This window comes from Arachis ipaensis, chromosome B8 (genome assembly GCF_059453495.1).
Source record: "Arachis ipaensis isolate K30076 ecotype BB chromosome B8, ASM5945349v1, whole genome shotgun sequence".
NCBI lineage: Eukaryota > Viridiplantae > Streptophyta > Magnoliopsida > Fabales > Fabaceae > Arachis > Arachis ipaensis.
Window position 1 is genome coordinate 47473655 of NC_142443.1, and position 72089 is coordinate 47545743.

General features: G+C 38.5%; 4 non-coding genes across 4 annotated transcripts; 3 read left to right on the top strand and 1 right to left on the bottom strand.

Annotated features, from left to right (window-relative positions):
- The first annotated feature begins 25885 nt into the window (after positions 1–25885).
- LOC148547962 (small nucleolar RNA R71) lies at positions 25886–25992 on the top strand. Its single transcript, XR_015897188.1, has one exon. It is a non-coding gene; the product is annotated as a small nucleolar RNA R71 (small nucleolar RNA).
- A 7007-nt stretch (positions 25993–32999) lies between these two features.
- Positions 33000–33107, bottom strand: LOC148547963 (small nucleolar RNA R71). Its single transcript, XR_015897791.1, has one exon. It is a non-coding gene; the product is annotated as a small nucleolar RNA R71 (small nucleolar RNA).
- Positions 33108–52332: 19225 nt separating this feature from the next.
- On the top strand, positions 52333–52440 carry LOC148547964 (small nucleolar RNA R71). Its single transcript, XR_015897960.1, has one exon. It is a non-coding gene; the product is annotated as a small nucleolar RNA R71 (small nucleolar RNA).
- Positions 52441–66664: 14224 nt separating this feature from the next.
- On the top strand, positions 66665–66772 carry LOC148547965 (small nucleolar RNA R71). Its single transcript, XR_015898879.1, has one exon. It is a non-coding gene; the product is annotated as a small nucleolar RNA R71 (small nucleolar RNA).
- Positions 66773–72089: the final 5317 nt, after the last annotated feature.

Genomic DNA, 72089 nt, shown 5'->3' on the forward strand with positions numbered 1-72089 from the left:
ATGCAATGAATCATGATGGCTCTGTCAATGGTCACTTCTGATCGATTGCTAGTAGGGATGATGGAGCGTTGGATGAATTCCAACCATCCTCTAGCTATGGGCATGAGGCCAAGCCATCTTAGTTGGATAGGCTTACCTTGAGTATCCCTCTTCCACTGAGCTCCTTCCACACAAATGTCTGAAAGGACTTGGTCCAGCCTCTGATCAAAATTGACTCTCCTAGTGTAAAGATGTGGGTCTCCTTGCATTACTGGCAAATGGAGAGCTAACCTTACACTTTCCGGCTGAAATCCAAAGGTCGCCTTCGGACCATGGTGCTCCAATTTTTGGGGCTTGGATTCATGGTGCACGAATTGTGAATCACACTTTTCACAACTCGAACCACTAACCAGCAAGTGCACTGGGTCATCCAAGTAATACCTTACGTGAGTAAGGGTCGATCCCACGGAGATTGTTGGTTTGAAGCACTCTATGGTTATCTTGTAAATCTTGGTCAGGATATCAATTATAGTTATCAGTTTGAGTTGCGAAGAATAAAAGAGTAGGAAATAAATACTTGTTATGCAGTAATGGAGAATATGTTGGAGTTTTGGAGATGCTTTGTCTTCTGAACCTATGCTTTCCCCCTGCCTTCTTCTTCACGCACGCAAGGTTACTCCTATGGCAAGCTGTGTGTTGGTGGATCACCGTTGTCAATGGCTACCATCCGTCCTCTCAGTGAAAATGGTCCAGGTGCGCTGTCACCGCACGGCTAATCATCTGTTGATTCTCACTCATGCTAGAATAGGATCCATTGATCTTTTTGCGTCTGTCACTACGCCCAACCCTTGTGAGTTTGAAGCTGGTCATAGTCGTTCAATCCCTGAATCCTACTCGGAATACCACAGACAAGGTTTAGACTTTCCGGATTCTCAAGAATGCTGCCAATGGATTCTAGCTTATACCACGAATATTCTGATTAAGGAATCCAAGAGATACTCATTCAATCGAAGGTAGAACGGGAGTGGTTGTCAAGCACACGTTCATAGATTGAGAATGATGATGAGTGTCACGGATCATCACATTCATCATATTGAAGTGCGAATGAACATCTTAGATAGAAACAAACGTGTTTAAATAGAAAAACAGAAATAATTGCATTAATTCATCGAGACACAGCAGAGTTCCTCACCCCCAACAATGGAGTTTAGAGACTCATGCCGTCAAAGAGTACAAAGTTTAGATCTAAAATGTCATGAGGTACAAAATAAATCTCTAAAAGTTGTTTAAATACTAAACTAGTAACCTAGGTTTACAGAAAATGAGTAAACTAAGATAGATAGTGCAGAAATCCACTTCTGGGGCCCACATGGTGTGTGATGGGCTGAGACTTGAGCTTTACACGTGCCTAGGCTGTTTCCAGAGTTAAACGCCAGGTTGTAACCTGTTTCTGGCGTTTAACTCTAACTTGTAACCTGTTTCTGGCGTTTAACGCCAGAATGTAACATGAAACTGGCGTTGAACGCCAGTTTACGTCGTTTATCTTTGAGCAAAGTATGGACTATTATATATTGCTGGAAAGCCCTGGATGTCTACTTTTCAACGCAATTGAGAGCGCGCCATTTGGACTCCTGTAGCTCCAGAAAATCCATTTCGAGTGCAGGAAGGTCAGAATCCAACAACATCTGCAGTCCTTTTTCAGCCTGAATCAGATTTTTGCTCAGCTCCCTCAATTTCAGCCAGAAAATACCTAAAATCACAGAAAAGTACACAAACTCATAGTAAAGTCCAGAAATGTGATTTTTATTTAAAAACTAATAAAAATATAATAAAAAGTGACTAAAATATATTAAAAACTACCTAAAAACAATGCCAAAAAGCGTATAAATTATCTGCTCATCACAACACCAAACTTAAATTGTTGCTTATCTCCAAGCAACTAAAAACAAAGTAGGATAAAAAGAAGAGAATGTACAATGAATTCCAAAAACATCTATGAAGATCAGTCTTAGTTAGATGAGCGGGGCTATTAGCTTTTTGCTTCTGAACAGTTTTGGCATCTCACTTTATCCTTTGAAGTTCAGAATGATTGGTATCTATAGGAACTCAGAATTCAGATAGTGTTATTGATTCTCCTAGTTCAGTATGTTGATTCTTGAACACAGTTACTTTATGAGTTTTGGCTGTGGCCCTAAGCACTATGTTTTCCAGTATTACCACCGGATACATACATGCCACAGACACATAACTGGGTGAACCTTTTCAGATTGTGACTCAGCTTTGCTAAAGTCCCCAATTAGAGGTGTCCAAGGTTCTTAAGCACACTCTGTTTTTGCTTTGGACTTCAACTTTAACCGCTCAGTCTCAAGTTTTCACTTGACACCTTCACGCCACAAGCACATGGTTAGGGACAACTTGGTTTAGCCGCTTAGGCCAGGATTTTATTCCTTTAGGCCCTCCTATCCACTGATGCTCAAAGCCTTGGATCCTTTTTATTACCCTTGTCTTTTGGTTTTAAGGGCTATTGGTTTTTTTCTCTTGCCTTTTGGTTTAAAGAGCTTTTGGCTCTTTGTGCTTGCTTTTTCTTTTTCTTGCTCTCTTTTTTTTTCACATTTTTTTTCTGCAAGCTTTATTCTTCACCGCTTTTTCTTGCTTCAAGAATCATTTTTATGATTTTTTTAGATTATCAAATAACATTTCTCCTTTTTCATCATTCTTTCAAGAGCCAACAATTTTAACATTCATAAACAACAAATTCAAAAGACATATGCACTGTTCAAGCATTTATTCAGAAAACAAAAAGTATTGCCACCACATCAAAATAATTAAACTATTTTAAAATTCGAAATTCATGTACTTCTTTTTCTTTTTCAGAAAACAATTTTCATTTAAGAAAGGTGATGGATTCATAGGACATTCATATCTTTAAGACATAGACACTTAAATACTAGTGATCTTATAGTAAAGACACAAACATAATTAAACATTAAGCATAGTAAACGAAAAAATAGAGAAATAAGAACAAGGAGATTAAGGAACGGGTCCACCTTAGCGAGGGTGGCGTCTTCCTCTTCTTGAAGAACCAATGGTGCTCTTGAGCTCCTCTATGTCTCTTCCTTGCGTTTGTTGCTCCTCCCTCATAGCTCTTTGATCTGCAGTCAATTGCTCTACCACTGAATTATGGAAAAACAAAAAAGCAATGCTTGTACCACACCAAACTTAAAAGGTTTGTTCGTCCTCGAGCAAAAGAAGAAAGAAGTGGAGAAGATGGAGGAGATGGAGGTGTGTGAATGGGTGGGTTTGGAAGGGGAATTGTTTGAATTTGAATGGTGAGCTAGGTGGGGATCCTGTGGGGTCCACAGATCCTGAGGGGATCCTGTGGGGTCCACAGATCCTGTAGAGGATCCTGTGGGGTCCCCAGATCAAGTGGGGTCAAGGACTTAACATCCTTCCTCCAATTAGGCGTGTAAAACGCCCTTGCTGTGCAATCCTGGCGTTTAACGCTAGACTGCTGCTTGTTTCTGGCGTTAAACGCCCAAATGTAGCCTGTTTCTGGCGTTTAACACCAGGCAGATGCTTGTTTCTGGCGTTAAACGCCAGACAGATGCTTGTTTCTGGCGTTTAAATGCCAGGCTACTCTCCTCCAGGGTGTGCTATTTTCAATGCTATTTTTCATTCTATTTTTGATTTTTCAGTAGTTTTGTGTGACTTCACATGATCATCAACCTAATAAATCACGAAATAACAAAAAGAAAATAAAATAGATATGATTAAATAACATTGGGTTGCCTCCTAACAAGCGCTTCTTTAATGTCAATAACTTGACAGTGGGCTCTCATGGAGCCTCACAGATAATCAGAGCAAGGTTGGAACCTCCCAACACCAAACTTAGAGTTTGGCTATGGCCTCCCAACACCAAACTTAGAGTTTGAATGTGGGGGTTTTGTTTGACTCTGTATTGAGAGAAGCTTTTCATGCTTCCTCTCCATGGTTACAGAAGGAGAACCTTGTATCTTATATTTGCAATATCTGCAAACCACAAAGCTTCCTGAATAGCAAACAATTGCTCATCCGGAAAGGTTTCAGAGATCTTAGTAGGAGGGAGGGATGCTCCTGCTACTGGTTCTATCCGGGACAGGTGATCAGCTACTTGATTCTCTATCCCTTTTCTGTCTCTTATTTCTATATCAAACTCTTGCAGAAGCAACACCAATCTTATGAGCCTGGGTTTTGAATCCTGCTTTGTGAGTAGATATTTAAGAGCAGCATGGTCAGTATACACAATTACTTTTGATCCTACCAAGTATGATCTAAACTTGTCAATGGCATAAACCACTGCAAGCAATTCTTTTTCTGTGGTTGTGTAATTTTTCTGGGCATCATTTAAAATGCGGCTAGCATAATAAATGACATGCAGAAGCTTGTTATGCCTCTGTCCCAGTACTGCACCAATGGCATGGTCACTGGCATCACACATTAGTTCAAATGGTAATATCCAGTCTGGTGCAGAAATAACTGGTGCTGTGACTAGCTTAGCTTTCAGAGTTTCAAACGCCTGCAGACACTCTGTGTCAAACATAAACGGCGTGTCAGTAGCTAGCAGATTGCTCAGAGGTTTTGCAATTTTTGAAAAATCCTTTATAAACCTCATATAGAATCCTTTATGCCCCAAAAAGCTTCTGATTGCCTTAACATTGACAGGTGGTGGTAATTTTTCAATTACCTCTACCTTAGCTTGATCCACCTCTATTCCCTTGTTTGAAATCTTGTGCCCAAGGACAATCCCTTCAGTCACCATAAAGTGACATTTTTCCCAGTTTAAAACCAGGTTAGTCTCTTGGCATCTTTTCAGAACCAGTGTCAGGTGATCAAGACAGGAACTGAATGAGTCTCCATATACTGAGAAGTCATCCATGAAAACTTCCAAAAATTTTTCCACCATATCAGAGAAAATAGAGAGCATGCATCTCTGAAAGGTTGCAGGTGCATTACACAGCCCAAATGGCATCCTTCTGTAGGCAAATACTCCGGATAGACATGTGAATGCTGTTTTCTCTTGATCCTGGGGATCTACTGCAATTTGGTTGTAGCCTGAATAGCCATCCAAAAAGCAGTAATAATCATGACCTGCTAGTCTTTCTAGCATCTGGTCTATGAATGGTAAAGGAAAATGATCCTTTCTGGTGGCTGTATTGAAACTTCTATAGTCAATACACATGCGCCACCCTGTAACTGTTCTTGTAGGAACCAGTTCATTTTTTTCATTATGAATCACTGTCATGCCTCCCTTTTTGGGGACAACTTGGACAGGGCTCACCTAGGGGCTATCAGAAATAGGATAAATAATCCCAGCCTCCAGTAACTTGGTGACCTCTTTCTGCACTACTTCCTTCATGGCTGGATTTAGTCGCCTCTGTGGTTGAACCACTGGCTTAGCATCATCCTCCAATAGGATCTTGTGCATGCATCTTGCTGGGCTGATGCCCTTAAGGTCACTTATGGACCACCCAAGAGCTGTCTTGTGTGTCCTTAGCACTTGAAGTAGCGCTTCCTCTTCCAGGGGATTTAAAGCAAAGCTTATGATCACCGGAAAAGTGTCACTTTCTCCCAGAAATGCATATTTCAGGGATGGTGGTAATGGTTTGAGCTCGGGTTTAGGAGGTTTTTCCTCTTTCTGAGGAAGTTTCAGAGGCTCTTTCAATTCCTCTAAATCCTCCAGATCAGGCTGAACATCTTTAAAAATGTCCTCTAGCTCTTATTCGAGACTCTCAGTCATATTGGCCTCTTCCACTAGGGAGTCAATAATATCAACGCTCAGGCAGTCGTCTAATGTGTCTGGATGTTGCATAGCTTTGACAACATTCAACTTAAACTCATCCTCATTGACTCTCAGGGTTATCTCCCCTTTTTGGACGTCAATGTGGGTTCGTCTAGTTGCTAGGAATGGTCTTCCTATAATGAGAGTTGCACTCTTGTACTCCTCTATTTCCAGCACTACAAAGTCAGTAAGGAAGGCAAATGGCCCAACCTTGACAATCATGTCCTTAATTATGCCTGATGGGTATTTAATGGAGCCATCAGCAAGTTGAAGACAGATCCGGGTTGGTTTGACCTCTTCAGTCAAGCCAAGCTTTCTGATAGTGGATGCAGGGATTAGGTTGATGCATGCCCCAAGATCACATAAAGCTGTCTTGGTGCAATTACCCTCTAATATGCATGGTATCATAAAGCTCCCGGGATCTTTAAGCTTTTTTGGGAAGCTTTTCAGAATGACTGCACTGCATTCTTCAGTGAGGAGAACTCTTTCAGTTTCTCTCCAATCCTTCTTATGACTTAAGATATCTTTCATGAACATGGCATAAGAGGGTATTTGCTCAAGTGTCTCTGCAAACGGAATCTTTATTTCAAGAGTCCTGAGATAGTTTGCAAAGCGAGCAAATTGCTTATCCTGCTCCTCTTGGCGGAGTTTTTGAGGATAAGGTATCTTGGCTTTGTACTCCTCAACCTTGGCTGCTGCAGGTTTATTTCCTACAGAAGTGGTTGGGAAAGCCTTTTTAGAGGGATTGTTATCAACACTTGTGTGTGTCTGATCCCTCACTGGCATTTGAATGCCAGGGTTGGAAGCTTGATTGGTGTTGGACGCCAACTTCCTACCTGTTTCTGGCATTTGAATGCCAGAACTAAGCTTCCATTGGGCATTTGACGCCAGCTCCTTGCCTGTTCCTGGCGTTTGAACGCCAAAACTATGCGTGGGTTGGGCGTTTAACGCCAGCTTTGCACCCTTTTCTGGCGTTTGAACGCCAGAGTTATTCCTCTCTGGGCTCTTACTGTCCTCAGAGGGATTTTAGATAGTATTTTGCTCATCCTCTGTCAGTTGTTCTTTTCTTGGCTTTCTGCTGCTCTGAAGTGAGGTATTTAATGTTTTCCCACTTCTTAATTGAACTGCTTGGCACTCTTCTGTTATTTGTTTTGATAACTGCTATTTTATTTGCTTCAACTGTACTTACATATTCATATTAGCCATTCTTGTGTCTTGTAGTATCTCCATGAATTCGGCTAGCTGTTTTGTTAGAAAATCTAATTGCTGATTAAATTCAGTAACTTGTTCTGCAGGACTGAGTTTAGCAGTTACTGTTTTAGCTTCTTCTTTCATGGAAGACTCACTACTTAGGTACAGATGCTGATTTCTGGCAACGGTATCAATGAGCTCTTGAGCTTTTTCAATTGTCTTTCTCATGTGTATAGATCCACCAGCTGAGTGGTCCAAAGACATCTGAGCTTTCTCTGTAAGCCCATAATAGAAGATGTCTAACTGCACCCACTCTGAAAATATTTTAGAGGGGCATTTTCTTAGCATCTCTCTGTATCTCTCCCAAGCATCATAAAGAGATTCATTATCTCCTTGTTTAAAGCCTTGGATGTTCAGCCTTAGCTGTGTCATCCGTTTTGGAGGGAAATATTGATTCAGGAATTTTTCTGACAGCTGTTTCCATGTCCTTATGCTAGCCTTAGGTTGGTTATTTAACCACCTCTAAGCTTGGTCTTTTACAGCAAATGGAAATAGTAATAATCTATAGACATCCTGATCTACTTTCTTATCATGTACTGTGTCAGCAATTTGTAAAAACTGTGCCAGAAACTCTGTAGGTTCTTCCTGTGGAAGACCGAAATACTGGCAACTTTGCTGCACCATGATAATGAGCTGAGGATTTAACTCAAAACTACTGACTCCGATGGAGGGTATACAGATACTACTCCCATATGAAGTAGTAGTGGGGTTAGCATATGACCCCAGAGTCCTTCTGGACTGTTCATTTCCACTTAGGTCCATGATGGAGAAAGGGAGATGATGCGGATTGCAAATAAAATATATATATATATATATATATATATATATATATATATATATATATATTTGAAAACTGAAATTAAAATAAAATAAAATAAAATAAATGAAAAATTGACTATAATTTCAAAAATTTGAAGAAAAATAAATAAAAGAAAATTGAAAACTAAATTAATTAATTAAAAAGATTTGAAAAAAAATATGGGTGAGGATTTTCAAAAAAATGAAGAGAGAGAAATTGGTTAGGAAGTTTTAAAAAAGATATGTCTTAAAATTAAAGATACTTGTAAGAAAATAAAACAAAATAAATAAAAAAAGAAAAGATATGAAAAAGATTTGATTTTAAGATTTGAGATTAGAAAAGATAAGATAAGCTAGGTAAGAGAAGATAAGGAATTTAAATTAAAAAGTTTTGAAATTTAAATTTTGAATTTTAAAATTTGAAATTTAAATTTTGAAATTTGAACTTTGAAATTTGAATTTTAAAGTTGAAATTTGAAATTTGAAATAAGATAAGATAAGATTTTGAAAAAGATATGATTTTTTTTAAAAAGATTTGAATTTTGAAATTTTAAAACTAAGATAAGATAAAATAAAAAATTTTAAAATAAAATCTGAATTTTTAAAAGGAAAATTCGAAAAATCAATTAAAATAAAGGAAAAAGATATTTTTGAATTCAATGAGGAAAGGGAAAAATAATAAAAAGACACAAAACTTAAAATTTTTAGATCTAATACTCCTTATTTTCGAAAATTTGGAGAAAAAACACCAAGGAACACTAAACATAAAAATTTTAAGATCAAAACACAAGCAAGACTCAAGAACACCTTGAAGATTCACAAGAACACGAAGAACAAAAATTCAAAGACTCAAAGGACTCAAGAACATAAAAAAAGAACACCAAACTTAAAATTTTTAGAAAACCAAAAACAAATTTTCGAAAATTAAATAAAAACTAACAGGGAAACACCAAACTTAAAACTTGACACAAGATTTAATCAAAGAAAAATTATTTTTGAAAATATTTTAGAATGAAAGACTCAAAGGAGCAACTACTCACAAGAACATAGACACATTCAACAAATGCAAGGATTAAACGGAGAAAAACTATTTTTTTTTATTTTGGATACTAATAATTTGAAAATGCACAAGAAAAACAAGAAAAATCACAAAACAGGAAAAACTAAAGATCAAATAAGAAAAATAGCAAGAACAACTTGAAGATCAAGAAAGAACAATGAACACAAATTCGAAAATTTAAAGGAAAATAAAAACATGCAATTGACACCAAACTTAAAATATAAAACTAAACTCAAACAAAAAAACTCAATTATTAGTTTATAAAATTTTCGAAAAATTTAAAAAGAGAAAATAAGGATTAAAAAGAAAATTTCAACCAAAAACAATAATATAAGACTCTAAACCAAAAAGAAAAATTTTTCCTAATCTAAGCAACAAAATAAACCGCTAGTTGTCCAAACTCAAACAATCCCTGGCAACGGCGCCAAAAACTTGGTGCACGAATTGTGAATCACACTTTTCACAACTCGTACCACTAACCAGCAAGTGCACTGGGTCGTCCAAGTAATACCTTACGTGAGTAAGGGTCGATCCCATGGAGATTGTTGGTTTGAAGCAATATATGATTATCTTGTAAATCTTAGTCAGGATATCAATTATAATTATCAGTTTGAGTTGCGAAGAATAAAAGAGTAGGAAATAAATACTTGTTATGCAGTAATGGAGAATATGTTGGAGTTTTGGAGATGCTTTGTCTTCTGAACCTCTGCTTTCCCCCTGTCTTCTTCTTCACACACGCAAGGTTACTCCTATGGCAAGCTGTGTGTTGGTGGATCACCGTTGTTAATGGCTACCATTCGTCCTCTCAATGAAAATGGTCCAGGTGCGCTGTCACCGCACGGCTAATCATCTGTCGGTTCTCACTCATGCTGGAATAGGATCCATTCATCCTTTTGTGTCTGTCACTACGCCCAACCCTTGTGAGTTTGAAGCTCATCACAGTCATTCAATCCCTGAATCCTACTCGGAATACCACAGATAAGGTTTAGACTTTCCGGATTCTCAAGAATGCTGCCAATGGATTCTAGCTTATACCACGAAGATTCTGATTAAGGAATCCAAGAGATACTCATTCAATCGAAGGTAGAACGGGAGTGGTTGTCAGGTATGCGTTCATAGATTGAGAATGGTGATGAGTGTCATGGATCATCACATTCATCATATTGAAGTGCGAATGAACATCTTAGATAGAAACAAGCGTGTTTGAATAGAAAACAGAAATAATTGCATTAATTCATCGAGACACAGCAGAGCTCCTCACCCCCAACAATGGAGCTTAGAGACTCATGCCGTCAAAGAGTACAAAGTTCAGATCTAAAATGTCATGAGGTACAAAATAAATCTCTAAAAGTTGTTTAAATACTAAACTAGTAACCTAGGTTTACAGAAAATGAGTAAACTAAGATAGATAGTGCAGAAATCCACTTTTGGGGCCCACTTGGTGTGTGATGGGGCTGAGACTTGAGCTTTACACGTGCCTAGGCTGTTTCCAGAGTTAAACGCCAGGTTGTAACCTGTTTCTGGCGTTTAACTCCAACTTGTAACCTGTTTCTGGCGTTTAACGCCAGAATGTAACATGAAACTGGCGTTGAACGCCAGTTTACGTCGTTTATCCTTGAGAAAAGTATAGACTATTATATATTTCTGGAAAGCCCTGGATGTCTACTTTCCAACGCAATTGAGAGCGTGCCATTTGGACTCCTGTAGCTCCAGAAAATGCATTTCGAGTGCAGGGAGGTCAGAATCCAACAGCACCTGCAGTCCTTTTTCAGCCTGAATCAGATTTTTGCTCAGCTCCCTCAATTTCAGCCAGAAAATACCTAAAATCATAGAAAAGTACACAAACTCATAGTAAAGTCCAGAAATGTGATTTTTATTTAAAAACTAATAAAAATATAATAAAAAGTGACTAAAATATATTAAAAACTACCTAAAAACAATGCCAAAAAGCGTATAAATTATCCGCTCATCACAACACCAAACTTAAATTGTTGCTTGTCCCCAAGCAACTAAAAACAAAGTAGGATAAAAAGAAGAGAATGTACAATGAATTCCAAAAACATCTATGAAGATCAGTCTTAGTTAGATGAGCGGGGCTATTAGCTTTTTTCTTCTGAACAGTTTTGGCATCTCACTTTATCCTTTGAAGTTCAGAATGATTGGTATCTACAGGAACTCAGAATTCAGATAGTGTTATTGATTCTCCTAGTTCAATATGTTGATTCTTGAACACAGTTACTTTACGAGTCTTGGCCGTGGCCCTAAGCACTATGTTTTCCAGTATTACCACCGGATACATACATGCCACAGACACATAACTGGGTGAACCTTTTTTTGATTGTGACTCAGCTTTGCTAAAGTCCCCAATTAGAGGTGTCCAGGGTTCTTAAGCACACTCTGTTTTGCTTTGGACTTCATCTTTAACCGCTCAGTCTCAAGTTTTCACTTGACACCTTCACGCCACAAGCACATGGTTAGGGACAACTTGGTTTAGCCGCTTAGGCCAGGATTTTATTCCTTTAGGCCCTCCTATCCACTGATGCTCAAAGCCTTGGATCCTTTTTATTACCCTTGTCTTTTGGTTTTAAGAGCTATTGGCTTTTTTCTCTTGCCTTTTGGTTTAAAGAGCTTTTGGCTTTTTCTGCTTGCTTTTTCTTTTTCTTGCTCTCTTTTTTTTTTTCACATTTTTTTCTGCAAGCTTTATTCTTCACCGCTTTTTCTTGCTTCAAGAATCATTTTTATGATTTTTTTAGATTATCAAATAACATTTCTCCTTTTTCATCATTCTTTCAAGAGCCAACAATTTTAACATTCATAAACAACAAATTCAAAAGACATATGCACTGTTCAAGCATTCATTCAGAAAACAAAAAGTATTGCCACCACATCAAAATAATTTAACTATTTTAAAATTCGAAATTCATGTACTTCTTTTTCTTTTTCAGAAAACAATTTTCATTTAAGAAAGGTGATGGATTCATAGGACATTCATATCTTTAAGACATAGACACAAACATAATTAAACATGAAGCATAGTAAACAAAAAAACAGAGAAATAAGAACAAGGAGATTAAGTAACGGGTCCACCTTAGTGAGGGTGGCGTCTTCCTCTTCTTGAAGAACTAATGGTGCTCTTGAGCTCTTCTATGTCTCTTCCTTGCCTTTGTTGCTCCTCCCTCATAGCTCTTTGATCTGCAGTCAATTGCTCTACCACTGAATTATGGAAAAACAAAAAGCAATGCTTGTACCACACCAAACTTAAAAGGTTTGCTCGTCCTCGAGCAAAAGAAGAAAGAAGTGGAGAAGATGGAGGAGATGGAGGTGTGTGAATGGGTGGGTATGGGAGGGGAATTGTTTGAATTTGAATGGTGAGGTAGGTGGGGATCCTGTGGGGTCCCCAGATCAAGTGGGGTCAAGGACTTAACATCCCTGCTCCAATTAGGCGTGTAAAATGCCCTTGCTGTGCAATCCTGGCGTTTAACGCCAGACTGCTGCTTGTTTCTGGCGTTAAACGCCCAAATGTAGCCTATTTATGGCGTTTAACACCAGGCAGATGCTTGTTTCTGGCGTTAAACGCCAGCTTGGTGCTTGTTTCTGGCGTTAAACGCCAGACAGATGCTTGTTTCTGGCGTTTAAATGCCAGGCTACTCTCCTCCAGGGTGTGCTATTTTCAATGCTATTTTTCATTCTGTTTTTGATTTTTCAGTAGTTTTTGTGACTTCACATGATCATCAACCTAATAAATCACGAAATAACAAAAAGAAAATAAAACAGATATGATTAAATAACATTGGGTTGCCTCCCAACAAGGGCTTCTTTAATGTCAATAACTTGACAGTGGGCTCTCATGGAGCCTCACAGATAATCAGAGCAAGGTTGGAACCTCCCAACACCAAACTTAGAGTTTGGTTATGGCCTCCCAACACCAAACTTAGAGTTTGAATGTGGGGGTTTTGTTTGACTCTGTATTGAGTTAAGCTTTTCATGCTTCCTCTCCATGGTTACAGAAGGAGAACCTTGTGTCTTATATTTGCAATATCTGCAAACCACAAAGCTTCCTGAATAGCAAACAATTGCTCATCCGAAAAGGTTTCAGAGATCTCAGTAGGAGGGAGGGATGCTCCTGCTACTGGTTCTATCCGGGACAGGTGATCAGCTACTTGATTCTCTGTCCCTTTTCTGTCTCTTATTTCTATATCAAACTCTTGCAGAAGCAACACCCATCTTATGAGCCTGGGTTTTGAATCCTGCTTTGTGAGTAGATATTTAAGAGCAGCATGGTCAGTATACACAATTACTTTTGATCCTACTAAGTATGATCTAAACTTGTCAATGGCATAAACCACTGCAAGCAATTCTTTTTCTGTGGTTGTGTAATTTTTCTGGGCATCATTTAAAATGCGGCTAGCATAATAAATGACATGCAGAAGCTTGTTATGCCTCTGTCCCAGTACTGCACCAATGGCATGGTCACTGGCATCACACATTAGTTCAAATGGTAATATCCAGTCTGGTGTAGAAATAACTGGTGCTGTGACCAGCTTAGCTTTCAGAGTTTCAAACGCCTGCAGACACTCTGTGTCAAACATAAACGGCGTGTCAGCAGCTAGCAGATTGCTCAGAGGTTTTGCAATTTTTGAAAAATCTTTTATAAACCTCCTATAGAATCCTGCATTCCCCAAAAAGCTTCTGATTGCCTTAACATTGACAGGTGGTGGTAATTTTTCAATTACCTCTACCTTAGCTTGATCCACCTCTATTCCTTTGTTTGAAATCTTGTGCCCAAGGACAATCCCTTCAGTCACCATAAAGTGACATTTTTCCCAGTTTAAAACCAGGTTAGTCTCTTGGCATCTTTTCAGAACCAGTGTCAGGTGATCAAGACAGGAACTGAATGAGTCTCCATATACTGAGAAGTCATCCATGAAAACTTCCAAAAATTTTTCCACCATATCAGAGAAAATAGGGAGCATGCATCTCTGAAAGGTTGCAAGTGCATTACACAGCCCAAATGGCATCCTTCTGTAGGCAAATACTCCAGATGTACATGTGAATGCTGTTTTCTCTTGATCCTGGAGATCTACTGCAATTTGGTTGTAGCCTGAATAGCCATCCAAAAAGCAGTAATAATCATGACCTTCTAGTCTTTCTAGCATCTGGTCTATGAATGGTAAAGGAAAATGATCCTTTCTGGTGGCTGTATTGAAACTTCTATAGTCAATACACATGCGCCACCCTGTATCTGTTCTTGTAGGAACCAGTTCATTTTTTTCATTATGAACCACTGTCATGCCTCCCTTTTTGGGGACAACTTGGACAGGGCTCACCCAGGGGCTATCAGAAATAGGATAAATAATCCCAGCCTCCAGTAACTTGGTGACCTCTTTCTGCACCACTTCCTTCATGGCTGGATTTAGTCGCCTCTGTGGTTGAACCACTGGCTTAGCATCATCCTCCAATAGGATCTTGTGCATGCATCTTGCTGGGCTGATGCCCTTAAGGTCACTTATGGACCACCCAAGAGCTGTCTTGTGTGTCCTTAGCACTTGAAGTAGCGCTTCCTCTTCCAGGGGATTTAAAGCAAAGCTTATGATCACCGGAAAAGTGTCACTTTCTCCCAAAAATGCATATTTCAGGGATGGTGGTAATGGTTTGAGCTCGGGTTTAGGAGGTTTTTCCTCTTTCTGAGGAAGTTTCAGAGGCTCTTTCAATTCCTCTGAATCCTCTAGATCAGGCTGAACATCTTTAAAAATTTCCTCTAGCTCTTATTCGAGACTCTCAGTCATATTGGCCTCTTCCACTAGGGAGTCAATAATATCAATGCTCATGCAGTCGTCTAATGTGTCTGGATGTTGCATAGCTTTGACAACATTCAACTTAAACTCATCCTCATTGACTCTCAGGGTTATCTCCCCCTTTTGGACGTCAATGAGGGTTCGTCCAGTTGCTAGGAATGGTCTTCCTAGAATGAGAGTTGCACTCTTGTACTCCTCTATTTCCAGCACTACAAAGTCAATAAGGAAGGCAAATGGCCCAACCTTGACAATCATGTCCTTAATTATGCCTGATGGGTATTTAATGGAGCCATCAGCAAGTTGAAGACAGATCTGGGTTGGTTTCACCTCTTTAGTCAAGCCAAGCTTTATGATAATGGATGCAGGGATTAGGTTGATGCATGCCCCAAGATCACATAAAGCTGTCTTGGTGCAATTACCCTCTAATATGCATGGTATCATAAAGCTCCCGGGATCTTTAAGCTTTTCTGGGAAGCTTTTCAGAATGACTGCACTGCATTCTTCAGTGAGGAGAACTCTTTCAGTTTCTCTCCAATCCTTCTTATGACTTAAGATATCTTTCATGAACATGGCATAAGAGGGTATTTGCTCAAGTGTCTCTGCAAACGGAATCTTTATTTCAAGAGTCCTGAGATAGTTTGCAAAGCGAGCAAATTGCTTATCCTGCTCCTCTTGGCGGAGTTTTTGAGGATAAGGTATCTTGGCTTTGTACTCTTCAACCTTGGCTGCTGCAGGTTTATTTCCTACAGAAGTGGTTGGGAAAGCCTTTTTAGAGGGATTGTTATCAGCACTTGTGTGTGTCTGATCCCTCACTGGCATTTGAATGCCAGGGTTGGAAGCTTGATTGGTGTTGGACGCCAACTTCCTACCTGTTTCTGGCATTTGAATGCCAGAACTGAGCTTCCATTGGGCGTTTTATGCCAGCTCCTTGCCTGTTCCTGGCGTTTGAACGCCAAAACTATGCGTGGGTTGGGCGTTTAACGCCAGCTTTGCACCCTTTTCTGGCGTTTGAATGCCAGAGTTATTCCTCTCTGGGATCTTACTGTCCTCAGAGGGATTTTGGATAGTATTTTGCTCATCCTCTGTCAGTTGTTCTTTTCTTGGCTTTCTGCTGCTCTGAAGTGAGGTATTTAATGTTTTTCTACTTCTTAATTGAACTGCTTGGCACTCTTCTGTTATTTGTTTTGATAACTGCTATTTTATTTGCTTCAACTGTACTTACATATTCATATTAGCCATTCTTGTGTCTTGTAGTATCTCCTTGAATTCGGCTAGCTGTTTTGTTAGAAAATCTAATTGCTGATTGAATTCAGTAACTTGTTCTGCAGGACTGAGTTTAGCAGTTACTGTTTTAGCTTCTTCTTTCATGGAAGACTACTACTTAGGTACAGATGCTGATTTCTGGCAACGGTATCAATGAGCTCTTGAGCTTCTTCAATTGTCTTTCTCATGTGTATAGATCCACTAGCTGAGTGGTCCAAAGACATCTGAGCTTTCTCTGTAAGCCCATAATAGAAGATGTCTAACTGCACCCACTCTGAAAACATTTCAGAGGGGCATTTTCTTAGCATCTCTCTGTATCTCTCCCAAGCATCATAAAGAGATTCATTATCTCCTTGTTTAAATCCTTGGATGTTCAGCCTTAGCTGTGTCATCCGTTTTGGAGGGAAATACTGATTCAGAAATTTTTCTGACAGCTGTTTCCATGTCCTTATGCTAGCCTTAGGTTGGTTATTTAACCACCTCTAAGCTTGGTCTTTTACAGCAAATGGAAACAGTAATAATCTGTAGATATCCTGATCTACTTCCTTATCATGTACTGTGTCAGCAATTTGTAAAAACTGTGCCAGAAACTCTGTAGGTTCTTCCTGTGGAAGACCGGAATACTGGCAACTTTGCTGCACCATGATAATGAGCTGAGAATTCAACTCAAAACTACTGACTCCGATGGAGGGTATACAGATACTACTCCCATATGAAGCAGTAGTGGGGTTAGCATATGACCCCAGAGTCCTTCTGGACTGTTCATTTCCACTTAGGTCCATGATGGAGAAAGGGAGATGATGCGGATTGTGAATAAAATATATATTTTTTTTGAAAACCGAAATTAAAATAAAATAAAATAAAATAAAATAAATGAAAAATTGACTATAATTACGAAAATTTGAAGAAAAATAAATAAAAGAAAATTGAAAACTAAATTAATTAATTAAAAAGATTTGGAAAAAAAATATGGGTGAGGATTTTCGAAAAAATGAAGAGAGAGAAATTGGTTAGGAAGTTTTAAAAAAGATATGTCTTAAAATTAAAGATACTCGTAAGAAAACAAAATAAAATAAATAAAAAAAGAAATGATATGAAAAAGATTTGATTTTAAGATTTGAGATTAGAAAATATAAGATAAGCTAGGTAAGAGAAGATAAGGAATTTAAATTAAAAAGTTTTGAAATTTAAATTTTGAATTTTAAAATTTGAAATTTGAATTTTGAAATTTGAACTTTGAAATTTGAATTTTGAAATTTGAAATTTGAAATTTGAAATAAGATAGGATAAGATTTTGAAAAAGATATGATTTTTTTTTAAAAAGATTTGAATTTTGAAATTTTAAAACTAAGATAAGATAAAATAAAAAATTTTAAAATAAAATCTGAATTTTTAAAAGGAAAATTCAAAAAATCAATTAAAATAAAGGAAAAAGATATTTTTGAATTCAATGAGGAAAGAGAAAAACAATAAAAAGACACAAAACTTTAAATTTTTAGATCTAATGCTCCTTATTTTCGAAAATTTGGAGGAAAAACACCAAGGAACACCAAACATAAAAATTTTAAGATCAAAACACAGGTAAGACTCAAGAACACCTTGAAGACTCACAAGAACACGAAGAACAAAAATTCAAAGACTCAAAGGACTCAAGAACATAAAAAAAGAACACCAAACTTAAAATTTTTAGAAAACCAAAAACAATTTTTTAAAAATTAAATAAAAACTAACAGCGAAACACCAAACTTAAAACTTGACACAAGATTTAATCAAAGAAAAATTATTTTTGAAAAGATTTTAGAATGAAAGACTCAAAGGAGCAACTATTCACAAGAACATAGACACATTCAACAAATGCAAGGATTAAACAGAGAAAAACTATTTTTTTATTTTGGATACTAATAATTTGAAAATGCACAAGAAAAACAAGAAAAATCACAAAACAGGAAAAACTAAAGATCAAATAAGAAAAATAGCAAGAACAACTTGAAGATCAAGAAAGAACAATGAACACAAATTCGAAAATTTAAAGGAAAATAAAAACGTGCAATTGACACCAAACTTAAAATATAAAACTAAACTCAAACAAAAAAACTCAATTATTAGTTTATAAAAATTTTCGAAAAATTTAAAAAGAGAAAATAAGGATTAAAAAGAAAATTTCAACCAAAAACAATAATATAAGACTCTAAACCAAAAAGAAAAATTTTTCCTAATCTAAGCAACAAAATAAACCGCCAGTTGTCCAAACTCAAACAATCCCCGGCAACGGCGCTAAAAACTTGGTGCACGAATTGTGAATCACACTTTTCACAACTCGTACCACTAACCAGCAAGTGCACTGGGTCGTCCAAGTAATACCTTACGTTAGTAAGGGTCGATCCCACGGAGATTGTTGGTTTGAAGCAATCGATGGTTATCTTGTAAATCTTAGTCAGGATATCAATTATAATTATCAGTTTGAGTTACGAAGAATAAAAGAGTAGGAAATAAATACTTGTTATGCAGTAATGGAGAATATGTTGGAGTTTTAGAGATGCTTTTGATGCGGGTGGAAACTTGTCTCTCAACAAATCTCCTTTCGGCAAGTGTACCGAATTTGTCGCCAAGTAAAAACTCACAATAGAGTGAGGTCAAATCCCACAGGGATTGATTGATCAAGCAACTTTAATTAGAAGAATGTTCTAGTTGAGCGAATCCAGAATTTGGGTTGAGAGTTGCAGAAAATAAAATGGCGGGAATGTAAATAACAGAAAAGTAAATGCTAGAATTAAAGGACTAAAGTAAATGACTGAAAATAAATTGCAGAATTGTAAATGGGAATGGGGGATTTGCTCATAAAAGTAAATGGCAGAAATTAAAGAGAATGGGTAGGATCAGAGATGGGGAGTTCATTGGGCTTAGGAGATGTTGCAATTCTCCGGATCAAGTTCATTTTCATCTCTTCCTCAATCAATGCACTCATTGATCTCCTTGGCAATCTTAAGTGATTGAATTACAATTTCTTGCAATTCAATCTCTCAAATCTTGATCAATAGCCAATTCCTTGGTCAATTGCTCATGAGAAGAGATGAAGTATGGTCACTGATTATACCACATGCATTTCCCAAATCAAGTATTGAGAGGGTTATAGTCACATACCCATCCAAACCCAATTTGGTCCAACATGAGAAAGCATTTCTAGCTTGATCTCTTCATTCCTCTTTCAAGGTTCAAAAGAGATCCAAGTTTGAATAGCTTCTTTTCCAAAATAACTACTCAATGGGATGAAGATCGAAAGCTTTCAAGTAAAATCAAGAGAAAAGATAGAAGAAGAATAATGAAAATTAGTATTGATCCATCAAATTACAACAGAGCTCCCTAACCCAATGAAAGGGGATTAGTTGTTCATAGCTCTTGAAAATGAAAACAAAGATGGAGAATACATCATAAAACTAGAAATTGCAGAGAAGGTAAAATACAGAGAGTAGTTCTCTTGTTTTCAGCCTCTAGGACTCCTTTAACAATTCAAAGCTACTCCTATATATACTACTTCTCTCAGCTTTTAATTGGCTCTTCATGTCTTGGGCCTTTGGATATTGAGTTTGAAGCAGTTCTTTTCTTCATTTGGGCTTGGCTTTACTTGCAGAGAGAAAGTTCTAAGTGGGCAGAGACTTTAGCTCAGGGCGTTAGGGGTGTTAACATTTAGTGAAAGTATAAGTTCGAGAACGTTAGTGACACTTAACATTTTCACTAACGTTCCAATGTACCCCTTTGCCTCACGTTAGAGCCCACGTTAACTAGGTTAACGTGGCTTCTAACGTGGCCTTGCCAACCTTCGAGAACGTTAGTGACACTCAACATTGTCACTAACGTTCCAGTGTGCCCCTTTTTGCTTCACGTTAAAGCCCACGTTAACTAGGTTAACGTGGGCTCTAACGTGGCCACTCATGAGTGTTTGCCAACGTTAGTGACAATGTTAAGTGTCACTAACGTTGGCTCAACTTTCCTTCTCCACGTTAGAGTACACGTTAACTTAGTTAATGTGACTCTTAACGTGGGCAATGATGGCTTTGAGAGTGTTATTGGCAATCACTTTTCTCATTAACCTTGCAAGTTACCTCCCTTTCCTTGCTTTCTTTGGTCCTGAAATCAAGCAACAGAGTGCATCAAAGTTCTAGTCCAAGTCATGGGTAATGCAGCATACAATTTGTCACTAAATTCATGCAAAATCCTCATGAAATAATGTAAAATTCACAATGTATGCTTGAATCAAGGTGTAGGTGAATATCTACCCAAAACTAGCTTATTTCCTAAAGAAATGCATGAAACTACCCTAAAAACAGTAAAGAAAAGGTCAGTAAAACTGGCCAAGATGCCCTGGCATCACAAAACCAAACTTAAAGCTTGCTTGTCCCTAAGCAAGTACTGGAACAAGAGAATGATGAATGGAATATCCAGAGGAATGAGTCATTCTTGTGGAAGTCATATCACTGATTTTATGGTGGTTTTATGCATAGCAACTTAGGTTCATTCCTGGCTTTCAGACCTTTATCATGTCTTAAAACACTCACTTTGCTTACATCCCATGAGACTTTTATTCATTGATCCCTTTATTGTCATTTCAGAGCTTATTGGTGTTCTTAGGCTAAGTGCTCTGTAAGGGGGCAACTTTTTAAGATAAGCTTTCAGCCAACACTCCCGAACCAGTTGGTTCAAGGTGCTAGGTGTTGAAGCACCCCTAAGGACTTACTCCCTCAAGTCTCTCCCCCATACATACACACCGCAGGCATATAGTTCATTTATTTTCTTTCTTGAGACCTTGGTGTCCAGCACCTCTTTGGGTTACTAAATGCTCTGTGGTGAGGGTTACTCTTGATAATGGACTTTCAGCTGATAATCCTGGGTTAGTTAACCCAAGTTACCAGGTGATAAAGCACCCCTGAGAGCTTATTCATCCAAGTAGATCCCTCACACAGGAGCACCACAGACACTTGTCTCAAGGTGCAAACCATTGGTGCCTAGCCTTATTGCTTACTCTTTTTCTTTTGTTTTTCACTTCCATTGTTCTTTCCCTTTTCTCTTATTAAGATCTTGTTATTAACTTAGTCTCATGGGTATATCCAAAGTCAAGTATTCAGGATAGATAGTTGTCCTCCTAGCCTTGTGGTTGTACCAACTTAGCTAACTTATGACTACCCCAAAGATTCATGAATGCACTTCCACATTATGAACTCTACTCTGGTCTTTTAAAAAACATAAACATTCTCTTCTTCATTTGATTTAAAATGGACAAGCTTACAAGTAAATAAGGGAAATATGCAGTGACATTTAAACCAGAAATCATGGACCTATTCAGAAAGAAAATTTAAAAGACAGAATTTAAAAAGTTTAAACATAACATGGAAGCAGGTTCTATTTCATACAAGATCTTCCTTATTTAAAGCATAGAAAACAATGGACTAAAAAGAACTCCACCACCTTTCATTCATGTGGATGCCCATGCTCCCATCCTTGCTTGTCCTCATTGTGTCTCTCTTGAGTGCTTGTGCTCCCACTTCCTTTGCCTTTTCCAAGCAGCTTCTTCCAGAAACCACCATCTTCCATTTTCTTCTTGAGTGTCTCCTTTTGCTGTTTCACCTTCCTCTCTTCTTGTTCTACAAAATCTTTTTGGACCTTATCATATGTAGGGATGGCATAGTGTAGCTGATGCATATTACTAGTCATGTAGTTCAACTTGGCTTGAGTGTTCACATAGAACTCCTCCCTATGTAGTTGCCTTCCTTCATTGAGTACACTGAACTCATTGAAAGTTTTCATTTGGGCTATCTACCGCTGGTTGAGTTCTTGCAAGTGCTTCTCTTGAAGCTCTTGCCTCTCATTCACTTGGTTGATGGCTTGAGTGAGCCTGGAGTAGTGTTCCTGCTGCTGCTCCATTTGTTGTTTTTGCCATGCTTCCTATTGGCTCAGCCAGTTGGTTTGAAGGTTCAGTATTTGCTCTTGTCCTTCCATATGTCTCATCCCCAAATCCTCAATGGCTCTTAGAAGGTGACTCATGTTCAAGTTGGCTGGATCAGAATACTCTCCTTGTTGATATTCTTCCTGATGAGGTTCCTCTTGGTGAACTCTTTCTTTTGCTTTTGGTTTTCGTATTTGTAGTCTTCTTTGTTGTTGAGCAGGTGTAGTATAAACCAATCACTCGAGTGTAACTGGCCTCCCTGGGTTTACCCAGTCTGGATTGCTGTCCTCAAATACTACCTTGGCCTTGTTGCATAAGCGAAGAATGGTGCTGGGGTACCAAAGCCTGGCACCTGAATCAACCTTCTCAGCCGAATCTTGAATCCCCTCGGCGATGAGCTCATTCACATTGATTTCCCCACCCTGTATTAAGCAATGCACCATAGTAGCTCGATTGATATTTACCTCTGAATTATTTGCAGCTGGTAGAATGGACCTCCTCACAAGTTCAAACCACCCCTTGGCTTCAGGTCTCAGGTCTCCTCTCTTGATGAACTTGGGTCTTCCATCTGTGTACCTCTCCCAGTCAGCTGCTATAACACAGATGTCTGCCACTATCTCTGAGAGCTCATTATTATCAGGGCTTCTACTTATCCTTGCCTGATAACTTTCCTCATCAAAACGAGGTGATTTCAGGTGAAGAACTCTTGTTATGGCATTTGGGCTGAAGTCCACCTCTTTTCCTCTTACGTAACTTTTGAAGGTTGGAGCCTTGATTTTATCCTCTCTTACTACATTCGCATAAAATTCTTTGATGAGGTTTCCATTGATCTTCCCCTCTGGACTTGTGAGCAATTGCCACCCCCTCTGTTCGATTTTCTCCAGAATTTGTGGTGACTCATCTGCATTGATTTGGAAGATTAATTCTGGCAATATCTTTCTCGCCCTTATCCGCTCGAATTCACGTTCATGAAAGGCAGTTTTGAATTTCTTCTCATCGAAAGGAACACTCTCCATGGGTTCCTTCCTCTTTTGCCTCTTTGAGCTTGATGATGCTATGAATTGAGTTGCTGTTTTGAGGTGGAGGTTGGAGGATACGGAGAGATGAGGAATAGGTTGGCTAGGACAGAGTGTGATGAAGGGGTTTGAGCAAGCCGAAAGTATGAAGTGTGGAGAATGGGAATTTGAGTGTGAGGAATGATCATACACTAAGGTTCACTTATATAGGGAGGTCATGAGTGGATGGAAGGTGTGGATTGCAAGGATTGTTGCTTGATGGACGGTTGGGGTTGTGTATGAAGGAAGGACAAGGATCATCACTTAATGAGAGTGATTGGTTCGGTCTTCAAGGGTCTTCTTTCTCCAATGTTGCATGGCAGCGTTTCCCCATGCGTTCCCTCTTGAGACATGTGTGTAGTGCTCTTCATTAAGTGGCGAAATCTCCCCCATTTAATTGTCCAATCAATCCCTTTTTATGCTTCTTTTTCTTTCCTATAAAGATTTAAAATAAGGAAATTAATATCATAAAAATCAAACTCTACGGCTAGAATAATAAATAGAAGAAAAAGAGTTTGTTTATTTATGAATTTCAACTAACTAACTACTTGTGTATCCTTATGCATTTTGGTGGCACCATGGGGTGACACCAAACTTAGTTTGAAGCAATGTGATGAAAAGTTTTGTTCAAAGCTCCCAAGACTAGCATGCATCTTGGTTTGCTTTGAACACCAAACTTGTTCTTCACTATATACTGCATGATAAAGATTGCACCAAGTGTTTGTCTAGTTTGGGTTGAAATTCATAAACATTGATTTTTTCATTATTTTAAAAACATATAAAATATGGGTTGCCTCCCATGAAGCGCTTCTTTAGCGTCACTAGCTTGACGTTTTTCCCTCATCAGGGTGGTTGGTAGTGCTTAAAGTCCTCCCCTCTTGCTGTGGACTTATATCCTTTGGTTGGATCAATGATCTCCACATGTTCCAGGGAAAGAACTCTGTTGATAGTGAAGACCTTAGGTAACTAAGATGGTACAGTAGGGAGATTAAGGGGAATATCTGGGAAGTAAGCTGAAACAACTCTATCCCCTAGAGAGAAGTCTTCCGTAGGGATCTTCTTGTTCCTCCATCTCCTTGGTACCTTCTTCTTTGTTTCTTTTGAGGTTGCCTTCCCCTTGGTGACCTCTTTTTTCCAAGGAGTTGTGATGTTGTCTTCACCTGCCTCTAGAGGTTTAGGTTCTTCCAACTTTTCCTTGAGCTGTGGCAATTGCCGTTTTCCTTGTTTATCTATTAAGGGGATCTCAGAATGAAATGGCTATGCTTTAGTGCTTGTTTCCTTGTCCTCTTGATCTGTTTCTTGTGAGAGTTTGAAAATATTGAAGTTGAGTCGTTCATCATGGATTCTCAATATTAGCTCCCATTTCTCTACATCGATAAGTGCTCTGGCCGTAGCTAGGAATGGTCTTCCCAATATGATTGGATGAGTGTGACTCTCTTCCATGTCCAGGATGATAAAGTCTGTTGGGAGAAAGTATTTCCCAACCTTTAGCAACACATTTTCCACCACTCCTATTGCTTGCTTTTGAGTTTTGTCAGCCAGTCTAATGATTACATCTGTGGGTATTATCTCATTGATCTGCAGCCTCTTCGCCAGGGATAAGGGCAGTAAGTTGATGCTGGCCCCCAAATCACATAGTGCTCTATCGACCATAGTTTCACCTATGGCACAAGGGATGTGAAAACTCCCTGGGTCTCTTCTTTTTGTAGGCAACTCAGGTTGAATAAGGGCACTACATTCCTTGTTCATCACTATAGTCTGGCCTCCTTTGAGTGAGCTTTTACTGGGAAGAAGTTCCTTCATATGCTTGATAAATGCAGGCATTTGTTGAATTGCCTTGATGAATGGTATGTTTACATGCAGAGATGCAAACAAGTCTAGGAACCTTGAGTATATTCTCTTTCCCATAGCACCATTGAGCAGTTGAGGGAAGGGTGCATAGAGCTTCAGCAGCTCTTGTTGTGAGATTTCTGGTTCTTGGCGATCTCTATCCTCCTCCTTTGTTGAGTTGTCTTCGGGTTGTTTGCAAAGTTTGCCTTGCTTGTCTTCAGTCTCTTGATCACTCGCAGTGACCATTTTGCAATCTTCCCATCTTACTTTCTTTGCTTCTCCTTTGGGGTTTTTCTCCGTGTCACTTGGGAAGCTATCAGTAGGTTTGGGAATCTTCTCAGCTAAATATCCCACCTGGAATTCCAGCTTTCTGATGGTCTCTCCCTGGTTCTTAATATTGGCTCGCACCTCCTCTTTGAACACCTTATTTTCTTGAATCTCTTGGCATATTCCTTCAAGTAAGGCTTCAATCTTAGAGAGCTTGTCATTAATTGATGAGTGATTCAGAGCAGATGTGCTGTTTTGGTTTTGATAGGCGTGTGGAGAAGTGTTGTTGTAGGGGTGTTGAGATGTCCTCTGTGTGAATTGCTGGTGAGCTGCATTGTTGTTGGAGTTGTAATGTCTCTGGTCTGGTTTTGATCTTGCTCACTTCCCCACCCAAAGTTTGGGTGGTTTCTCCATCCAGGGTTGTAGGTCTTGGAGTATGGATCATAGTTTTTCCTTGGTGAATTCCCAATGTAGTTGGATTGCTCCTGACTCCCCTCTGCTTTTTCATTTACTCCTTCTTGGGTTGTTGATGAAATGGAGATTGCTGCTACTTGGTTCATCTCCATCTTCTTGGTGAGGTCAGCCAGCTGCTGGGTAATGAGCTTGTTTTGGGCCAACAGAGCATCTACATTGTTTAGCTCCATTACTCCTCTTGTGTTCCCTCTTTCGGAAGCATAGAAGTAGTCGTTCTCTGCTACTGTTTCAATAACATCTATGGCTTCCTCAATAGTCTTCTTCTTGTTCAAAGATCCTCCGGATGAATGGTCTATGGCCTTCTTTGACTCATAAGAGAGTCCTTCATAGAAAATGTGCAGTTGTACCCATTCGTTGAACATATCTGGTGGGCACCTCCTTGTTAGGTCTTTAAACCTCTCCCATGCTTCATATAGAGTCTCACCATCTTGTTGCCTGAAAGTTTGGACCTCATCTCTCAGCCTATTGATTCGTTGAGGAGGGTAAAATCTTGCTAAAAATTTGTTCACCACGTCTTCCCAAGTTGTCAAGCTTTCCCTTGGGAAAGATTCCAGCCACTTGGCTGCTTTGTCCCTAAGTGAGAATGGAAATAGGAGCAGTCTATAGGCGTCAGGGTGAACACCATTAGACTTCACTGTGTCACATATTCTCAGGAAGGTGGTCAAATGTTGATTGGGGTCTTCTTGAACACCTCCTCCAAATGAACAGTTGTTCTGAACAAGGGTGATGAGCTGTGGTTTAAGTTCAAAGTTGTTGGCATGGATTGTTGGCTTTTGGATGCTACTTCCACAATTGCCTGGGTTTGGATTGATGTAAGAGCCCAAAACTCTTCTATCCTCCCCAGCATGATTTGCTCTACCTCCTCCCCCATGGTTGTGATCCTCTTCTTCATGATGGTTTTCCATGTTGTCTTCCATGTTTGTTTCAAAGAATTCCTCTTTTTCCTCAGCACCAACCACTTTATTTCCTCTTGCCTCCCTCCTTAATCTAAGGAAGGTCCTCTCAGGTTCAGAATCGAAGGAAGTTGAAGCCTTGCTTCTTCTCCCTGTCATACAACCATCAAGTGCAAGCAAGAAAAGATATGTGCAGAAAGTATTTATGTCAGAATTACTATTAGTTGTGGGTGATGCAATATATCAAACAGTTAGTGGGTTAGCAAATAGAATTGAAAATAACAAAGAAAAACAAAAGAGTAGAGGGGGAAGGGAAGAAGTTTAACTAAAACAAAAAGTAAATCACTCAAACAGAAAATGAAATTCACAAAAATAAAAATGCTCAATCTAGTGATCTTCCAATTTAATCATTGTTGATGCACAATCAATCCCCGGCAACAGCGCCATAAACTTGATGCGGGTGGAAACTTGTCTCTCAACAAATCTCCTTTTGGCAAGTGTACCGAATTTGTCGTCAAGTAAAAACTCACAATAGAGTGAGGTCGAATCCCACAGGGATTGATTGATCAAGCAACTTTAATTAGAAGAATGTTCTAGTTGAGCGAATCCAGAATTTGGGTTGAGAGTTGCAGAAAATAAAATGGCGGGAATGTAAATAACAGAAAAGTAAATGCTAGAATTAAAGGACTGAAGTAAATGACTGAAAATAAATTGCAGAATTGTAAATGGGAATGGGGGATTTGCTCATAAAAGTAAATGTCAGAAATTAAAGAGAATGGGTAAGATCAGAGATGAGGAGTTCATTGGGCTTAGGAGATGTTGCAATTCTCCGGATCAAGTTCATTTTTATCTCTTCCTCAATCAATGCACTCATTGATCTCCTTGGCAATCTTAAGTGATTGAATTACAATTTCTTGCAATTCAATCTCTCAAATCTTGATCAATAGCCAATTCCTTGGTCAATTGCTCATGAGAAGAGATGAAGTATGGTCACTGATTATACCACATGCATTTCCCAAATCAAGTATTGAGAGGGTTATAGTCACATACCCATCCAAATCCAATCTGGTCCAACATGAGAAAGCATTTCTAGCTTGATCTCTTCATTCCTCTTTCAAGGTTCAAAAGAGATCCAAGTTTGAATAGCTTCTTTTCCAAGATAACTACTCAATGGGATGAAGATCGAAAGCTTTCAAGTAAAATCAAGAGAAAAGATAGAAGAAGAATAATGAAAATTAGTATTGATCCATCAAATTACAACAGAGCTCCCAAACCCAATGAAAGGGGTTTAGTTGTTCATAGCTCTTGAAATGAAAACAAAGATGGAGAATACATCATAAAACTAGAAATTGCAGAGAAGGTAAAATACAGAGAGTAGTTCTCTTTTTTTCAGCCTCTGGAACTCCTTTAACAATTCAAAGCTACTCCTATATATACTACTTCTCTCAGCCTCTAATTGGCTCTTCAAGTCTTGGGCCTTTGGATCTTGAGTTTGAAGCAGTTCTTTTCTTTATTTGGGCTTGGCTTTACTTGCAGAGAGAAAGTGCTAAGTGGGCAGAGACTTTAACTCAGGGCGTTAGGGGTGTTAACATTTAGTGAAAGTATAAGTTCGAGAACGTTAGTGACACTTAACATTTTCACTAACGTTCCAATGTACCCCTTTGCCTCACGTTAGATCCCACGTTAACTAGGTTAACGTGGCTTTTAACGTGGCCTTGCCAACCTTCGAGAACGTTAGTGACACTCAACATTGTCACTAACGTTCCAGTGTGCCCCTTTTTGCTTCACGTTAAAGCCCACGTTAACTAGGTTAACGTGGCTTCTAACGTGGCCTTGCCAAACTTCGAGAACGTTAGTGACACTCAACATTGTCACTAACGTTCCAATATGCCCCTAGATCTCACGTTAGAGTCCACGTTAACTAGGTTAACGTGGCTTCTAACGTGGCCATTCTTAGCCATCCCAACGTTAGTGACAATGTTGAGTGTCACTAACATTGGCTCATCATTCATTCCTCATCGTTAGCTTCCACGTTAACTAAGTTAATGTCGAAGTTAACGTGGCTCCTTGGGGGGTTGTGTAGTTGCTTCCAACGTTAGTGACGATGTTGAGTGTCACTAACGTTGTCGACAACTCTCACTTCTTACGTTAGCTCCCACGTTAACCAATTTAACTTGGGAGTTAACGTGGTGTGTTGCATCCTTAGGCCAACGTTAGTGACAATGTTGAATGTCACTAACGTTGGCTTCTCTTCCCCCTTTAACGTTAGAGGCCACATTAACTAGGTTAACGTGGGCTCTAACGTGGCCACTCATGAGTGTTTGCCAACGTTAGTGACAATGTTAAGTGATGAGCGGATAATTTATACGCTTTTTGACATTGTTTTTAGTATGTTTTTAGTAGGATCTAGTTACTTTTAGGGATGTTTTTAATAGATTTTGTGTTAAATTCACATTTCTAGACTTTACTATGAGTTTGTGTGTTTTTCTGTGATTTCAGGTATTTTCTGGCTGAAATTGAGGGACTTGAGCAGAAATCAGATTCAGAGGTTGAAAAAGGACTGCTGATGCTGTTGGATTCTGACCTCCCTGCACTCAAAGTGGATTTTCTAAAGCTACAGAACTCGAAATGGCGCGCTTCCAATTGCGTTGGAAAGTAGACATCCAGGGCTTTCCAGCAATATATAATAGTCCATACTTTGGCCAAGAATTGACGACGTAAACTGGCGTTCAACGCCAGCTTTCTACCCAAATCTGGCGTCCAGCGCCAGAAAAGGATCCAAAACCAGAGTTGAACGCCCAAACTGGCACAAAAACTGGCGTTCAACTCCACAAATGGCCTCTGCACGTGCAACACTTAAGCTCAGCCCAAACACACACCAAGTGGGCCCCGGAAGTGGATTTATACATCAAATACTTACTCATGTAAACCCTAGTAGCTAGTTTATTATAAATAGGACCTCTTACTATTGTATTAGGCATCTTTGGTCTCAGTTTTAATCCATTGTTCATCTTAGGAGACTATTGATCACGTTTTAGGGGGCTGGCCATCTCGGCCATGCCTGGACCTTCACTTATGTATTTTTAACGGTAGAGTTTCTACACTCCATAGATTAAGGTGTGGAGCTCTGCTGTTCCTCAAAGATTAATGCAAAGTACTTCTATTTTCTATTCAATTCTTCTTATTTCGCTTCTAAGATATCCATTCGCACCCAAGAAAGTGATGAAGGTGATGATTATGTGTGACGCTCATCATCCTTCCCCTTTACGAACGCGTGCCTGACAAACACTTCTGTTCTACATGAATTAAGCTAGAATGAATATCTCTTAGATCTCCTAACCAGAATCTTCGTGGCGTAAGCTAGAATGATGGCGGCATTCAAGAGAATCCGGAAGGTCTAAACCTTGTCTGTGGTATTCTGAGTAGGATTCAATGATTGAATGACTGTGACGAGCTTCAAACTCGCGATTGTTAGGCGTTAGTGACAGACGCAAAAGGAGGGTGAATCCTATTCCAGCATGATCGAGAACCGACAGATGAATAGCCGTGCCGTGACAGGGTGCGTGAGCATATGATTCACTGAGAGGAGGTGATGTAGCCACTGACAACGGTGATGCCCTTGCATACAGCCAGCCATGGAAAGGAGTAAGACAGATTGGATGAAGATAGCAGGAAAGCAGATCAGAGGAACAAAAAGCATCTCCATTCGCTTATCTGAAATTCCTACCAATGAATTACATAAGTATCTCTATCCCTATTCTATTATTTATAATTCGAAAACCACATAACTGTTTTATATCCGCCTAACTGAGATTTACAAGGTGACCATAGCTTGCTTCATACCAACAATCTCCGTGGGATTCGACCCTTACTCACGTAAGGTATTACTTGGACGACCCAGTGCACTTGCTGGTTAGTTGTATCGAAGTTGTGACAGACTGTAAAAATAGATCAGAGTATCTGGCCTGAGAAGCCATTACCAGAGATCACAATTTCGTGCACCAAGTTTTTGGCGCCGTTGCCGGGGATTGTTCGAGTTTGGACAACTGACGGTTCATCTTGTTGCTCAGATTAGGTAATTTTCTTTTTGTTTTGTTTTCAAAAATTTTTCAAAAATCTTTCAAAAATTTTTCTTTTGTTTTCGAAAAAAAAATTTAATTAAAAATGTTTTCAAAAATAAATTATTCTATGGTTTCAGAATTTTTAAGAATGAATTCTAGCGTTTCATGAAGCATGTTGAAGCCTGGTTGGCTGTAAAGCCATGTTTCAATCCTTATACCCAAGAGAAGAGCTTCTTTATCTTTCTTAGCCAATTGGCTGTTGAATGTAAGGAATGTCAGGCGTGTCATGTCTGAGTTACATACTAAAGCTTGGCTGGCTATTAAGCCATGCCTGACCCTTTGATTGGAGCTTTAGAGCATAAGATTCCTGGAATTCATATTAAAAATTTTGGAATCCTTATTTTCTTTTTCAAAATTTTTTTTTTCGAAAAACATAAAATAAAAATCCAAAAAAAAAATTAGAAAATCATAAAAATCAAAAATATTTTTGTGTTTCTTGTTTGAGTCTTGAGTCATATCATAAGTTTGGTGTCACTTGCATATGCATCTTGCATTTTTTCGAAAATATCATGCATTCATAGTGTTCTTCATGATCTTCAAGTTGTTCTTGGTAAGTCTTCTTGTTTGATCTTGATGATTTTTTGTTTTGTTTCTTTTCATGTTTATCATATGCATTCTTGAATTCTTAGTGCGTAAGCATTAAAGAATTCTAAGTTTGGTGTCTTGCATGTTTTCTTTGCATTAAAAATTTTTCAAAAATATGTTCTTGATGTTCATCATGATCTTCATAGTGTTCTTGGTGTTCATCTTGACATTCATAGCATTCTTGCATGCATTCATTGTTTTGATCTAAAAATTTCATGCATTGCATAATTTTCATGTTTTCATAAAAATTCAAAAAAATCAAAAAAATATCTTTCCCTTTTTTCTCTCATCAAATTCGAAAATTTGGGTTGACTTTTTCAAAATTTTTAAAAATCAAATTGTTTCTCATAAGTCAAATCAAATTTTCAATTTGAAAATCTTATCTTTTTCAAAATCTTTTTCAAAAATCAAATCTTTTTCAAAATTCTTAGTTATTTTCGAAAATTCCAAAAATCTTTTTCAAAAATATTTTTCTTATTTTTATACCAAATTTTCGAAAATAACAAAACCAATTAATGTTTTGATTCAAAAATTTGAAGTTTGTTACTTGCTTGTTAAGAAAGATTCAAACTTTAAGTTCTAGAATCATATCTTGTGATTTCTTATGAATCAAGTCATTAATTGTGATTTTAAAAATCAAATCTTTTTCAAAACTAATTTTATCATATCTTTTCAAAAATATCTTCTTATCTTATCTTTTTCAAAAAAATATCTTTTCAAAATATCTTTTCTAACTTCCTATCTTTTCAAAAGTTGTTTCAACTAACTAACTAACTTTTTGTTTGTTTCTTAACTTTTTCAAAACTACTTTCTAAAATATCTTCTTATCTTATCTTTTTCAAAAATATCTTTTCAAAATATCTTTTCTAACTTCCTAACTTCTTATCTTTTCAAAATTTGTTTCAACTAACTAACTAACTTTTTGTTTGTTTCTTAACTTTTTCAAAACTACCTAACTAACTCTCTCTCTCTAATTTTTGAAAATATCTTCCCCCTTTTTCAAAAAATTTCTTTTTAATTAACTAATTATTTTTATTTTTATTTTTAATTTCAAAAATTTTCGAAAAAAATAAAATTAATACTAACCTTTTTCAAAAACTATTTTCGAAAATCACTAACTCTTTTTCAAAATAATTTTCGAAAATTCCCTCCCTCTCTCTCATCCTATTCTATTCATTCATTCATTAACTAACATCTCTTCCTCACATCATCACCAAATTCGAACCCCCTCTTCTATCTGTGTTCGAATTTCTTCTTCTTTTCTTCTACTAACAATAAGGATCCTCTTTACTGTGACATAGAGGATTCCTCTTCTTTTCTTTTTCTCTCCTCTTTCTTATGAGCAGGGACAGAGAAAAAGGCATTCTTGTTGAAGCTGATCCAGAACCTGAAAGGACTCTGAAGAAAAAATTAAGAGAAGCTAAAATACAACAATCCAGAGATAACCTTTCAGAAAATTTCGAACAGGAAAAGGAGATGGCAGCCGAAAATAATAATAATGAAAGGAGGATGCTTGGTGACTTCACTGCACCTAATTCCAATTTACATGGAAGAAGCATCTCCATTCCTGCCATTGGAGCAAACAACTTTGAGCTGAAACCTCAGTTAGTTTCTCTGATGCAGCAGAACTGCAAGTTTCATGGACTTCCATCTGAAGATCCTTTTCAGTTCTTAACTGAATTCTTGCAGATATGTGATACTGTTAAGACTAATGGAGTAGATCCTGAAGTCTACAGGCTCATGCTTTTCCCTTTTGCTGTAAGAGACAGAGCTAGATTATGGTTGGATTCTCAACCCAAAGACAGCCTGAACTCTTGGGATAAGCTGGTCACGGCTTTCTTAGCCAAGTACTTTCCTCCTCAAAAGCTGAGCAAGCTTAGAGCTGATGTTCAAACCTTCAGACAAAAAGAAGGTGAATCCCTCTATGAAGCTTGGGAAAGATACAAACAGTTGACCAAAAAGTGTCCTTCTGACATGCTTTCAGAATGGACCATCTTGGATATATTCTATGATGGTTTATCTGAGCTATCAAAGATGTCACTGGACACTTCTGCAGGTGGATCCATTCACCTAAAGAAAACGCCTGCAGAAGCTCAAGAACTCATTGACATGGTTGCTAATAACCAGTTCATGTACACTTCTGAAAGGAATCCTGTGAGTAATGGGACGCCTATGAAGAAGGGAGTTCTTGAAGTTGATACTCTGAATGCCATATTGGCTCAGAATAAAATATTGACTCAGCAAGTCAATATGATTCCTCAGAGTCTGCATGGAATGCAAGCTGCATCCAACAGTACTCAAGAGGCATCTTCTGAAGAAGAAGCCTATAATCCTGAGAACCCTACAATAGCAGAGGTAAATTACTTAGGTGAACCTTATGGAAACACCTATAACTCAACATGGAGAAATCATCCAAATTTCTCATGGAAGGATCAAAAGCCCCAACAAGGCTTTAATAATGGTGGAAGAAACAGGTTTAGCAATAGCAAACCTTTTCCATCATCAACTCAGCAACAGACAGAGAACTCTGAACAAAATGCTTCTAATTTAGCAAATCTAGTCTCTGATCTATCTAAGGCCACTGTAAGTTTCATGAATGAAACAAGGTCTTCCATTAGAAATCTGGAAGCACAAGTGGGCCAGCTGAGTAAAAGGATCACTGAAATCCCTCCTAGTACTCTCCCAAGCAATACAGAAGAGAACCCAAAAGGAGAGTGCAAGGCCATTGACATAAGCGCCATGGCCGAACCTGTGAGGAGAGGAGAGGACGTGAATCCCAAGGAGGAAGACCTCTTGGGATGTCCAGTGATCAATAAGGAGTTTTCCTTTAAGGAACCAAAGGAATCTGAGGCTCATCTAGAGACCATAGAGATTCCATTGAACCTCCTTATACCCTTCATAAGCTCTGATGAGTATTCCTCTTCTGAAGAGAATGAGGATGTTACTGAAGAGCAAACTGCCAAGTTTCTTGGTGCAATCATGAAGCTGAATGCCAAATTATTTGGCATTGATACTTGGGAAGTTGAACCTCCCTTGTTCATCAATGAACTAAGTGATCTGGATCAACTGACATTGCCTCAGAAGAGACAGGATCCTGGAAAGTTCATAATCCCTTGTACCATAGGCACCATGATCTTTAAGGCTCTGTGTGACCTTGGTTCAGGGATAAACCTCATGCCCCTCTCTGTAATAGAGAAACTGGGAATCTATGGGGTACAAGCTACTAAAATCTCACTAGAGATGACAGACAGCTCAAGAAGACAGGCTTATGGACAAGTAGAAGACGTATTAGTAAAGGTTGAGGGCTTTTACATACCTACTGATTTCATAGTCCTGGATACTGGAAAGGAAGAGGATGAATCCATCATCCTAGGAAGACCTTTCCTGGCCACAGCAAGAGCTGTGATTAATGTTGACAGAGGTGAAATATTCCTTCAATGGAATGAGAACTCCCTTGTATTCAAAACTCAAGGACCCCCCTCTGCAACCATGGAGAGGAAGCAGGAAAAGCTTCTCTCCCAGCAAAGTCAACCAGAGCCCCCACAGTCAAACTCTAAGTTTGGTGTTGGGAGGCCACAACCAAACTCTAAGTTTGGTGTTGAACTCACATATCCAAACTCTAAGTTTGGTGTTGGAGAGTCTCAACAAAGCTCTGCACATCTGTGAGGCTCCATGAGAGCCCACTGTCAAGCTATTGACATTAAAGAAGTGCTTGTTGGGAGGCAACCCAATGTTTATCTAATTCTTATTTTTATTGTTTTTCATGTTTTCTTAGGTTCATGATCATGTGGAGTCACAAAATAAACAAAAAAATCAAAAACGGAATCAAAAACAGCAGAAGAAAAATCACACCCTGGAGGAGCATCTGTCTGGCATTCAAACGCCAGAACAGAGCATAGTTCTGGCGCTGAACGCCCAGAACAAGCATGGTTCTGGCGTTCAACGCCAGAAATGGCAGCAAATGGGCGTTGAACGCCTAAAATGGGCACCAACCTGGCGCTGAACGCCCAGAGTTGTGTGCAAGGGCATTTTGCATGCCTAAATTGGTGCAGGGATGTAATTGCCCTGACACCTCAAGATCTGTGGACCTCAAAGGATCACCTCAGGATCTGTGGACCCCACAGGATCCCCACCTACCTCCACTCACTCTCTTCTCTCTTCTCAGTCATCCTCTATTCCCAATAAACACTCTTCCCTATTAACTCTTTACCACTCACATCCAAACACCCACTTTCCTTCAAAATTCAACATCTCTTTCCCACCCAATCCCACCCATATGGCCGATTACACATCTCCCTCCATCTCCTCCATATCTTCTTCTTATTCTTCTATTCTTTCTTCTTTTGCTCGAGGGCGAGCAACATTCTAAGTTTGGTGTGGTAAAAAGCATAGCTTTTTTGTTTTTTTCCATAACCATTGATGGCACCTAAGGCCAGAGAAACCTCTAGAAAGAGGAAAGGGAAGACAAAAGCTTCCATCAAGGGTCTATAGCTCAGTGGTAGAACATTTGACTGCAAATCAAGAGATCCCTGAGATACCTCAGGGGATACATTTTCTTTCACACAATTATTGGAAGCAACTAAGGGTGGAACATCAAGAGCACTCCATCATCCTTCATGAAATCAGAGAAGATCTAAAAGCACTGAAGGAGGAGCAACAAAGGCAAGGAAGAGACATAGAAGAGCTCAAGGACATCATTGATTCCTCAAGAAGGAAATGCCACCATCACTAAGGTGGATTCATTCCTTGTTCTTAATTCTTCTGCTTTTCGTTTTCTATGTTATGTGCTTATCTATGTTTGTGTCTTCATTACATGATCATTAGTAGTTAGTAACTTTGTCTTAAAGTTATAAATGTCCTATGAATCCATCACCTCTCTTAAAAGAAAAATGTTTTAATTCAAAAGAATAAGGAGTACATGAGTTTCAAATTTATCCTTGAACTTAGCTTAATTATGTTGATGTGGTGACAATGCTTCTTGTCTTCTGAATGTATGCTTGAACAGTGCATATGTCTTTTGAAGTTGTTGTTTAAGAATGTTAAATATGTTGGCTCTTGAAAGAATGATGACTAGGAGACATGTTATTTGATAATCTGAAAAATCATAAAAATGATTCTTGAAGCAAGAAAAAGCAGCAAAGAACAAAGCTTGCAGAAAAAAAAAATAGGCGAAAAAAAAATGTAAAAAAAAAATAGAAAGAAAAAGCAAGCAGAAAAAGCCAAATAACCCTTAAAACCAAAAGGCAAGGGCAAATAAAAAGGATCCCAAGGCTTTGAGCATCAGTGGATAGGAGGACCTAAAGGAATAAAAGCCTGGTCTAAGCGGCTAAACCAAGCTGTCCCTAACCATGTGCTTGTGGCGTGAAGGTGTCAAGTGAAAACTTGAGACTGAGCGGTTAAAGTCAAGGTCCAAAGCAAAAGAAGAGTGTGCTTAAGAACCCTGGACACCTCTAATTGGGGACTTTAGCAAAGCTGAGTCACAATCTGAAAAGGTTCACCCGATTATGTGTCTGTGGCATTTATGTATCCGGTGGTAATACTGGAAAACAAAGTGCTTAGGCAAGACTCATAAAATAGCTGTGTTCAAGAATCATCATACTGAACTAGGAGAATCAATAACACTATCTGAAGTCTGAGTTCCTATAGATGCCAATCATTCTGAACCTCAATGGATAAAGTGAGATGCCAAAACTATTCAAGAGGCAAAAAGCTATAAGTCCCGCTCATATGATTGAAGCTCTGTTTCATTGATAGTTTGGAATTTATAGTATATTCTATTCTTTTTATCCTATTTTGATTTTCAGTTGCTTGGGGACAAGCAAAAATTTAAGTTTGGTGTTGTGATGAGCGGATAATTTATACGCTTTTTGACATTATTTTTAGTATATTTTTAGTAGGATCTAGTTACTTTTAGGGATGTTTTTAATAGATTTTGTGTTAAATTCACATTTCTGGACTTTACTATGAGTTTGTGTGTTTTTCTGTGATTTCAGGTATTTTCTGGCTGAAATTGAGGGACTTGAGCAGAAATCAGATTCAGAGGTTGAAAAAGGACTGCTGATGCTGTTGGATTCTGACCTCCCTGCACTCAAAGTGGATTTTCTGGAGCTACAGAACTCGAAATGGCGCGCTTCTAATTGCGTTGGAAAGTCGACATCCAGGGCTTTCCAGCAATATATAATAGTCTATACTTTGGCCAAGAATTGACGACGTAAACTGGCATTCAACGCCAGCTTTCTACCCAAATCTGGCGTCCAGCGCCAGAAAAGGATCCAAAACCAGAGTTGAACGCCCAAACTGGCACAAAAACTGGCGTTCAACTCCACAAATGGCCTCTGCACGTGCAACACTTAAGCTCAGCCCAAACACACACCAAGTGGGCCCCGGAAGTGGATTTATACATCAAATACTTACTCATGTAAACCCTAGTAGCTAGTTTATTATAAATAGGACCTCTTACTATTGTATTAGGCATCTTTGGTCCCAGTTTTAATCCATTGTTCATCTTAGGAGACTATTGATCATGTTTTAAGGGGCTGGCCATCTCGGCCATGCCTGGACCTTCACTTATGTATTTTTAACGGTAGAGTTTCTACACTCCATAGATTAAGGTGTGGAGCTCTGCTGTTCCTCAAAGATTAATGCAAAGTACTTCTATTTTCTATTCAATTCTTCTTATTTTGCTTCTAAGATATCCATTCGCACCCAAGAACGTGATGAAGGTGATGATTATGTGTGACGCTCATCATCCTTCTCCTTTACGAACGCGTGCCTGACAAACACTTCTGTTCTACATGAATTAAGCTAGAATGAATATCTCTTAGATCTCCTAACCAGAATCTTCGTGGCGTAAGCTAGAATGATGGCGGCATTCAAGAGAATCCGGAAGGTCTAAACCTTGTCTGTGGTATTCTGAGTAGGATTCAATGATTGAATGACTGTGACGAGCTTCAAACTCGCGATTGTTGGGCGTTAGTGACAGACGCAAAAGGAGGGTGAATCCTATTCCAGCATGATCGAGAACCGACAGATGAATAGCCGTGCCGTGACAGGGTGCGTGAGCATATGATTCACTGAGAGGAGGGGATGTAGCCACTGACAACGGTGATGCCCTTGCATACAGCCAGCCATGGAAAGGAGTAAGACAGATTGGATGAAGATAGCAGGAAAGCAGAGGTTCAGAGGAACAAAAAGCATCTCCATTCGCTTATCTGAAATTCCTACCAATGAATTACATAAGTATCTCTATCCCTATTCTATTATTTATAATTCGAAAACCACATAACTGTTTTATATCCGCCTAACTGAGATTTACAAGGTGACCATAGCTTGCTTCATACCAACAATCTCCGTGGGATTCGACCCTTACTCACGTAAGGTATTACTTGGACGACCCAGTGCACTTGCTGGTTAGTTGTATCGAAGTTGTGACAGACTGTAAAAATAGATCAGAGTATCTGGCCTGAGAAGCCATTACCAGAGATCACAATTTCGTGCACCATTAAGTGTCACTAACGTTGGCTCAACTTCCCTTCTCCACGTTAGAGTGCACGTTAACTTAGTTAACGTGACTCTTAACGTGGGCAATGATGGCTTTGAGAGTGTTATTGGCAATCACTTTTCTCATTAACCTTGCAAGTTACCTCCCTTTCCTTGCTTCCTTTGGTCCTGAAATCAAGCAACAGAGTGCATCAAAGTTCTAGTCCAAGTCATGGGTAATGCAGCATACAATTTGTCACTAAATTCATGCAAAATCCTCATGAAATAATGTAAAATGCACAATGTATGCTTGAATCAAGGTGTAGGTGAATATCTACCCAAAACTAGCTTATTTCCTAAAGAAATGCATGAAACTACCCTAAAAATAGTAAAGAAAAGGTCAGTGAAACTGGCCAAGATGCCCTGGCATCAGCTTTGTCTTTTGAACCTCTGCTTTCCCCTGTCTTCTTCTTCACGCACGGAAGGTTACTTCTATGGCAAGCTGTGTATTGGTGGATCACCGTTGTTAATGGCTACCATCCGTCCTCTCAGTGAAAATGGTCCAGGTGCGCTGTCACCGCACGGCTAATCATCTGTTGGTTTTCACTCATGCTGGAATAGGATCCATTGATCCTTTTGCGTCTGTCACTACGCCCAACCCTTGTGAGTTTGAAGCTCGTCACAGTCATTCAATCCCTGAATCCTACTCGGAATACCACAGACAAGATTTAGACTTTTCGGATTCTCAAGAATGCTGCCAATGGATTCTAGCTTATACCACGAAGATTCTGATTAAGGAATCCAAGAGATACTCATTCAATCAAAGGTAGAACGGGAGTGGTTGTCAGGCACGTGTTCATAGATTGAGAATGGTGATGAGTGTCACAAATTATCACATTCATCATATTGAAGTGCGAATGAACATCTTAGATTAAAACAAGCGTGTTTGAATAGAAAACAGAAATAATTGCATTAATTCATCGAGACACAGCAGAGCTCCTCACCCCCCAACAATGGAGTTTAGAGACTCATGCCGTCAAAGAGTACAAAGTTTAGATCTAAAATGTCATGAGGTACAAAATAAATCTCTAAAAGTTGTTTAAATACTAAACTAGTAACCTAGGTTTATAGAAAATGAGTAAACTAAGATAGATAGTGCAGAAATCCACTTCTGGGGCCCACTTGGTGTGTGCTGGGGCTGAGACTTGAGCTTTACACGTGCCTAGGCTGTTTCGAGAGTTAAACTCCAGGTTGTAACCTGTTTCTGGCGTTTAACTCCAACTTGTAACCTGTTTCTGGCGTTTAACGCCAGAATGCAACATGGAACTGGCGTTGAACGCCAGTTTACGTCATTTATCCTTGAGCAAAGTATGGACTATTATATATTTCTGGAAAGCCCTGGATGTCTACTTTCCAACGCAATTGAGAGCGCACCATTTGGACTTCTGTAGCTCCAGAAAATCCATTTCAAGTGCAGGGAGGTCAGAATCCAACAACATCTGCAGTCCTTGTTCAGCCTGAATCAGATTTTTGCTCAGCTCCCTCAATTTTTGCCAGAAAATACCTGAAATCACAGAAAAGTACACAAACTCATAGTAAAGTCCAGAAATGTGATTTTTATTTAAAAACTAATAAAAATATAATAAAAAGTGACTAAAACATATTAAAAACTACCTAAAAACAATGACAAAATGCGTATAAATTATCCGCTCATCAATTCACACTTGTATCATTATGTTTAGTGACCCATGTATTAGCATAGAACTCTTGCACCATCAAGATTCAAACTTCTGGGATAGGATTGGTTAGGACTTCCCAACCTCTCCTCCGAATTTCTTGTCGTGTCTCCGGGTACTCATTCTTTTTTAGCCTAAAGGAGACTTCAGGAATCACCCTCTTCTTTGCCACTACTTCATAGAAGTGGTCCTGATGAGCTTTGGTGATGAATCTCTCCATCTCCCAAGGTTCGGGTATGGAAGCAACAACTTTCTCTTTCTTCTTTCTAGAGGATTCTTCGACTTTGGGTGCCATAAGTGTGAATGGAAAGCAAGAAACCAAGGCTTTTCCAACAACAAACTTAAAAGTTTTGCTCGTCCTCGGGCAAAAATGAACAAAAAGAAATAATAGAGTAGAAGAAGAAGAGAATAGAGGAGATAGAGGGGGAGATGGATTTGGCTAAGTGAAGGCTTTAGTGTATGAAATGTGTGTATTGGAGAGGTGGTATGAGAGGGTATTTATAAGGGTGGGATGTGGCAGGGTTCGAATGAATGGGTGGGAATGGGTGGAAAATTTGAATTTGAAGTGGGTGGGGGTTGGTGGGAGTTATGATGGCTTTTGGGAAGAGATATGGATGTGATTGGTTGAGGGTTTATGGGGAAGAGTGTGTGGGAAAGAGTGAAAGGAGAAGAGAGAAGAAGGTAGGGTAGGTGGAGAATCTGTGGACCCACTGATCCTGAGAGGTTAGGGAATTCGAATTCCCTGCCCCCTTGTGGGCGTTGAACGCCCAACTTCTGCTCCTAGCTGGCATTCAACGGTAGCTTTATGCTCCTCATAGGGCGTCGAACGCCTATTGGGGGCCTCCATCCTGGCGTTTAACGTCAGGCCTCTGCCTCCTTTGGGGCATTGAACGCCCAGCCTCTGCCTCCTGGCTGGTATTTAACGCCAGCAATGCTGGTCCCCTTGGGCATTGAATGCCCACTCTGGCCTCCTTGTCTGGTGTTCAACGTCAGCAAGGTTCTTGCTCCAGGGTGTTCTGTTTCCAGTTCTGACAGTCTCTATTTGTGTTCTAACTACTACATATGATCACAAAATTAAAGAAACAATTATGTAAAATAAACTTAAAGAAAAACAAAAATAACTAATTATGGTTGGGTTGCTTCCCAACAAGCGCTTCTTTAACGTCACTAGCTTGATGGTTAGCTCCTTACAGAGATGGGTAGGGGATCAAAATTTTGCCCCTTATAGTGAACCTTTTTCCTGTGCTCTCACGGATGAGTTCCACATGTTCTAGAGACAGGATCCTGTACACAGTGTGCAAAATGACTGGATTGTCAATGAAGATAACTCTCATGCCAGGTAAGAGGCCTTCAGTGAGGATTTTCTTATCCCTCCAGCCCTTAGGCACTTTCTTCTTACTTCTATTCCTCTCAGAGCTTGAGGATGGTTGCTCAATACCAAACTTAAAATTGGTGTCTGGGAACTCTGTTAGGCTCTGTACTGAGAGGAGTGGCTGAAGCACTTCATGCTTATTAGTGGTGCCTTCTTCAATTGAGGTAGAGTGAGGTTTAGGAACCTTGAACACAAGATAGTCCTCATCTAATTGCAGGACTAGTTCTCCTCTATCTACATCAATCACAGCTTTGGCTGCAGCTAGGAAAGGTCTTCCAAGGATGATGGATTCATCCTCGTCTTCCCCAGTATCTAGGATTATGAAATCAGCAGGGATGTAAAGGTCTTCAACCCTTATTAAGATATCCTCTACCAGTCCATAAGCCTTTTTCATGGACTTATCTGCCATCTCCAATGAGATTCTTGCAGCTTGCACCTCAAAGATTCCCAGCCTCTCCATTACAGTGAAAGACATGAGGTTTATGCTTAACCTTAGGTCACTGGTATGCGAAATTGTGATCCTCCATAAGGGCGCCAAAGACTTGGTGCTCTCAAATATGAATCACACTTTGTCACAACTTCGCACAACTAACCAGCAAGTGCACTGGGTCGTCCAAGTAATAAACCTTACGTGAGTAAGGGTCGATCCCACGGAGATTGTCGGCTTGAAGCAGGCTATGGTCACCTTGTAAATCTCAGTCAGGCGGATTCAAATGGTTATAGTGAATTGGTAATTAAAAACATAAATAAAATATAAACTAAGATAGAGATACTTATGTAATTCATTGGTGAGAATTTCAGATAAGCGTATAGAGATGCTTTCATTCCTCCTGAACCTCTGCTTTCCTACTGTCTTCATCCAATCATTCCTACTCCCTTCCAGGCAAGCTGAATGTAGGGCATCACCGTTGTCAATGGATACATCCCATCCTCTCTGTGAAAATGGTCTAATGCGCTATCACTGCATGGCTAATCATCTATCGGTTCTCGATCATACTGGAATAGGATTTACTATCCTTTTGCGTCTGTCACTATGCCCAGCACTCGCGAGTTTGAAGCTCGTCACAGCCATCCCTTCCCAGATCCTACTCGGAATACTATAGACAAGGTTTAGACTTTCCGGATCTCAGGAATGGCCGTCCATGGGTTCTAACTTATACCACGAAGACTCTAATATCTCGGACTCGGTCCCCTGTATTAGATATCTAAGAGATATTCATTCTAGCTTGTTTGCATGTAGAACGGAAGTGTTTGTCAGGCACGCATTTGTAAGTGAGAATAATGATGAGCGTCACATAATCATCACATTCATCATGTTCTTGGGTGCGAATGAATATCTTAGAATAGGAATAAGCTTGAATTGAATAGAAAAACAATAGTACTTTGCATTAATTCATGAGGAACAGTAGAGCTCCACACCTTAATCTATGGTGTGTAGAAACTCTACCGTTGAAAATACATAAGAACAAGGTTCAGGCATGGCCGAGAGACCAGCCCCCATGATCTAAGAACTAAACGTCCCAAGATGTCTAATACAATAGTAAAAAGTCCTATTTATGCTAAACTAGTTACTAGGGTTTACAAAGATAAGTAAATGATGCAGAAATCCACTTCTGGGGCCCACTTGGTGTGTGCTTGGGTTGAGCATTGAGCTTTACACGTGTAGAGGCTTCTCTTGGAGTTGAACGCCAGTTTGTAACCTGTTTCTGGCGTTTAACTCCACTTTGCAACCTGTTTCTGGTGTTTACACTACAACAAATATGGCCTTTAGCAACGCCAAATTTTGCAACGCCTTAAAACCGTTCTCTTAGATAGGTTTAGACAACGGTTTTTTAAAGTGTTACTGTTGAATTCAATTTTTCATCAATTTACAGCAACAAATTAAAATCGTTCTCTTTGACTATTTTAAAGAACGGTTTTATAACCGTTACCATGATTTGCATTTAAGCAACGGTTTTTTATTGTTGTTTAAATAATTGTACAAAAGAAACGTATTAAAACCGTTGCTGAAATGCTACACTTTAAAACCGTTCTATTAGATGGTCTTAAACAACGGTTTTTACAGTGTTGCTGTTGAAGTTCATTTTTTTATTACGCTATAGTAACAAAATAAAACCGTTCTCTTTGACTATTTTAAAGAACGGTTTTACAACCATTACAACAATTGTTTATGAAACAACCATTTTTTAATATTATTTAAATAATTATACAAATTAAACAATACCAATAAAAATAATTTCAGATAACCATATAAATATAAACTATTTTTTCTATAAATACTAAATTTATAAAATACTCAAAAACTATTGTTATAAATAAATAATAAAGATTATTTTAATAAAATAAAATTAAAATAAATTTATAATAAATATTATATATTATTATTATTATAAATATATAAAAAATATTATATTTTAAAAACATAAAGTTAAAATAAATTTATAATAAATATTATATATTTTTATTATAAATATATAACAAATATTAATATAAAAAATAAAATTAAAATAATTTTAGAATAAATATTATATATCCATTGAATAAATATTTTACTTTATAATTTTATTAAAATCTTCATATTATCTTTAATTTTTTTTTCTTAACCCTAACTCTATAACCTAATTTCCAAATTAACCATACATAAACTTAAAGAAAAGAAAAGAAAAGAAACGAGAGAAAAGGGTGCTCGAAGGGGGGAAACCAGAAGGGCGAAGAAACAGAGAAGAAGAGAGGGAAGAGATGGAAGGGACGGCGCTAGCAAGGGTTCCACCGTCGCCGTCGCCGTAGAGTGGAGGTGGAGGAGTGACCGAGAGAGAGAGAGAGAGAGAGAGAGAGTCTGACGTGAGGGAGAAGAGAACGCGAGAACTAGAGAAGGAGGGAGGCTCTATTCCGCGCCGCCATGCCTTCACGCCACCGAAGGAGGTCACGTCACCGTCAGATCTGAAGCCAAGGAGCCGAACACCGTCGAAGCCGCACCGTCGCGTCACCGTGGCTGTGCCTCCGTCGAACCCGTCACACCGCCGCTGTCGTGATGTCATTGCTGTCGCGAGGGAGAAGAGATGCGTGAGGAAGGAAGCTCGTAGGGGAGAAAAAAGACGCCGCCTGTGCTGCCAGCTCCGTCATGTCTAATCTCCACTGTCGCCGTCGAAGGTCCGTCGCCGAGGACGTGGAGAGGAGCCGCCGTTCATGCTTGTCGCCACCAAAAGAGGAGCCGCTGCCGCCGTCGATTGTCACTGGAGAACACACCGTACCGCCGTGCCTCTGGTCGCCGGAATCACGGACTTGAGAGAAGGGGGCTGCCTCTCCTGTTGCTGCTGCCTCGTTCTTTTATTGTAAGCCATCTCTGTTTTGAATTCCATTGAATTCATTTCTGTTTTTGATTCCATTGAGTTTGAATTCTCCATTTTGCTGCAACCATGGTCACTGGAGTTTAATTGATTTGGTTTCTGTTTTGATTTGAATTTTGATTTGGTATAATGCTGCCTATTTTGGTCCATGCTTCTCTGAGTTTAAATGATGGGTTCTCTCAGTGATAATATTCTAGGTGATTAAGTGTTGCAAATTTTATGTAAATTAAGATTTATGACACTCCCTGTAAACATAGAGATGGATTATCACACTTCACCACCCTAAAGATACTGTAAACATGGAGATGGATTATAACTGGTGACTATTTCCTTATGAGGAGTAGCATTCTAGAGTTATGCATGAGTTATAGAGTTCATGAGTACATGCAATCCATCTTTTTGATTTTGTAGCACTATGCTTTTGCTATATTTCAATGTCAGACTTAATTTGATACCCTGAACAAGCTGCTCTTACATTGTATTTTTATTGTTGCTATACTGTGCATTATTTCTACTATTATTTTTGCTTTGTATATGACTAATATATGACCTGTTTTCACATTAATATTGGTGTATTAGTACTTCTATTGATTAGGCACATCTTATTAAAAGATGGGAATCTTTTTCTGCTTTTTGCAATAGGTGTGGAACATGGAAAGGAGATAAACTCTGCAGTAGTTGCAGACAAGTGTGGTACTGCTCTGAGAAACACCAGGTAGCCGAATTGTTTAGATGTTTTATTTAGTTTTCTTTCCACAAATTTTATCTTAATAGTTATCTTTTGTTTTCCTCATCCCCTTTCTCTATTAGTAAACATTATTAGCATTAGGCTTAGTATTATATTTAATTTGCTAACTTTTTTGTTCACTGGAAAATCATTATGAAGGTGAGGGAGAACTTAGTATTATATTTAATTCTGCTTCACTGCTTCTACATCGCTGCTTCTGCTTCATTGCCTTGGCTGATTGTGGGTTGTCATCTGTGGTTAGTGGTCTTTTTCTGATTTTCTTTTGTTTAGTTAGGGCGTGTTTGGTTGTTGGCCATTTTTGTTGGAGTTAAGAAGAAGAAAGGAAAGCGGTGTGTGAGTTTCTGCTTTTGTGTTTGTTTCAGTCCTTTGAATAGTGATTAGAGTTTGGATTATGAGATGAGACATGATTAACTGATTATGGTGTTGCGATTAGGGAGCGGAATAAAGTATGGGAATGTGGGATTTTCTAATCTTTTGCTGTTGCTTTTGTTCACTAAATTATTATTTGAAAATGCTGTTGCTTTTGTGCACTAAATTATTATTTGGGGGCAGCAGGGCGGGGGTTGAAAAAGAGTGTTCGGTGAGCATGATGATGAAAATGGTTGTATGTGAGGACATGGCTTTTTGTTATTTTCATTAATAAGCACGATTAATTTACTTGAATTGATTAATTTGAGCTAGGCTTTCAATAAAATCAAGACTCAAGTTAAATAGCAAAACCCGAACAAGAAAATCAAGACTCAAGTGTTAAATAGTTAGTTTTCTTATAGCAGTTGAGAGTCTGTGACTTTTACTTGGTGCACTAGGCTATAAATAACTCTCTCTATGTCATTGAGTTGTAATTGCTGTGATTTTTCTATAAATAACTCTCTCTACGCAGCTGGAATAAATCATTAGCAATAGTGAAATTATGGAATTTTTATTCATCTGGCTAAATGGATGAAGCTATTTTTTTTTCAATTAAATGTATATAATCGATAAGAGGGATGGTATATAATGCTAAAAATATTAATGTTTTAGTCTCTTTGAATATATTATGGTAATTTTAATTATTCTCTTTGTATAGAGACAACTGTGAAGAAAACATGAGGACCTACACAATGGTTGAAGATTCATGCAAGATAGTTGGAAGATAGAGAAGAAATTACTCTAAATATTGAAGGAGAGAGAATTGGTCCTACTGATGAAGCTGTAAACAACTTGAGCAAATTGGGCATAGTGGCAAGGAATTCATATGTTTGTCCATTAATTTTCACAAACTGGAAGGGGATTAAAGATAAAGAAGCTATTTGGGAATATGTTCAAGTGAGAATATTATTCTTGTTTCTTTTAGAAACTTAAGGAAATGTACACATTTTATTCTTATTAGCAAATAATATGTGATTGTGGATCTTACAACAATTTTTATAAGTCAAATTTGATGGAAATGTTCAATTATTTTTCTTTAGTGACTTTATTCAAGTAGTTTAGTTTATTTATTGACATTAAATAATTAAAAAAATTGAAATTAAAACCGTTGCCAAAAACGACACCAATGGTAATGCTTTAAAACCGTTGTCTTAGAAGACTATAAAATGGCAATGGTATTAAAACCGTTGCCAAAAAATGACACCAACGGTAATGCTTTAAAACCGTTGGCTTTGTGAATAATAAAACTATAACAGTTTAAAATCGTTGCCTATTCAGTTATGGTTTTAAACCGTTGGATCATGAAAGAGAACAGTTTAAAACCGTTGCTTATCGAGTAACGGTTTGAAACTGTTGTTTAAAATTTTCTTTCAAAATCGTTGTCTATGCCAGTAACTTTGGCAACGGTTTTTTTTGTTACCGTTGCCTTAGGTAAAAAACCGTTGCCTTTGATCATTGGCAACGGCCGCATATACCATAGGTCAAAAACCGTTGCCAAAGCGTTGCTTAAAGTTTTAGAAACGGTTTTTCAATCTACGGCAATGGTTTTTGACCATTGCGAAAACCCTTATTTGTTGTAGTGTTAACTCCAGAATGCAACATGGAACTGGCGTTGAACGCCAGTTTACGTCATCTAAACTTGGGCAAAGTATGGACTATTATATATTGCTGGAAAGCTCCGGATGTCTACTTTCCAACTCAATTGAGAGCTCGCCATTTAGAGTTTTGAAGCTCCAGAAAATCCACTTTGAGTGCAGGGAGGTCAGAATCCAACAGCATCTGCAGTCCTTCTTCAACCTCTGAATCTGATTTTTGCTCAAGTCCCTCAATTTCAGCCAGAAAATACCTGAAATCATAGAAAAACATACAAACTCATAGTAAAGTCCAGAAATGTGATTTTTATTTAAAAACTAATAAAAGTATACTAAAAAATAACTAAATCAAACTAAAAACTATGTAAAAACCATGCCAAAAAGCGTATAAATTATCCGCTCATCACAACACCAAACTTAAATTGTTGCTTGTCCCTAAGCAACTGAAAATCAAATAGGATAAAAAGAAGAGAATATACTATAAATTCCAAAATATCAATGAAACTTAGCTCCAATCAGATGAGCAGGACTAGTAGCTTTTTGCCTCTTGAATAGTTTTGGCATCTCACTTTATCCATTGAAGTTCAGAATGATTGGCATCTATAGGAACTTAGAATTTAGATAGTGTTATTGATTCTCCTAGTTCAGTATGTTGATTCTTGAACACAGCTACTTTATGAGTCTTGGCCGTGGTCCTAAGCACTTTGTTTTCTAGTATTACCACCGGATACATAAATGCCACAGACACATAACTGGGTAAACCTTTTTAGATTGTGACTCAGCTTTGCTAAAGTCCCCAATTAGAGGTGTCCAAGGTTCTTAAGCACACTCTTTTTTTTTTTGCTTTGGACCTTGACTTTAACCGCTCAGTCTCAAGTTTTCACTTGACACCTTCACGCCACAAGCACATGGTTAGGGACAACTTGGTTTAGCCGCTTAGGCCAGGATTTTATTCCTTTAGGCCCTCCTATCCACTGATGCTCAAAGCCTTGGATCCTTTTTATTACCCTTGCCTTTTGGTTTTAAGGGCTATTGGCTTTTTGCTCTTGCCTTTTGGTTTAAAGAGCTTTTGGCTTTTTCTGCTTGCTTTTTCTCTTTTTTTTTTTCGCCATTTTTCTTTTCTTGCAAGCTTTGTTCTTCACTGATTTTTCTTGCTTCAAGAATCAATTTTATGATTTTTCAGATTATCAAATAACATTTCTCCTTTTTCATCATTCTTTCAAGAGCCAACATATTTAACATTCATAAACCACAAATTCAAAAGACATATGCACTGTTCAAGCATTCATTCAGAAAACAAAAAGTATTGTCACCACATCAAAATAATTAAACTAGTTTCAAGGATGAATTCGAAACCATGTACTTCTTGTTCTTTTGTAATTAAAACAATTTTCATTTAAGAGAGGTGATGGATTTATAGGACATTCATAACTTTAAGGCATAGACACTTAAATACTAATGATCATGTAATAAGACACAAACATAATTAAACATAAAGCATAGTAAACGAAAAACAGGAAAATAAGAACAAGGAGATTAAGGAACGGGTCCACCTTAGTGAGGGTAGCGTCTTCCTCTTCTTGAAGAACCAATGGTGCTCTTGAGCTCCTCTATGTCTCTTCCTTGTCTTTGTTGCTCCTTCCTCATAGCTCTTTGATCTTCTCTAATCTCATGGAGGATGATGGAGTTCTCTTGGTGCTCCATCCTTAGTTGTCTCATGTTGGAACTTAATTCTCCTAGGGAAGTGTTGATTTGCTCCCAATAGTTCTGTGGAGGGAAGTGCATCCCTTGAGGCGTCTCAGGGATTTCCTGGTGAGGAATTTCTTCATGCTCTTGTTGAGGCCCATGATCTCTTGTTTGCTCCATCCTTTTCTTAGTGATGAGCTTTTGAGATGAATCTCTCCATCTCCCATGACTCAGAGGTGGAAGCTTTTGCCTTCCCTTTCCTCTTTCTAGAGGTTTCTCTGGCCTTAGGTGTCATAAATGGTTATGGAAAAACAAAAAGCAACACTTTTACCACACCAAACTTTAGAAGGTTTGCTCGTCCCCAAGCAAAAGAAGAAAGAAAGTAGTAGAAGAAGAAGAAAATGGAGGAGATGGAGGGAGAATGTGTATTCCACAAAGGGGGGTTTTAGGTGGTTATGATGTGTGAAAAGAGTTTGAATTTTGGAGGTAGGTGGGGTTTATGGGGAAGAGGGGATGGATGGGAATGGTGAAGAGGTGATGGGGAAGAGTGATTGAGGTGATTGGTAAAGGGTATTTGGGGAAGAGAGTTACGAAAATGTGTGAAGAGGAGAGAAGAAGTGGTGGGGATCCTGTGGACTCCACAGATCCTGTGGAGTCCACAAATCCTGTGGGGATCCTGTGGGGTCCACAGATCCACTGGGGCCAAGGACTTAACATCCCTGCTCCAATTAGGCGTGTAAAACGCCCTTGTTGTACAATCCCGGCGTTTAACGCTAGACTGCTGCCTGTTTTTGGCGTTAAACGCCCAAATGTAGCCTCTTTCTGGCATTTAACACCAGGTAGATGCTTGTTTCTGGCGTTAAATGCCAGTTTGGTGCTTGTTTCTGGCGTTAAATGCCAGACAGATGCTTGTTTCTGGCGTTTAAACGCCAGAATGTTCCTCCACCAGGGTGTGCTGTTTTTAATGCTGTTTTTCATTCTGTTTTGATTTTTCAGTAGTTTTTATGACTCCACATGATCATCAACCTAATAAAACACAAAATAACGAAAAGAAAATAAAATAGATATGATTAAATAACATTGGGTTGCCTCCCAACAAGCGCTTCTTTAATGTCAATAGCTTGACAGTGAGCTCTCATGGAGCCTCACAGATGTGCAGAGCATTGTTGGGACCTCCCAACACCAAACTTAGTGTTTGAATGTGGGGGTTCAACACCAAACTTACAGTTTGGTTGTGGCCTCCCAACACCAAACTTAAAGTTTGACTGTGGGGGCTTTGGTTGACTCTGCAGTGAGAGAAGCTTTTCATGCTTCCTCTCCATGGTTACAGAAGGAGATCCTTGAGTTTTAAACACAAGGTTGTCCTCATTCAGTTGAAGGATCAACTCTCCTCTGTCCACATCAATCACAGCTTTTGCTGTGGCTAGGAAGGGTCTTCCAAGGATGATGGATTCATCCTCATCCTTCCCTGTGTCTAGGATTATGAAATCAGCAGGGATGTAAAGGCCTTCATCCTTTACTAACACGTCTTCTACTAGTCCATAAGCATGTTTTCTTGAGTTGTCTGCCATCTCTAATGAGATTCTAGCAGCTTGCACCTCAAAGATCCCAAGTTTCTCCATTACAGAGAGTGGCCTTAAGTTTATTCCTGACCCCAGGTCACACAGAGCTTTCTCCAAGGTCATGGTGCCTATGTTACAGGGAATTAGGAATTTACCAAGATCCTGTTTCTTTTGAGGTAATTTCTGCCTATCCAATGCATTCAGTTCATTGGTGAGCAAGGGAGGTTCATCTTCCTAAGTCTCATTACCAAATAATTTGGCATTCAGCTTCATGATTGCACCAAGGTACTTAGCAACTTGCTCCTCAGTAACATCTTCATTCTCTTCATAAGAAGAATACTCATCAGAGCTCATGAAGGGCAGAAGGAGGTTCAATGGAATCTCTATGGTCTTTAGATGAGCCTCAGATTCCTTTGGTTCCTCAAAGGGAAACTCCTTATTGGTCACTGAGCGTCCCAGGAAGTCTTCCTCATTAGGATTCACGTCCTCCTCCTCCCTTGTAGGTTCGGCCATACCAAGCAAGGTAATGGCCTTGCACTCTCTTTTTGGATTCTCTTCTGTATTGCTTGGGAGAGTACTAGAAGGAGTTTCAGTGACTCTTTTACTCAGCTGGCCCACTTGTGCCTCCAAATTTCTAATAGAGGACCTTGTTTCATTCATGAAGCTTAAAGTGGCCTTAGATAGATCAGAGACTATATTTGCTAAGCTAGATGGATTCTGCTCAAAATTCTCTGTCTGTTGCTGAGTGGATGATGGAAAAGGCTTGCTATTGCTAAACATGTTTCTTCCACCATTATTAAAGCCTTGTTGAGGCTTTTGTTGATCCTTCCATGAGAAATTTGGATGATTTCTCCATGAGAAATTATAGGTGTTTCCATAGGGTTCACCCATGTAATTCACCTCTGCTATTGCAGGGTTCTCAGGATCATAAGCTTCTTCTATAGAAGATGCCTCAATAGTACTGTTGGATGATTCCTTCAATCCATTCAGACTCTGAGAAATCATATTGACTTGCTGAGTCAATATTTTGTTCTGAGCCAATATGGCATTCAGAGTATTAATTTCAAGAACTTCCTTCCTCATAGGCGTCCCATTACTCACAGGATTCCTTTCAGAAGTGTACATGAACTGGTTATTTGCAACCATGTCAATGAGTTCCTGAGCTTCTGCAGGTGTTTTCTTTAGGTGAATGGATCCACCTGCAGAATGGTCCAATGACATCTTAGATAATTCAGATAAACCATCATAGAATATATCCAGGATGGTCCATTCTAAAAGCATGTCAGAAGGACACTTTTTGGTCAGTTCCTTGTATCTCTCCCAAGCTTCATAGAGGGACTCACCTTCTTTCTGTTTGAAGGTTTGAATATCCACTCTAAGCTTACTAAGCTTTTGAGGAGGAAAAAACTTGGCTAAGAAAGCCGTGACCAGCTTATCCCAAGAGTTCAGGCTATCTTTAGGTTGAGAGTCCAACTATATTCTAGCTCTGTCTCTTACAGCAAACGGGAAAAGCATAAGCCTGTAGACCTCAGGATCAACCCCATTTGTCTTAACAGTATCACAGATCTGCAAGAATTCAGTTAAGAACTGAAAAGGATCTTCTGATGGAAGTCCATGAAACTTGCAGTTCTGTTGCATCAGAGAAACTAATTGAGGTTTTAGCTCAAAATTGTTTGCTCCAATGGCAGGTATTGAGATGCTTCTTTCATGTAAATTGGAATTTGGAACAACTTGAAGATCATGAAGAACACATGCATGAGTTTTCGAAAAATGCAAGAAAGAGATAAACATGCAATTGACACCAAACTTAAAAATTGACTCTAGACTCAAACAAGAAACACAAAAATATTTTTGATTTTATGATTTTATAATTTTTTTTGGACTTTCAAAAATTTATTTTTAGAAAGACGAAAACAACGAAAAAAATTTTGAAAAAATTTTGAAAACTTTTTGAAAACAAAATAAAAGTTGAAACAAGAAGAAAATTACCTAATCTGAGCAACAAGATGGACCGTCAGTTGTCCAAACTTGAACAATCCCCGGCAACGGCGCCAAAAACTTGGTATGTCAAATTGCGATCCTCTACAATGGCGCCAAAGACTTGGTGCTCTCAAACGTGAATCACACTTTGTCATAACTTCGCACAACTAACCAGCAAGTGCACTGGGTCGTCCAAGTAATAAACCTTACGTGAGTAAGGGTCGATCCCACGGAGATTGTCGGCTTGAAGCAGGCTATGGTCACCTTGTAAATCTCAGTCAGGCAGATTCAAATGGTTATAGTGAATTGGTAATTAAAAACATAAATAAAATATAAACTAAGATAGAGATACTTATGTAATTCATTGGTGAGAATTTCAGATAAGCGTATAGAGATGCTTTCGTTCCTCCTGAACCTCTGCTTTCCTGCTGTCTTCATCCAATCGTTCCTACTCCCTTCCATGGCAAGCTGTATGTAGGGCATCACCGTTGTCAATTGCTACATCCCATCCTCTCTGTGAAAATGGTCCAATGCGCTGTCACTGCATGGCTAATCATCTTTCGGTTCTCGATCATACTGGAATAGGATTTACTATCCTTTTGCGTCTGTCACTACCCCCAGCACTCGCGAGTTTGAAGCTCGTCACAGCCATCCCTTCCCAGATCCTACTTGAAATACCACAGACAAGGTTTAGACTTTCTAGATCTTAGGAATGGCTGTCCATGGGTTCTAACTTATACCACGAAGACTCTAATATCTCGGACTCGGTCCCCTATATTAGATATCTAAGAGATATTCATTCTAGCTTGTTTGCATGTAGAACGGAAGTATTTGTTAGGCACGCGTTCGTAAGTGAGAATGATGATGAGCGTCACATAATCATCACATTCATCATGTTCTTGGGTGCAAATGAATATCTTAGAATAGGAATAAGCTTGAATTGAATAGAAAAACAATAGTACTTTGCATTAATTCATGAGGAACAGCAGAGCTCCACACCTTAATCTATGGTGTGTAGAAACTCTACCGTTGAAAATACATAAGAACAAGGTTCAGGCATGACTGAGAGGCCAGCCCCCATGATCTAAGAACTAAACATCCCAAGATGTCTAATACTATAGTAAAAAGTCCTATTTATGCTAAACTAGTTACTAGGGTTTACAGAGATAAGTAAATGATGCTGAAATCTACTTCTGGGGCCCACTTGGTGTGTGCTTGGGCTGAGCATTGAGATTTACACGTGTAGAGGCTTCTCTTGGAGTTGAACGCCAGTTTGTAACCTGTTTCTGGCGTTTAACTCCACTTTGCAACCTGTTTCTGGCGTTTAACTCCAGAATGCAACATGGAACTGGCGTTGAACGCCAGTTTGCGTCAACTAAACTCGAGCAAAGTATGGACTATTATATATTTCTGGAAAGCCCTGGATGTCTACTTTCCAACGCAATTGAGAGCGCACCATTTGGAGTTCTGTAGCTCCAGAAAATCCACTTTGAGTGCAGGGAGGTCAGAATCCAACAGCATCTGCAGTCCTTCTTCAACCTCTGAATCTGATTTTTGCTCAAGTCCCTCAATTTCAGCCAGAAAATACCTGAAATCACAGAAAAATACACAAACTCATATTAAAGTCCAGAAATGTAATTTTTATTTAAAAACTAATAAAAGTATACTAAAAACTAACTAAATCATACTAAAAATTATGTAAAAATCATGCCAAAAAGCGTATAAATTATCCGCTCATCAGTCACACAGAGCCTTCTCAAAGGTAATAGTGCCTATGGTGCAAGGAATTAGGAAGCGTCTGGGATCTGGCAGCTTCTGGGGTAGTTTCTGCTGAGCCATGGCAGTGAGTTCCTTGGTGACCACTGGAGGTTCTTCCTCCAATGTCTCTATGCAAAATAATTTGGCATTCAGCTTTATTAGAATTCCTAGGTACCGAAAAACTTGCTCTTCCCTAGTTTTCTCTTCCTCATTAGAGGAAGAGTGATCTTTATAATTCATAATTTGCAACAAGGCACTTAATGGAACTTCTATAGTCTCTCCATGAGCCTTAGCTACTTTCAGTTCTTCAATAGGGAAGCTTTCAGTGGGTGTTGAACTCCCTGCTGCCCAATTACTAGTGTTCAACGCCAGCTTTTATGCCACTTTGGGCGTTGAACGCCCAGCAAGGACTCCCTTACTGGAATTCAACGCCAGGAATGGCTCCTCCTTGGGCGTTGAACGCCCACTAAGGACTTCCTTACTGGCATTCAATGCCAGTGATGGTGCATCTTTGGGCGTTGAACAGCCAGTAAGGACTTCCTTACTAGCGTTCAACGCTAAGGCATCCCCTTCAGATTCGGCCTCCACTTCTGCAGTGATGGCCTTGCACTCTTCTCTTGGGTTTACTTCACTGTTTCTTGGGAGAGTACTAGGAGGAGTCTCAGGGATCCTCTTACTCAGTTGACCAACTTGTACCTCTAAATTTCTAATGGAGGATCTTATTTTAGTAATAAAACTATGAGTAGTCTTACATGGATTGGAGACTATAGTGGCTAAGTCAAAAAGGCTTTGCCTAAAAGTCTCCATATGTTCCTGAGAAGATGGGAAAGGTTTATTATTAAACCTATTCTGATTTCTTCCACCTTGATTATTATTAAAGCCTTGCTGAGGCTTCTGTTGGTCCTTCCATGAGAAGTTAGGATAATTCCTCCATGAAGGATTGTAGGTGTTTCCACAGAGTTCTCCCATGTAATTCACCTCTTCCATCAAGGGGTGATCTGGATCATAAGCATCTCCATCATATGAGGCTTCTTGTGTGCTGCCAGCTGCAGCTTGTGTTCCAGTCAAATGCTGAGAGATCATATTGACTTGTTGCATCAAGAGCTTGTTCTGAGCCAATATGGCATTCAGAGTGTCAACCTCCAAGACTCCTTTCTTCTGAGCTACCCCATTATTCTCTGGGTTTCTCTCAGAAGTGTACATGAATTGGTTGTTAGCAACTATTTCAATGAGTTCCTGTGCCTCTACAGGCATTTTCTTCAAGTGGAGTGATCCACCAGCAGAATGGTCCAAGGACATCTTGGACATCTCCTGATCAGTTGCTTGTATCTTTTCCAAGCTTTGTTGAGGGGTTCATCCTCTTTTTGTCTGAAGGTTTGAACTTCCATCCTGAGCTTGCTCATCTTTTGAGATGGAAAGAACTTGGCCAAGAAAGCATTGACCAACTTTTCCCAAGAGTCTAGGCTTTTTTTGGGTTGAGAGTCCAACCATATCCTAGCTCTGTCTCTATCAGTAAAAGGGAAAAGCATAAGTCTGTAGACCTCAAGATCCACTCCATTGGTCTTAACAGTGTCACAGATTTGCAAGATATCATATAGAAATTGATGTGGATCTTCCAGTGGAAGTCCATGGAATTTGCAATTCTATTGCATTAGAGAGACTAACTGAGGCTTAAGCTCAAAGTCATTTGTTATAATGGCAGGTATAGAGATACTTCTTCCATAGAAGTCAGAAGTGGGTGCAGTGACGTCACCCAGAACCTTCCTTGCATCTCCTCTATCATTTGGATTGGCTGCCATGTTTGTACTTTTAGCTTCTTGTTCAAAAAGTTCTGTGAGGTTTCCTTCAGAGTGTTGTGCTTTAGCTTGTTGTAAACACTTCTTTAAGGTCCTCTCAGGTTCAGGATCAGGATCAAAGAGAGATTTTTTATCTCTGTTCCTACTCATAAACAAGAAGAAAGAATACAAGAAGAGAAGAAGAAAAGGATTCTCTATGTCAGAGTATAGAGGTCCTTTGTTAGAGAGAGATGGATCAAGAAGAAAAGAAAAGAAGATGTCCCTTAATAAGGATAGTTTTTGAAAATTAATAGAGAGATAAGGGAAGATATTTTTGAAATAAAGAGGGAAAAGGAGAGGGAATTTTCGAAAAAGAAGAGAGAGAAAGTAGTTAAGAGATTTTGAAAAAGAAGAAAGAGAAAAGAGAATAAAAAGAAAGTAAGATAGGAAAGATTTTGAAAATAAAAGATTTGATTTTGAAATTTAATTTTTTTTAAAAGAAAGTTGAGATTTTAAAATTTAAAAGTAGAAAGAAGATAAGATAGGTAAGTTTTGAAATTTTAAAATTTGAAAGAAAGTAAGATAGGAAAGATTTCAATTAAAAAGATTTGAAAAATATCTTAAAATTTGAAAAGATTTGATTTTGAAATTTCAAATTAAACTAAGATAAGATAAGATTTTTGAAGTTTTTAAGAAAGATAAGAAAAGATAAGAAAAAGATTTGAAAAAGTTTTGAAAAGATGTGATTTGAAATTCAAGTTTTAAACTTTACTAACAAGGAAACACCAAACTTAAAAATTTTTTTAAATCAAGATAAGAAAAGAAAGTAGGATTTTCAAAGATTAAAGAAAGATAGGAAAGATATTTTTTTATTTTCTCGAATTAATGAAGAAAGATAAAAACAACCAAAAGACACCAAACTTAAAATTTTTAGATCAAAGACACTAATTTTTCAAAAATTTAAAAGAAAAATACCAAAAGACACCAAACTTAAAAATTTTAAGATCAAACAAAGAAAAGAAACAAGAACAACTTGAATACCAAGTAGAACACTAGAGATCAATTCGAAAATTTAAAGAAAAGATAGAACATACAAGGGACACCAAACTTGAGAACTGACACTAGACTCAAACAAAAGACACTATTTTTTGAAAATTTTTTGGAAAAAGAAAACAATAAAGTTCGAAACTTTTAACAAAAATAAGAACAAAAGACTCTCACAAAAGATAAAGATTAGTAAAGAAAAGAAAAAGTTTTGAAAATTTTTTGAAAAGAAATAAAAGACACAAACAAAATAGCAAGGTTGCGAGAATCGAACCGGTCATTGAGCTGGTCAAGTAACCAGTTCAATGGTTCAACTGGGATTGAACCGTTTTAATCAAATATATAATAAAATTATTAAAATTTAATATACATATAGATATTATAGAAACTAAAGCAACTTATTATAAATATTTGTACATTTCAATGTAAAGTGACCTACAGATCATAATTAAATCAATTTCTTTCTCATTCTCAAATTCTCTTTTACTCTCTCTGACATTTTACACAACAATAAACTGGTGCTACATAATTCTTCTATCCAGGTTCATCATCTCAGAGCAATTCTTTTACCTCTAATCACATCTTTGGCAACAATACACACTTCTTGCTTTTGGAGGCCAGAACCTAAAAGATCATATTCAAAAATGACAAAAAAAATTCAGAATAACAAACTTATAGAGAAACCCAAACCACTAGCAACAAAGAATTCAGAATCACAAAACATTTTAACAAAAACTTCTAATAAAGTATTCAACAATAAAAACTCGAATCCAAACACAGAGAACTCAGCATTCAAAGTTAGAAAATCCAAAAACAAAAAAAAATAAACAAAAAATTCATACTCAGCATCCAAATTAAATTCATAATTACATCACCAACTACCCCCAACTCAAAACACAAAATTAACAAAACTAACAACTACTGATAAAATCAACCATCAACCTGAACTCAGAATTTCATCAATAAAATTAACTCAGCAAAAAAAATTCAATAGAATCATTCAAATAAACCATCATTTCAGAAGACAGCAACATCATAAATTGAAGTAGTAGACCGGCAATAAGGGAGGAAGGGAAGTGACGGTGAGGGGGAAAGAAAATTCAACTCGGACAGAAAGAGAAGGACATAGAGGGCTCGAAGACAACGATGACTACAACGACAGAGACTACGACGCCAATAGCTCCAAGCAGATCTTTGAAAGGCGACGACGGTAATGAGAAGCAACGTTTGTAACAACGACCAGATACGGTGCGGAGCAAAGAGGCAGCAACAGAAAGACTGATGGGAAGTAGAGAAGAGGTGATAGCCAGAAATGATGAGGAGCAGCAGGAGCAGGGGAGAAGCACCGTTGACCGACGCTGAGGAGTGGATAGCAGTGATGGTGGCTGGGTGGCGGCTACTCTTCGTTAGAGTTGGAGGAAGATTGGAAGAGGAAATTAGAGTGAAGTGTGGTGAGGTAAGGGACTGAACAAAAGGGGTTGGGGGTGGGTTACTGGGTTCAGACGTTTAGTAATAGTTTTCATTTTTCCTTTTTTTTTTCTACACATCAAAACGATGCCATTTCAGCCTGAAAGTAAAAAACTGGTGCCATGAAAAACCCGGCCGATTTGGCCGGTTCACTGATTAACCATCGGTTCAACCGATTTTTCACCAGTTTTTTGGAGAACGGTTCTGAAGGTCAATCGGACCAGCCAAGTGACCGGTTCCCGGTTAACCCAGTTGAACTGACCAGTCCCGTCCAGTTTTTAGAACCTTGCAAAACAGTAAAAAGTGCCTAATCTAAGTAACCAGATAATCCAATAGTTTATCAAACTCAAACAATCCCTGGCAACCAAAAACTTGCCACGCAAAACTAACTCCGCAATACAGATAGACCAAGTAATACCTCAGGTGAGTGAGGGTTGATCCCACGAGAATTGTTGGTTTGACCAAGCAATGCCTACCTTGTAGATCTTAGTTAGGCGAATAGAAAAGGGTGATAGTTGTTGTGAAAAACGCATAAATAGAATGAATAAATAAAACGTTACTAGATAGGTGTGAAATCAATGGTATGAGAACGGTTGAAGCTTCCGAGATGCTTCTTCCTTCTGGATCAACTTTTCTCACCATCTACTCTAACTTATGCTGATTCATTCCATGGCAGGATGTAAATGATTAACGTCGGGTCAGCGGTCATTAATCTCCTCTGTTTCATATCAAACGCCGAGTCAGCGGTCATCCAATCTGAACGGGGGTGAAGCTCTTGCAGTTCATTCCTTTGGTGATCCTACTCAAAATGCCACTGACAAGGTCAAATCTTCCGGATCAGAGAATGCTGCTTCTTGATTCTAGCCTATACCACAAAGGCCCTAATTGCCCCGTACCTCGGATGCATTGATGTCTCCAAGTACCCAACGAAGTTGTGGATTAGCCATCTACGAGATGTATAATCAAGCTTGTGGTTCAGTACTATTGGTGCACGAAATCGTGATTATTCATTCCTTGGTAACGGTGCTGAAAACTTTATACGCACGTTCATAATCTTGGTTCTCTTTCACAATTTCGATACAACTAACCAGCAAGTGCACTGGGTCCTCCAAGTAATAAACCTTACGTGAGTAAGGGTCGATCCCACAGAGATTGTCGGCTTGAAGCAAGCTATGGTCACCTTGTAAATCTCAGTCAGGCGAGTTCAATTGGTTATGGATATTTAATAATTAAAATCTAAATAAAACATAAACTAGGATAGAGATACTTATGTAATTCATTGGTGAGAATTTCAGATAAGCGTATAGAGATACTTTTGTTCCTCTAAACCTCTGCTTTCCTGCTGTCTTCATCCAACCATTCCTACTCCTTTCCATGGCAAGCTTTATGTAGGGCATCACCGTTGTCAATGGCTACATCCCATCCTCTCTGTGAAAATGGTCCAATACGCTATCACTACATGGCTAATCATCTGTCGGTTCTCGATCATACTGGAATAGGATCCATTGATCCTTTTGCGTCTGTCACTATGCCCAGCACTCACGAGTTTGAAGCTCGTCACAACTATCCCTTTCCAGATCCTACTCGGAATACCACAGACAAGGTTTAGACTTTCCGGATCTCAAGAATGGCCATCCATGGGTTCTAACTTATACCACGAAGATTCTAATATCTCGGACTCGGTCGCCTGTATTAGATATCTAAGAGATACTCATTCTAGCTTGTTTGCATGTAGAACGAAAGTATTTGTCAGGCACGCGTTCGTAAGTGAGAATGATGATGAGCGTCACAAAATCGTCACATTCATCATGTTCTTGGGTGCGAATGAATATCATAGAAGTGGAATAAGTTTGAATTGAATAGAAAAACAATAGTACTTTGTATTAATTCATGAGGAACAGCAGAGCTCCACACCTTAATCTATGGTGTGTAGAAACTCTACCATTGAAAATACATAAGTGATGAAGGTTCAGGCATGACCGAATGGTCAGCCCCCAAACGTGATCAGAGGATCAAGAGATAATCCCAAGATGAACAAAAGGTGATCCAAAGATGTAAAGACAATAGTAAAAAGTTCTATTTATACTAAACTAGTTACTAGGGTTTACAGAGATAAGTAAATGATGCAGAAATCCACTTCTGGGGCCCACTTGGTGTGTGCTTGGGTTGAGCATTGAGCTTTACACATGTAGAGGCTTCTCTTGGAGTTGAACGCCAGTTTGTAACCTGTTTCTGGCGTTTAACTCCACTTTGCATCCTGTTTCTGGCGTTTAACTCCAGAATGCAGCATGGAACTGGCATTGAACGCCAGTTTGCATCATCTAAACTCGGGCAAAGTATAAACTATTATATATTGCTGGAAATCTCTGGATGTCTACTTTCCAACGCAATTGAGAGCGTGCCATTTGGAGTTCTGTAGCTCCAGAAAATCCACTTTGAGTGTAGGGAGGTCAGAATCCAGCAGCATCTGCATTCTTTCTTCAACCTCTGAATCTGATTTTTGCTCAAGTCCCTCAATTTCAACCAGAAAATACCTGAAATCACAGAAAAACACATAAACTCATAGTAAAGTCCAGAATTGTGAATTTTAATTAAAAACTAATAAAAATATACTAAAAACTAACAAAATTATACTGAAAACTATGTAAAAACAATGCAAAAAAGCGTATAAATTATCCGCTCATCACAACACCAAACTTAAATTGTTGCTTGTCCCCAAGCAACTGAAAATCAAATAGGATAAAAAGAAGAGAATATACTATAAATTCCAAAATATCAATGAAACTTAGCTCCAATCAGATAAGCGGGACTTGTAGCTTTTTGCCTCTTGAATAGTTTTGGCATCTCACTTTATCCATTGAAGTTCAGAATGATTGGCATCTATAGGAACTTAGAATTCAGATAGTGCTATTGATTCTCCTAGTTCAGTATGTTGATTCTTGAACACAACTACTTTATGAGTCTTGGCCGTGGCCCTAAGCACTTTGTTTTTCAGTATTACCACCGGATACATAAATGCCACAGACACATAACTGGGTGAACCTTTTCAGATTGTGACTCAGCTTTGCTAAAGTCCCCAATTAGAGGTGTCCAGGGTTCTTAAGCACACTCTGTTTTTGCTTTGGACCTTGACTTTAACCGCTCAGTCTCAAGTTTTCACTTGATACCTTCACGCCACAAGCACATGGTTAGGGACAGCTTGGTTTAGCCGCTTAGGCCAGGATTTTATTTCTTTAGGCCCTCCTATCCTCTGATGCTCAAAGCGTTGGATCCTTTTTATTATCCTTGCCTTTTGGTTTTAAGGGCTATTGGCTTTTTGCTCTTGCCTTTTGGTTTAAAGAGCTTTTGGCTTTTTCTGCTTGCTTTCTCTCTTTTTTTCTTTATATTTTTTTTCGCTATTTTATTTTATTTTATTTTTTCTACAAGCTTTTGTATTCACTGCTTTTTCTTGCTTCAAGAATCATTTTTATGATTTTTTAGATTATCAAATAACATGTCTCCTTTTTCCTTATTCTTCAAGAGCCAACATATTTAACATTCATAAACATCAACTTCAAAAAACATATGCACTGTTCAAGCATTCATTCAGAAAACAAAAAGTATTATCACTACATCAAAATAATTAAACTAGTTTCAAGGATGAATTCGAAACCATGTATTTCTTGTTCTTTTGTAATTAAAAAATTTTTCATTCAAGAGAGGTGATGGATTCATATTCATAACTTTAAGGCATAGACACTTAGACACTAATGATCATGTAGTAAAGGCACAAACATAAATAAACATAAAGCTCAAAAACCAAAAAACAGAAAATAAATAGACAAGGAGGTTAAGGAATGAGTCCACCTTAGTGAGGGTGGCGTCTTCCTCTTCTTGAAGAACCAATGGTACTCTTGAGCTCCTCTATGTCTCTTCCTTGTCTTTCTTGCTCCTCCCTCATAGCTCTTTGATCTTCTCTAATTTCATAGAGGATGATGGAGTGCTCTTGGTGCTCCACCCTTAGTTGTCCCATATTGGAACTTAATTCTCCTAGGAAAGTGTTGATTTGCTCCCAATAATTCTGTGGAGGAAAGTGCATCCCCTGAGGCATCTCAGGGATTTCATGTTGAGGAATTTCCTCATGCTCATGTTGAGGTCCATGATCTCTTATTTGATCCATCCTTTTCTTAGTGATGGGCTTGTCCTCTTCAATGAGGATGTCTCCCTCTATGTCAATTCCAGCCGAATTACAGAGGTGGCAAATGAGGTGAGGAAAGGCTAACCTTGCCCAAGTGGAGAACTTGTCAGCCACCTTGTAGAGTTCTTGAGGTATAATCTCATGAACTTCCACCTCTTCTCTAATCATGATACTATGGATCATGATAGCCCGGTCTATAGTAACTTCCGACCAGTTACTAGTAGGAATGATTGAGCGTTGAATGAACTCTAGCCATCCCTTAGCCACTGGTTTGAGGTCATGCCTTCTTAGTTGAACCGGCTTGCCTCTTGAGTCAATTTTCCATTGAGCTCCTTCCTCACATATGTCTATGAGGACTTGGTCCAACCTTTGATCAAAGTTGACCCTTCTTGTGTAGGAGCGTGCGTTCTCTTCCATCATTGGCAAGGTGAACGCCAGCCTTACATTTTCTGGACTGAAATCTAAGTATTTCCCCTGAACCATGGTAAGCCAATGCTTTGGATTCGGGTTCACACTTTGATCATGGTTCCTAGTGATCCATGCGTTTGCATAGAACTCTTGAACCCTTAGGATCCCGACTTGTTGAATGGGGTTGGTGAGAACTTCCCAACCTCTTCTTTGGATCTCAAGTCGGATCTCCGGATACTCATTCTTTTTGAGTTTGAAAGGAACCTCAGGGATCACTTTCTTCTTGGCCACAACTTCATAGAAGTGGTCTTGATGGACCTTTGAGATGAATCTCTCTATCTCCCATGACTCAGAGGTGGAAGCAATTGCCTTCCCTTTCCTCTTTCTAGAGGTTTCTCTGGTCTTAGGTGCCATAAATGGTTATAGAAAAATAAAAAGCTATGCTTTTACCACACCAAACTTAAAATGTTTGCTCGTCCCCGAGCAAAAGAAGAAAGAAAGTAGTAGAAGAAGAAGAAAATGGAGGAGATGAGGGAAGAAGATGTATTCGGCCAAGGGGAAGAAGAGAGGGTTGTGTTGTGTGAAAATGAAGAAAGAATGAGGGGTTTATTTAGGAGTGGGGGGGTTAAGTTTTGGCCATTAGGGTTGGGTTTGGAAGGGAAAATATTTTGAATTAGAAGGTAGGTGGGGTTTTGGGGAAGAGAGGATGGATGTGAGTGGTGAAGAGGTGATGGGGAAGAGTGATTGAGTTGATTGGTGAGGGGTATTTGGGGAAGAGTGTTATGAAAAGGTGTGAAGAGAAGAAAGGTAGGTGGGGATCTGTGGACTGTGGTGATCCTGTGGGGTCCACAGATCCTGAGGTGTCAAGGATTTTTCATCCCTGCACCTTTCAGACGTGTAAAACGCCCTATACATGCAATCCTGGCGTTTAATGCCAGACTGCTGCCTGTTTCTGGCGTTAAACGCCCAATTGTTGCTTGTTTCTGGTGTTTAACGCCAGGTAGATGCTTGGTTCTGGCGTTAAACGCCAGCTTGGTGCTTGTTTCTGGCGTTAAACGCCAGACAGATGCTTGTTTCTGGCGTTTAAACGCCAGACTGCTCTCCTCCAGGGTGTGCTATTTTTAATGCTATTTTTCATTTTGTTTTTTATTTTTCAGTAGTTTTTGTGACTCCACATGATCATTAACCTAATAAAACACAAAATAACAAAGAGAAAATAAAATAGATATAATTAAATAACATTGGGTTGCCTCCCAACAAGCGCTTCTTTAATGTCAATAGCTTGACAGTGAGCTCTCATGGAGCCTCACAGATAATCAGAGCAAGGTTGGAACCTCCCAACACCAAACTTAGAGTTTGAATGTGGGGGTTCAACACCAAACTTAGAGTTTGGTTGTGGCCTCCCAACACCAAACTTAGAGTTTGACTGTGGGGGCTTTGGTTGACTCTACAGTGAGAGAAGCTTTTCATGCTTCCTCTCCATGGTTACAGAAGGAGATCCTTGAGTTTTAAACACAAGGTTGTCCTCATTCAGTTAAAGGACCAACTCTCCTCTGTCCACATCAATCACAGCTCTTGCTGTGGCTAGGAAGGGTCTTCCAAGGATGATGGATTCATCCTCATCCTTCCCAGTGTCTAGGATTATGAAATCAGCAGGGATGTAAAGATCTTCAACCTTTACTAACACATCCTCCACTTGTCCATAAGCCATTTTCATGGATTTTTCTGCCATCTCTAATGAGAAATTGGCAGCTTGTACCTCAAGGATTCCTAGTTTCTCCATTACAGAGAGTGGCATGAGGTTTATTCCTGACCCAAGGTCACATAGAGCCTTCTCAAAGGTCATGGTGCCTATGGTACAATGTATTAAGAACTTTTCAGGATCCTGTTTCTTCTGAGGCAATGTCAGTTGATCCAGATCACTTAGTTCATTGATGAGCAAGGGAGGTTCATCTTCCCAAGTCTCATTACCAAATAATTTGGCATTCAGCTTCATGATTGCACCAAGGTACCTGGCAACTTGCTCTTCAGTAACATCCTCATCCTCTTCAGAGGAAGAATACTCATTAAAGCTCATGAAGGGTAAAAGGAGGTTCAATGGAATCTCTATGGTTTCTATTTGAGTCTCAGATTCCTTTGGATCCTCAAAGGGGAACTCCTTGTTGATCACTGGACATCCCAGTAGGTCTTCTTCACTGGGATTCACGTCCTCTCCCTCCCTTGTAAGTTCGGCCATTTTGGTTATATCAATGGCCTTGCACTCTCTCTTTGGATTCTCTTCTGTATTGCTTGGAAGAGTACTAGGAGGAGTTTCAGTGACTCTTTTGCTCAGTTGGCCCACTTGTGCCTCCAAATTTCTAATGGAGGACCTTGTTTCATTCATGAAACTTAGAGTGGCCTTAGATAGATCAGAGACTATATTTGCTAAGCTAGATGGATTCTGCTCAGAATTCTCTGTCTGTTGCTGAGTGGATGATGGAAAAGGCTTGCTATTGCTAAACCTGTTTCTTCCACCATTATTAAAGCCTTGTTAAGGCTTTTGTTGATCCTTCCATGAGAAATTTGGATGATTTCTCCATGAGAAATTATAGGTGTTTCCATAGGGTTCACCCATGTAATTCACCTCTGCTATTGCAGGGTTCTCAGGATCATAAGCTTCTTCTTCAGAAGATGCCTCTTTAGTACTGTTGGACGATTCCTTCAATCCATTCAGACTCTGAGAGATCATATTGACTTGCTGAGTCAATATTTTATTCTGAGCCAATATGGCATTCAGAGTATCAATTTCAAGAACTCCCTTCCTCATAGGCGTCCCATTATTCACAGGATTCCTTTCAGAAATGTACATGAACTGGTTATTTGCAACCATGTCAATGAGTTCTTGAGCTTCTGCAGGTGTTTTCTTTAGGTGAATGGATCCACCTGCAGAATGGTCCAATGAAATTTTAGATAATTCAGATAGACCATCATAGAATATATCCAGGATGGTCCATTCTGAAAGCATGTCAGAAGGACACCTTTTAGTCAGTTCCTTGTATCTCTCCCAAGCTTCATAGAGGGATTCACCTTCCTTTTGTCTGAAAGTTTGAACATCCACTCTAAGCTTACTAAGCTTTTGAGGAGGAAAGAACTTGGCTAAGAAAGCCGTGACCAGCATATCCCAAGAGTTCAGGCTGTCCTTAGGTTGAGAGTCCAACCATACTCTAGCTCTGTTTCTTACAGCAAACGGGAAAAGCATAAGCCTGTAGACCTCAGGATCAACCCCATTGGTCTTAACAGTATCACAGATTTACAAGAATTCAGTTAAGAACTGAAAAGGATCTTCTGATAGAAGTCCATGCAACTTGCAGTTCTGTTGCATCAGAGAAACTAATTGAGGTTTCAGCTCAAAATTGTTTGCTCCAATGGCAGGGATTGAGATGCTTCTTCCATGTAAATTGGAATTTGGTGCAGTAAAGTCACCAAGCATCTTCCTTGCATTGTTATTATTTTCGGCCATGTTCTCTTCTTTTTCGAAAATTTCTGTCAGATTTTCTCCAGAGAGTTGTGCTTTGGCTTCTCTTGGCTTCCTCTTCAGAGTCCTTTCAGGTTCAGGATCAGCTTCAACAAGAATATTCTTATCCTTGTTCCTGCTTATATGAAAAAGAAGAAAACAAAAAAGAAAATATGGAATCCTCTATGTCATAGTATAGAGATTCCTATATGTGAGTATAAGAATAGAAGAATAGAAGAAGAGAAATTCGAACACCAAGAGGAAGGGAGGGTTCGAATTTTGAGATGAAGAGAAGTGTTAGTAAATAAATAAATAATTAGAAGGAGATGAGAGAGGGTGAATTTCAAAAATTAATTAAATTAAAAATAAAATTTAAAGTTAAATTTCGAAAATTAAAATTGAAATCAAATTAAATTAAAAATTAAAACAATTAGTTAATAAAAAGAAGGAATTTTGAAAAAAAAGGAAAGTGATTTTCAAAAATTAGAGAGAGAATTAGTTAGGTAGTTTTGAAAAAGATATGATTGAAATAGTAAACTTTTAAAAATCAAACAAAAAGTCAAGTGGTTAATTGAAAAAGATTTGAAAATCAAATTTGAAAAGATATGAAGTTAGAAAAGATTTTGAAATTGATTTTGAAAAAGATGTGATTAAAACTTATTTTGAGAAAGATTTGAAAAAGAAATTTGAAAAGATTTGATTTTGAAAATCAAAGTTGATTACTTGACTAACAAGAAACTAGAAAGATATGATTTTAAAGTTTAAAGATTGAACCTTTCTTACTAGGCAAGTAACAAACTTAAAAATTTTGAATCAATCACATTAATTGTTAGTAAATATTTTGAAATTATGAAACAAGATAAGAAAAAGATTTTTGAGAATCAAATGGAAATTTTCGAAAATATAAAAGAAAAAGTGAAAAAGATTTGATTTTTGAAAAAGATTTGAAAAAGATAGAATTTTTAAATTGAAAATTTGATTTGACTCATAAGAAACAACTAGATTTTAAAGATTTTTGAAAAAGTCAACTCAAATTTTCAAAATTTATGAGTGAAATAAGGGAAAGATATTTTTTTGATTTTTGAATTTTTAATGAAGAAAGAGAAAAATAACCAAAAGACCCACAACATGAAAATTATGAATCAAAACACATGATGCATGCAAGAACACTATGAATGTCAAGATGAACACCAAGAACACTTAGAAGATCATGATGAACATCAAGAACTTATTTTTGAAAAATTTTCAAGAAAATAAAAACATGCAAGACACCAAACTTAAAAATTTTTATTCTCTAGACACTAATAATTCAAGAATGCATATGAAAAACAAGAAAAGACACAAAACAAGAAATTTTAAAGATCAAACAAGAAGACTTATCAAGAACAACTTGAAGATCATGAAGAACATCATGCATGAATTTTCGAAAATTTTTTTTTTAGGAAAAATTAAAAATATGCAATTGACACCAAACTTAAAATTTGACTCTAGACTCAAACAAGAAACATAAAATATTTTTGGTTTTATTGAATTATTTTTTTTTTGGATTTTTCGAAAATTATTTGGAAAAAGCAAAATAAGGATTTCAAAATTTTTAATAGGAATTCCAGAAATCTTGTAGTGTTAGTCTAAAGCTCCAGTCCAGGAATTAGACATGGCTTACTAGCCAGCCAAGCTTTCAGTGAAAGCTCCGGTCCAAAACACTAGACATGGCCAATGGCCAGCCAAGCTTCAGCAAATACAAATCATGCATATAACAGCTGATTTGATAAAGAAGACAAAGAAGCTCTTCTCTTGAGGATAAGTGAAACCTCGGTCCAAAAGATTTAGACATGGCTTTACAGCCAGCCAGGCTTCAACATGCTTCATGAAACTCTAGAATTCATTCTTAAAAATTCTAAAGAATATAGAATAATTTATATTTTTTTTCGAAATTAAGAATAATAAAAACAAAAAGCTTAAAATTAAAATAAAATTACCTAATCTGAGCAACAAGATGAACCGTCAGTTGTCCAAACTCAAACAATCCCCGACAATGGCGCCAAAAACTTGGTGCACGAAATCATGATTATTCATTCCTTGGTAACGGCGCTGAAAACTTTATACGCACGTTCATAATCTTGGTTCTCTTTCACAATTTCAATACAACTAACCAGCTAGTGCACTGGGTCGTCCAAGTAATAAACCTTACGTGAGTAAGGGTCGATCCCACGGAGATTGTCGGCTTGAAGCAAGCTATGGTCACCTTGTAAATCTCAGTCAGGCGAGTTCAATTGGTTATGGATATTTAATAATTAAAATCTAAATAAAAAATAAACTAGGATAGAGATACTTATGTAATTCATTGGTGAGAATTTCAGATAAGCATATAGAGATGCTTTCGTTCCTCTGAACCTCTGCTTTCCTGCTGTCTTCATCCAACCATTTCTACTCCTTTCCATAGCAAGCTTTATGTAGGGCATCATCGTTGTCAATGGCTACATCCCATCCTCTCTGTGAAAATGGTCCAATGCGCTGTCACTGCATGGCTAATCATCTGTCAGTTCTGGATCATACTGGAATAGGATCCATTGATCCTTTTGCGTCTGTCACTACGCCCAGCACTCGCGAGTTTGAAGCTCGTCACATCCATCCCTTCCCAGATCCTACTCGGAATACCACAGACAAGGTTTAGACTTTCCGGATCTCAAGAATGGCCATCCATGAGTTCTAACTTATACCACGAAGATTCTAATATCTCAGACTCGGTCCCTTGTATTAGATATCTAAGTTATACCACAAAGATTCTAATATCTCGGACTCGGTCCCTTGTATTAGATATCTAAGAGATACTCATTCTATCTTGTTTGCATGTAGAACGGAAGTGTTTGTCAGGCACGCATTCGTAAGTGAGAATGATGATGAGCGTCACATAATCATCACATTCATCATGTTCTTGGGTGCGAATGAATATCTTAGAAGTGGAATAAGCTTGAATTGAATAGAAAAACAATAGTACTTTGTATTAATTCATGAGGAACAGCAGAAACTCTACCGTTGAAAATACATAAGTGATGAAGGTTCAGGCATGGCCGAATGGCTAGCCCCCAAACGTGATCAGAGGATCAAGAGATAATCCCAAGATGAACAAAAAGTGATCCAAAGATGTAAAGACAATAGTAAAAAATTCTATTTATACTAAACTAGTTACTAGGGTTTACAGAAATAAGTAAATGATGCAGAAATCCACTTCTGGGACCCACTTGGTGTGTGCTTGGGCTGAGCATTGAGATTTACACATGTAGAGGCTTTTCGTGGAGTTGAACGCCAGTTTGTAACCTGTTTCTGGCGTTTAACTCCACTTTGCAACCTGTTTTTGGCGTTTAACTCCAGAATGTAGCATGAAACTGGTGTTGAACGCCAGTTTGCGTCATCTAAACTCAGGCAAAGTATGGATTATTATATATTGCTGGAAAGCCCTGGATGTCTACTTTCCAACACAATTGAGAGAGCGCCATTTGGAGTTTTTTAGCTCCAGAAAATCCACTTTGATTGCAGGGAGGTCAGAATCCAGCAGCATCTGCAGTCCTTCTTCAACCTCTGAATCTGATTTTTGCTCAAGTCCCTCAATTTCAGCCAGAAAATATCTGAAATCATAGAAAAACACACAAACTCATAGTAAAGTCCAGAAATGTGAATTTTAATTAAAAATAATAAAAATATACTAAAAACTAACTAAATTATATTGAAAACTATGTAAAAACAATGCCAAAAAGCGTATAAATTATCCGCTCATCAACTATCCCGTCAAGGACTCTCAAGAACCCAGTTGAATAGGGATGACGGTCAAGTTACACTCCCAATTCAATAGGATGAAGAACGAAGATACATCTTAGAATAGAATCAAGCATAGATTGAAATAGAATAGTGATATCATTAATCCATAAGAATCAGTAGAGCTCCTAACCTTAACCTAGGAGGTTAGTGACTCATACTGAACATAGAATAGTGTTCGAATTTAAAAGTGGGGGAAGAAGATCCTAAACAAGGGTGATCTCCTCCTATATATAATAACCTAGTAATTAAGAAGTACAAAATTATGATAGAATGTCTTGTAGTGTGAAAATCCACTTCTAGGGCCCACTTGGTGAGTGTTTGGGCTGAGCTAAGGGTGTCTCCACGACCTACGACTCCTCTTAGGCATTGAACGCTGGCTTTGGTCTCCTTTTTGGGCGTTGGACGCCAGCTGCTCCCTTTTGGGCGTCCAACGACAGGAAGAGGGTGAAGAGCTACCGTTGAATGCCAGCTTTGGAACTTCAATTCAGAGCAAAGTATAGACTATTATATATTGCTGAAAAGCCCTGGATGCTAGCATTTCAACGCCATTGAAAGCGCACTATTTGGATATTTTTAGCTCCAAAAAGTCTCCTTCGAGTGCATGGAGGTCAGAATCCAACAGCATCTGCAGTCCTTCTCTGTCTCTGAATCAGACTTTTTCCAAAGTTGCTCAATTTCAGCCAGAAAATGCTTGAAATCATCATAAAACACAAAAACTCAAAGTAGAATTCAAAAATATGAATTTTACACTAAAACCTATGAAAGTATAATAAAACTTAAACAAAAAATAACAAAAACTATATGAAAATGATGCCAAAAAGCGTATAAAATATCCGCTCATCATGCACGCACACCCTACGAATTTTGCAAGTTGTGCATATGCACAACATCATGCGTACGCACAAGATAGGAAGTGCCTTCTGTTGAGGGCGTCCACACATATTCATGCGTGCACACAAAATAGAAAATTTTACTTTGTGTGCATACACACATTGTTCTGGTTTTCAATAAAAATCCTGTTTTTAACCGTTTTACCTTTTTGGAAAGCTTGTAAACTTCCATAACACTTGTTTAAGATCCTTTAGCTTATTTTAGGCTTTAAAACATGGGAGAA